The sequence below is a fragment of the Lepisosteus platostomus genome, chromosome 6 (genome assembly GCF_059453375.1).
Source record: "Lepisosteus platostomus isolate fLepPlt1 chromosome 6, fLepPlt1.hap1, whole genome shotgun sequence".
Classification (NCBI taxonomy): Eukaryota; Metazoa; Chordata; class Actinopteri; order Semionotiformes; family Lepisosteidae; genus Lepisosteus; species Lepisosteus platostomus.
The window spans coordinates 63,307,224-63,378,352 of NC_142616.1; the positions used below are offsets into that span (position 1 = coordinate 63,307,224).

The 71,129-nt window shown below is 34.9% G+C and overlaps 2 protein-coding genes across 2 annotated transcripts; both read left to right on the plus strand.

Moving 5' to 3' along the window:
• Positions 1 to 5,500: 5,500 nt before the first annotated feature.
• On the plus strand, positions 5,501 to 18,409 carry slc6a1b (solute carrier family 6 member 1b). The gene is made up of 15 exons (XM_088636830.1): positions 5,501 to 6,324; positions 7,685 to 8,080; positions 8,376 to 8,507; positions 8,905 to 9,005; positions 9,294 to 9,403; positions 9,563 to 9,695; positions 10,507 to 10,641; positions 10,731 to 10,834; positions 11,267 to 11,391; positions 11,649 to 11,761; positions 12,038 to 12,169; positions 14,419 to 14,521; positions 14,747 to 14,847; positions 15,311 to 15,478; positions 16,308 to 18,409. Exons 2-15 carry the CDS (start codon positions 7,843 to 7,845, stop codon positions 16,413 to 16,415), a joined length of 1,803 nt encoding a protein of 600 aa, XP_088492956.1. The 5' UTR covers positions 5,501 to 6,324; positions 7,685 to 7,842; the 3' UTR covers positions 16,416 to 18,409.
• A 1,006-nt stretch (positions 18,410 to 19,415) lies between these two features.
• LOC148662090 (uncharacterized) lies at positions 19,416 to 27,530 on the plus strand. Its single transcript, XM_088636831.1, has 5 exons — positions 19,416 to 19,527; positions 19,641 to 19,677; positions 20,751 to 20,911; positions 25,801 to 25,929; positions 26,591 to 27,530. The coding sequence occupies exons 3-5, from the start codon at positions 20,758 to 20,760 to the stop codon at positions 26,725 to 26,727; spliced, it is 420 nt and encodes a 139-aa protein (XP_088492957.1). The 5' UTR covers positions 19,416 to 19,527; positions 19,641 to 19,677; positions 20,751 to 20,757; the 3' UTR covers positions 26,728 to 27,530.
• The last annotated feature ends 43,599 nt before the right edge of the window (positions 27,531 to 71,129 follow it).

Here is a 71,129-nt window from a genome sequence, read left to right on the forward strand (position 1 = left end):
GTTTATTCATGAGCCAAAATAGCAGGATGTTTTTGCAAGAACTATGCAAAAGCCTGAACTCAGAACACTGAAAACAAATCATGTCTTTTCCATTTTTAATTAGTACTAATAGTTAAATGTTTAACCAAAAAGGGAATGGAATGCTCTTACAGTATATAGTCAAAGATGCCACATTCTGAAATATCTATACTGAATATTATTTATAGTAGGGGATGCAAATTGGTGTGACAGTATAAATGCATTCATGTTTATGTATTGTGAAGAGGAAAACAGGAATTCAAAATCCTTTCTCCACCTAGCACATTGAATTGCCATCAACATGCTCAGCATCACTAATTTCAGGTTAATGTCTTCTTTTAAAAAAAAATCCATGAATTGACTCAAGGCCCATTCAAGGTGAACTTAATTAGGAACTGAAATTGAGATTTACTTAAATACTTGTTCAAAAGAATGTTGGGGATGGGGCAGGGGATGATTTTGACTCATTTATTCTTTTTTCTTCCAGAATACCACGGAAAATTGTGTCTGCTTTGTTTTAGCGTTTAGTCTGTGGAGGGCTATGGTTATTACTTTGTGTGCAGCAGGTGTCTGCACTGCTGTCCATCGCTGTCATATAAGTTCAATTGTACCAATAAGTGAGCACCTGGTTGTAATCACCTAGAGCAGCTTTTAGAATCATTTCATGCCTGGCAGACTGTAAATAAATCCTCATAGGAAGGAGATCAATATTTCTATTTGATAATGCAGTGCTATTTTGATGATGAAAAAATAGAATCTGTTTAAAACATTTTAAATCACAAACTAATGCCACAGTAATAAAATCACACAACTTCTGTTTGAGGACAGCCTGCCAAAAGTTTGCAATGAGTACTATTTTGTATTTTTATATTACTAGGTTGTTTGTCTTAATAATGCAAAGTCATCTGAAAAACAAAATGATTATCAACCTATAACTTATCAGTCAATGAAGAATTGAAAAGGTGTCGATACAGTTAGTAAAGGCCAATTGGGCATTAGGCCAACCAGGTGGAGATTTTAATAATGCAAAGTGGAAAGTATTTTTGATTAACCAAATTAAATAAACATCTTGTTGAAGCTTTCACATATACCACTTCATTCACCATCATTCTACTCAATGTTGCAATCCCAATTAAACAATTAGCACCAAATCACGTATGTCTTACGTTGTATTATATTCTGAGATCTCTCTATTCATTTTTGTGCATACCTGAAATATAAAATTCATATTACTATTTGTAAAACAAATACAGTACACTACTAAAATAATTCTAATAGTTTTAAGTGTCTGAGGAGCTCTATATACTTATGCTTTTCATTTTTGTATAAATAAAATTATTTTTACACTTGGCAATTTAAGTTATACAACTAAAGTTATATATATCTAACAACAATACAGTAACAATATAAATTCAGAACATTATTACCTAATCTCTCTACAGCTTTTGTATATGTATATATCTTTGTGTAAAGTATTCCTATGTTTAAGTTACTGTATTTTGATTGATCTCCCCCCATTTTCTTACTAAAAGCCGTTAACCTATTGCAAAGGGCTTTAGGACCTTTGTCTATTAAGCACCAAAAGACATTTCAGTCTCATTCCAGCCTTGTATATAAAGCGGAAATAGAGTATTGATGCTCCATCTGGATGGCTGGCTGCTTGGTACCTGACCTTCCTACAAATGAAGAGCACACTCATTCTGCTCCTTCAAGCATCACATCTAAGTAGTTCTGACACCAGGACACTCTTTTCTGTAGCTAAGAATGAAGAAAGGCTTTGATTTTCTGACACTTGTGCTATGTTGTCGACTCTTTCCAATACAGATAAAGATGAAATCCAAAACCTAAGGCTGTTTCCAGTTCAAATACATGGGTCTTAAATAAATTCACGCCACCTGCCACACACGTTCATGGTGTCCTCCATTTCAGAGTACATTTCAAACTGTAAATGGGTAAGCAGAGAAGTTTAAATACATGGAAAATATCTGCATCTGGTCTGAAAATTAATATACAAATTATCCTAAAGAATATAACCTATGTGCATGTGTTTTGTCTACTTTAATTGCTAGTGTGGCTTCAGTGTTTTGTTTATTTCTACCTTCTATAATTAGCATTTTACCTCTAAATAAATCTAAATAAATTAAATAATTAACAGGCCAATATACTAACTAATATCTAATAACTAATATAGTAACTAATATCCCCCTTTTTATTGTCAGAATTGATAACACTGAAGTAACTGTAACTGCTATGAGACTAGAGTCCACTGTCCTTAGATGAACCCATTACTGTTATGAAAACCAATCCCTAGTTGTGTATAAAGCCATTGTCCAAGTATGGTTTTCTATCTTAATCAGCACTTCATGATATTGCATTTTGACATCTTGGTGAAATGCCATTTCTACACCATTCAGAAAAAAAAAATCACATTTGATAAATATAACTTGGCTGAAATGCCATTGAAAATGAACCAGAGTCAGAACTAATCTACTTATGGGTCAAGTTAGGTAATAAAGATGAATGTTTGAGTGTTATTGACCATGATACAACAGATCCAACCACAATAAAGAATTCATTCTGATTATATATTAAAGTTGTAAAATGTTTGAAATTTAGAATCCCCAATAAAGGTTTAATAAACTGCACACATGAAGGAAGTTAAAATGTGTAATTTAAATCTAAAGATACAGATGACTAATAAAAAAGAAGGGGCAGGTTTCTATGGTTAAAAGTTCAGTATAGACTTTTAGAGTACTGTGAGTTAAACAGTCCTCTTCAGAATTAGATGAATTAGACCCAATCAGGCATTCTTGTTACATTGTGGCTCTACTGTAACACAATTTTACATTGGTTTATTCTTCTTTCAGAAGTTAGACTCTATTCTTTGTTAATTATGAAAACAAGAATGGATGATATTTTCTATTAGAGCTGTCTTTTGTTCGCGTTTTCAGAAAGTGTATCTTTTCCATGTTGGCATGGATTTTGAACTCTCTTCTGGGTTAGAATGGGAAAAATTCTACTAAACGTATTGAAAACTATTACAAAGTACAGTATCTTGTCTTGAAAGTCAAGATACAGTTACAAGACATATTGTCAAATTCCATATCCAGTGATATTCTAATCCAGTTTTAACAGTTCAGAAGTATTAATGCTACCACTTGGATTTTGAGGTAAATGTGGAATCCTTACTCGTGACTATATTTTTTAATGCTAGCTGTAGTTACTTAAAGATTTTCAAAATGGATACTGCAGCAAAAATTAGAGCTTTTTTACAGTCTCAACTTCTAACAATGTAAAGAATTTAGCAAGATGTCTTGACTGTGGACACTATGAACAGCAAATGCAAACATTTCCAAATGCGAGACGTTGGAACCGAAACAGACATTCACTTCTTTTTTTAATAGTATAGATGCCTGGTACAACTTGTGTGAAATCATTTAGCACAAATCATGCATTAAATCCGAAAATTGAGCCCCAGTAAGAGTATGTAATTGCTACCTTATGCAGTCTCTGAGGTTCAGCGTTCAGTTGAGTGATCAAGTGTGCTGCAAGCGATTGCCAAGCTCTTGAAATTTCACTGCAGGTCCATAAATGTGTTGCATGTTTCATACTCTATCCCCAGAGGGAAAGCAAACCAGATGGGATTTTAAATGCTAAATTTCATGTTCTACCGTTTAGTAGGTTAGTTCACCCCTCATTTGCTTACCATCTGTCATTGTTTCTGTTTTATTATCTTGCATGCCTTTACAGAAATTTTGGATATCCATTTTTTGCAGGGTCATCATAAGATACTGTACTCTCTATATTACAGCTCAATACATCTCAATTTAAATAGTGCACATTACTATTAGTACTTTATAGAAAATACCACCTAAGAACCTCTCCTCATTGTTCTTCTGGAACTATAATTTTAGTCTTTGATCTAAAAAAAACTTATATGATCTTTCTTCTGCAAGAATGCCAATTTAATTGATAAACAGAATGTAATTGTAGGTATCGCTGCTGGGTGTCTAGAATTTGCAGTGGCAAAATACACATGGATGAGTACTTTAAGGGGATAATACTCTTGGAATGTGATTATTGTAAATTCTGTTTCTTCAGTAGTGCAGTGACCAGTATCATGTCCCAGTCTACTGGATGCCAGATCCTAGGGAATAGAAATGTAAATTAAATTTAAAATACAAAAACACAGCATTTTTCCAGTCACTCTTCTGGAAAGGGCATGATGCATATGATCTTGCCTGTCTTCATTTTCTTTTTGAGATGGATATGGATAGGTTACAGAATTGCTGTACAGTACTACTGTACCTCACTAAGCACAATATTGATTTTTTAAAATAATGTAGGTCAGTATTTAATTTCATAGTTCGCAGAATTGGCATTGTGGGTTATTGATGAAATAATAGATATTTGGGGAATTACAGTATATATGAAACTCATTGTGAAATATTAAATACAGCAGATACTGTACAGAAGATTTACGCTATTGAAGAAACTGTGGATTTGTTGGACCAGTGGTATGAAAATAAGGATTTAGGAGCTCTGTGTATGTGACATTTATCACAGCTCCCTTCAATGCTAACCAAAATTACATTCGTGTTTATAGCGTCCAGATTAAATAGGTTACATTTAAGCATTCGCATTGAACATAACGTCTCAAGAAAGCCTATTGTACGCCAGTTACTGAGGTAAAAAAAAATTGAAATAGTCTGCGTTCATTACTGAATGTGTTTGGGAAAGTCGTTTTTTACTACGGTTAATTGTGAGTACTAATTTGTGTTACTAACGTGGAATACTTCACATACCACGTGGCTAATGGTTACTGGTTTGATTACTTTTCCCAGTCACAGAAATTCCGGATACCAGTCAGATGAAAAATGAAATCGTTTTTTTTTTCAACCCAGCTTCAGTTGCGCAACTCCGTATGTTTTCACTCACATCAAACCATTCTTACTGTACAGAACCTTGCTGCCTAATCCTCTGGTGAGAAACTATTAATTTATCTCAATATAGAGTTAAATTCTGTATTAAGTGTGTGTTCGTTTAAGTTCTTTCACAAGGGCATTTTATTTCTGTTGACAGCAAGCTAAGAAGATTAGAAGCGCAGTTTTCAATTTATCTCACACCCCCAGACCCCAGTTATTGACGAATTTCCTTATCACATTTTGCCAGGAACCAGTCAACGATTGACATCATCTTCCGTATCTGCCAGTTTCAAATTTTTGATTGTTGCTGTAATAAATTAGTTTTCGGTTTTCTCCCCCAAAACCCATTTTCTGCACAGTTTGTTGTTTCCAAGTCCTTAGTTTTCGGGATCTGGCTGGTGGGGTTGAAGTGGGGGGTAACATAAAGTGAGTATAGGAGTTTGGGGGAGGAGTGTGTGTAAAGAGGGAAAGGGGGAGCAGAGAGAGGGGGTGATATGTGTTCTGGGAAAAGGTTGGAGATTTAGATAGCGCTGAAATTCAGTGACGCACTTCTGTATGAATTTGAGAAACATGAAAGAAGTATTTCATCCTGTTTTAAGGACACAACCGACTGGTGTGCGAGTCGTATTTTTTTAAAAACAAAATACAACGAAATGCCACATGAATTCAGTTGCTGAAAATGCTGGAATGGGAAATGAATGGTTTTAATAAACACTGCTTAGTTTCCCATGAGCTTGTACGTACGAAAGTTCGAAATAGTTTGGTCTCGATTAAAATAAACATATTAATACTTGCCCAGTTTTGGCGGGGGTGGGGGTGGATGGGTCAGAGATGAATAGGTTAACTTTATGATCTTTCAACCGATACCTTTACAAAAAAAAAACGTAAAGACGTTACATAAGGTAGTATCTGACTGTGACCACTATCAATTGTTGTAAAATATTGCAAATACGTGAAAAACCCAAATCATATAAAGCTCTGAGAGAAGAAGACGCTTCAGTCTAAAACCCGCTGCGATCTCAGTGGTGGATATGCTGTACACGGGGAGGGCTGACTTTCAGATGACATTGACGCTGTGTAGATGAGAGTGGGGATTTGTGCTTCATGTAACGTCTCTGGTTGTTGATGTTAGACGGCGGCACAAGGCGAAGCTGCTCCTACCTTGCTTTTTTTCCTTCCAGCACCACACGCGTCTGGACAGCACCACTCAAAAGGCACTTGGCTTCTTTTTTCCCCAAGGATAGCGTTTTCCGCTGTGTGCAAACATTTCATGGAAACAACTTTCTTTTGTTGGTCCCGACAAAATCACAAGTTTGGAACTTCAAGAGAAATCAACTGATGCTCCCACCGTCTCAATACTGACTGACTTCACAACATTATTGTGAGTAAGGCTGTTTGTTTTGAGCCGTTAAATTGTATAGTAGTAGTAATTATTATTATTAGTGGTAGGAGCATGGACATGTTATAGCATTTTTATCAAGATGATTGTTTGTGAAGATGATAGTGGTAAACAACAATAAACAGTCTCAGTAATATTGATTTTTAAATGTAGGAAGGTAAATGAAGAAACAAAGTGGAGGTAGACACGGGCACGCTGATAGCTAAAAAGGTGTTTAGTGTGTTACTTTCTGAAGATCTGTACATAAAATTGCAACGCTTAGTCTTCCTTTGGATGAACTTGGAAACATATATTTGTACACGAAAGAAGAGCGCAGGATCCCGGCGCGCAAAGCTTTACGCTTTAGGCATCCTTTTGTTTTCGAATCCGACTGTGTTTCAGTGCTCCAAGAGAATGCTGTCAGTTCCCGTATCCATCAAAGCTACTGAAAAGATAACCCTGTAAGATATGTATTTATCAGCAGCACCACATTTAGTTCCTAACTATACCCTTGATAGAATAACTGCGTTTGCCCAACTTTTAAAAGCTTGCAATGTGTGCCTTTTAGGAAGCAAAGCATAATAGATTCGCCAAAGTTTTCAGAAAATTATTTACTGTTTCAATACCAATTGTGATTCGTTGGTAATGTATAACCGGAAAGATACAGGAGGTACCTCATACGATTTTCGGTTTTGTTTACGCCGGCATACTGTTTTAAACTGTTTGGTCTATTTCGTTAAGGTGCACCAAAGATAAAGAAAAAAAACTGTATCTGTTTTTTTCTGCTTCCTATTAATTTCTTTATTTGGCAGTTTGGTTAAAGCCCCTTCAAACAATAAATGCATAGGAAGTATACGTGAACAGAACGTATTGCGGAACAGACAGATTCATTGCGAAAAATGGCACTTCGTATATTGGTGAAGTAATTGTCTCATGTGGAAGAATTAATAATGACATCTGTATCACTGCCATTAACTGCATTTTCGTTGTTTTTATAAACGTAAAAAAATGGAATTGGAATATTGCTGCTGCTCTTTCTCTATGCATGCGTTATTACGCATTCCAGACTTGTTTACTAAACTACATGTAAAACGGAATGGTTCTTAGTGGGCAGTAAAATCTGACGTTTTATTTTATGAAATTTCGTGGTAGCCAGTACTGATTGTTGATTCATGTAATATTTAGCTATTATTCCAGTCATGTAAAGCTGTTAGGTTGTTGGTTACAAAAAAAGTCTTATGAAGGTTTAGTTGTCATGAAATTTTCATATGATAAAGTGCGCATTTCGTAGTATTTCGACATATACTTGTATAGTATATTTCACCCATAGAATACTGACAGATCCTTTGTTTCATGTTCTCAGGTCAACGTCAATCCTGACCTGCAAGCTGTATCAGCATCTATTATTTTTTCCCCAATATTTGGTCCCAAAGTTGGGTAAAGACCGCGAAGCTGCTGTCTACGTGGACTGGTGCTGAAATCTCCCGTCCGTCTGCCAGGACCTCTGCTAAATCCAGAGACATGGCGACAAATGGTACTAAAAGCTCGGATGGACATATCTTAACTGAAGTTAACGAAGCGCCTACAACTAACGACAAACCCAAAACCTTGGTGGTGAAGGTCCAGAAGAAGAAAAAGGACATTCCAGACAGAGAAACATGGAGTGGGAAATTTGACTTCCTCCTTTCTTGCGTTGGTTATGCAATTGGACTGGGCAATGTTTGGAGATTTCCTTATCTCTGTGGAAAAAACGGTGGAGGTAAACATGCATTTCCTTGGCATCTTTTTTTAAAGGAGTTTCCAAACTACCATCAGCAAAATTGGACATGTCGAGCATGTACCTGTAAGAAAAAAAAAAGAAAAAAGAAAAGCTGATGAGTCAAAAGTCAATTGTGTTGAAAGGGTACTTGTTTTCTAAATGCACGCGCTCACAACGAAACCGCGAATTTAATGTGCGAATCCAGTTATTTTATCAGTGGATTTTGAACAGAGATTTTATAAATGTGTGAAAATATTTATTCTGTTTTTTTTTTCACCTCTTAATCCCTGTCCAGGAGCCTTCTTGATTCCCTATTTTTTGACCCTCATATTTGCTGGAGTTCCCTTGTTTCTGCTAGAATGTTCTCTCGGTCAATACACGTCTATCGGCGGGCTTGGAGTCTGGAAACTCGCTCCCATGTTCAAAGGTATTAACAGGAAAATATTTCAAGGGCGGTATTTTCGCCATCATCTGTTATGTGGATATACGATTGTATTCCTTAAGTGTTGGACCTTTTCATGTATAATCCCGTTCCGTTTGAAAAGTATTTAAAACGTTGTTGTTGTTGTTGTTGTTGTTGTTTTTAATATTACGCTTATAGTCGTTGATGTGTTGATCGGAAATAGTTTGGATTGGACGAGGATTTTGGTAATAAATGTGCTAGCCCAAAAGTATCCTCAACATTTATTTGGGGAAATGTTATTAAATGACACGCATATTGTATATTTCATCATCTTTCTATTACCTAGATTTTTTTTCTGAGCTCAATATTCCAGTTGCCTTGTCCATTACTGAATAGATTATGCATCATTTTCATACTTTAGGTGTGGGCCTAGCTGCTGCTGTGCTGTCGTTCTGGCTTAACATTTACTACATTGTCATTATTGCCTGGGCAATTTATTACCTGTATAACTCCTTTACCACAGTAAGTACAGAATTTCTTTTGAAAAAATATTAGCCAGACAACTGTGGCTATTTAAACATTTAAAAGTATGCTAATGTATGTAAAGAGAGAATATAAAGACACTAAAAATTAAAAAAGTGAAACATTAAATAATGTTTTTTTTTATATATAAACGTGAAATGACTACATGCTTTGATCAACTTTTTTTTCCACGTTGAATCAGCAGGTGATGTGCTAGTCAGGATCTGTTCAAAACAATGAGAGGGAAACGAAGAGTGTGGTCAAATGCATTATTCTTGTGTTTTACAGGACCTTCCATGGAAATCTTGTAACAACCCATGGAATACAGACAGATGTTATTCAAACTACAGCATTGTAAATACCACCAACCTGACCAGTGCAGTCATGGAGTTCTGGGAGTAAGACCACATCTTTGTGACGTCGAACACAACACAAAAGCAGTGAACACCTTTGTCTTATCACTAAGGCCCAGTACAAATTTAAAAAAGACACTTTGAAAGATCTGAACTTGTTTGTGTTAATAGAAATCTCACGCATGTCAATTCTGGTTTTTATAGACGCAACATGCATCAAATGACAGACGGATTGGAGAAGCCAGGCCAGATTAGGTGGCCACTAGCAATAACGCTTGCTATTGCTTGGGTTCTTGTTTACTTCTGTATCTGGAAAGGGGTGGGGTGGACTGGCAAGGTAAGAGTTTTGTGTGGTTCCCTGCTATATCACAGCCTTGCATAGTTGCCTAGTTCAGACGTAATTCTAAAAAATACAGGCTTGGCTATCTGATATGGAAGACTTACTGTACAGGGATATGTGATCAATGTATTTATTTTAAAATTTGTATTTTTTCATTGTTTTACACATTTTATTAATTATTATTATTATTATTTAATTAATTATTAAACAGAACTTGTTATTTTTCATTTCTGCTTCAGACATAGTATTGGATAGTTAATGACTCCCAAGTGTTCAGAGTGTTCAAAGGAAACTGTTTATTAGAAAACATCACAAAAGCTAACAAGGCTTCATGCATGTAGTGTGCTCTAAAACTTAAACGTTTTTAAAACCTTCTCATTGCGTAATGTATGTAATATATGTTATTAACTATAACAATTGACTGGGGCTTCATTTGTATTGATCTATACTTTGAATTGGTTTACCTTAACTAAATACACAGATCAGTGTTGTTAACAGACTCTGATTTTTGGAGGCCCACTGTTATTACTGTACCATTCATTTACCTGGCTGTTTTAGGTGCCTAATTGTGTTGTTCTTACTATAAAAGGTCTCTGAAGTCTATTCTGTTCCAAATCAAGATTAAGTACATTTTACGCTTAACCTTTGATATGTTTAACCATGGAAAGTTCTGTACAGATCTATTTTTTTGTACTGTAATGGGACTTTGACAGTGGCTCTGATTAACAGCACTGTAATGTACATATGCAGTGCTCTGATGCTCTCATACTCTAAACCAGAATTGACTGTGTTTCACTTTGTTTTCCAGGTGGTTTACTTCTCAGCTACATACCCTTATGTTATGCTTTTCATTTTATTTATCCGTGGAGTCACTCTTCCCGGAGCAAAGGAGGGAATCTTATTCTACATCACTCCCGAATTTAGCAAACTTAAAGAATCTGAGGTAGTATTTGAACCAGATGTATCAAATTTCAGACCATAACATTCTTGAATCAGAATTCTCATCAGGAACATATTCCTTTCTCTTTACAGGTGTGGTTGGATGCAGCAACTCAGATTTTCTTTTCGTATGGTTTGGGTCTTGGTTCTCTGATTGCACTGGGGAGTTACAATCCTTTCAATAACAATGTGTACAGGTAAGGGAGTGATTTCCACGTCAAGGAAATTAAACCCCTTTTCAGGAATCAAATACATTTTTATAATACTGTAGGTTCATGGAATGGTTCCCTTCTTATTTTTTGCCTGTATTCCTACTAAGAAAAAGAGAGAAAAAAACTCTGGCTGTCTGGTCATGTAGGTCCTGTCTGTAAGAAAGTCAGCTGCTGCAGTTCTTAGCCTAAGGGATTTTATAGGCTTCTGTTGGCATAGTAGTTGGATTTTCAGGCCTGTATAACAAATTAGCCAGGGAAACCCAAGACTATTTGTGAATATGTGATTTAAAGCTGCCATTAAATCAGTAGCAATTAAAGCAGTAAGGGTTAAAAAAGATAATTGTATATGATTTGTGGTGAAATGACCAAATATATCCAGTAATATCTATGTGTGTTTTGTTGTTTTGTGCCACTTAGGGACTCTATCATTGTGTGCTGTATCAATTCTTCTACCAGTATGTTTGCTGGCTTTGTCATCTTTTCTATTGTTGGCTTCATGGCACATGTTACAAAGAGACCAATAGCTGATGTGGCTGCATCAGGTAAGTTTAGTACTGTAAATGATCTTGCCATAGTCAGCATAAGGTTACCTTTAAATATCTAAATATAACATTTTGCATTTGCGAACTGGTGTTTCAAACAGAATGTTAGATAAATATCTAAAGTAAGCATGCAGGAACATCATCCTTTGCATTTTGTGAGCACAGATATAATTCATTATAAAGTAACTTGAAGAACATCAGTGTTAAATTACAAAGTTAAAAGTTACGTTAAAATATATTGTGTCTTTCTTTCTAAGGACCCGGATTGGCCTTCTTGGCTTACCCTGAAGCTGTGACACAGCTGCCGATATCTCCACTATGGGCTATTTTGTTCTTTTCCATGTTACTTATGCTTGGAATTGACAGCCAGGTAACATTCTGGAATTATTTCCCCCAAAAAAATTGTTTTAAGAAGTTTTGTAGTGCATCTCACTCTTTTTGTCTGTCTTTTTAAATAAAATATTCTAAGCATCATGGCATACGTTTTAGGTTAAGACAAACAGGTGCATTTACATTTCTTGGTAAATACTCACATAATCGATATTTTCCATTAATGGTCCTGATCATTTTAAGAGAAGCAAACAAATAAGGTTAATTAAGAAAAAATATTTCTCTCCCTGAACTTTTTCCAATTGTCGTTCTTCAGTTCTGTACAGTGGAAGGATTCATTACTGCTTTGGTAGATGAGTTTCCACGTCTCCTGCGTGCTCGAAGGGAAATCTTCATTGCTGTGGTTTGCCTTGTGTCATATCTGATTGGGTTATCAAACATCACTCAGGTAAGCATTTCACTCGTTTGTAGTGTTTTTCATGTAGTTGGTATCCGAATGTGATGTTTTTTTCTAAACCAGCCCTGTTACTGGCACAGCTAAAGAGCTAAAGTCAGACTTTTGTCTTTCATTTAGAGTCGGCAATATTTTCTTTGTATAGACAACAATTTCTAATCTTCAGCTCATACACTAAAATCTCTGGATCTGCGAGAGAGGAATACGGATGGAATAGACTTTACTGTGTACTGCTGTGTACCACCATTTTCATGTTTTGAATCCACTGATGCCTGCAGGTCAAGGATCATCAGACAGAGGAGTGATGCAGCTCTCGCTGACAGCAGTGCAATCTCATTGGTGTCTGACTAGTCATATTGGTTGCTGAGAGGCAGACCTAGGATACCCTTACTGAGAGAAGCTCTTCCAACCCACTCAACATTTCGCCTCTTTGATGTGCTCCTAGTCACAGTTAATAATATGAAAATATAATTTAATAATATTTAAGACATGTGGTAAAAAACATACATTAATCTATCCATTTTCTAACCACTGTATCCAATACAGGGTCATGGGGGAGCCAGAGATTATCCTGGCAAGCAATAGGTGCAGGACAGGGTAGACTTTGGATGAGATGCCTTTGCATCACAGGGCATATACAGTACACAGAAACACACACTTGCACCAGGGACAGTTTTGCCAGAATCCAATTAACCTACCAGTATGTCTTTACTGTGGGGAGGAAACTGGAGCAGCCAGAGGAAATTCACATGAACACAGAGAGAACATAAATAATCCACGCAGGTAGTGCCACGGGAATTGGACCCGTAGTCCCAGGCCTGTGAGTCAGCCAACACTGCCCTTTTCCACCTAATAAAAAATGGTATGACCCTAATAACCCAGATATGGTGAATTTAAGCCAGGGCAATGTCACTAGGTGACTATAACAGGATTTTTTGCTACTGGCAGCACACAAAAATAGGGTTGGGATGAGTAGGCCAAGGTTTGGTTTACTATCAAACAGAAACTCTTGAATTCTCAGGCCTCTGAGGTGTCAGTGAAGGACTTACAGCTCTTCCAGTCAGTTCCAGCTCTCCTGTCAGGCGTTATGGACCATGTTCCTGTCAGACAATGAATGGATTGATATCAAGGAGCACAGACGTCCTTCCTCATTCTCCCTGTTCTTTACAGGACTTGAACCTGACAGCTTAGATGTAAAGAAAAAATTAGCATTCTCAAATTTGATTGTTGTAAAAACAAAAAGACAAAAAACAAAATAATGTTAAAAGATAACTTCATATTAAAAAGATAAAGAAGACAGCAGATTTACCATTCTCTCAAGATAACTTAAAATCAGAATACAAGGTTTTACAGTTTTGATTTTGAAATCCAGTGCTTTGTTTAAAATAATCTAGGACTAATGGAGAAAGCACTTTATTTAGTTTAATTCCTGCCAGAAGACAAATGCTGAAAATGTGGGTCAATGTCACTGTCCTTATTTGGCTGATAAACATCTAAAATAATGAAATCATACTCCCTGTTACTTCTACTGGGCAGTAAGCATAATTTTTAAATGGTTTCTCTTTTGTAACCCATTTCTTGTCTCAGTAAATATTCTCGATGATTATTAAGCATCGACATCAAAGGCATCCACTTTCCTGTAGGAACGTGACATTGAGCTCTTTTGCTTAAACCTTTGTATTTTATATTTTTCTAGATTTAGCTGTGTTTCTAGCTATTTCTAGGCTTTTTATTGAGCTCAACAAAAAATAAAGGTCCCTATATGCTGTCAGTTTATTTTAGGATTATAGTGCATCTTTACTAATTTGTTTTTTTTTTTTTGTAAACAAATAGATGCATGCAATTTTTAAAGTAAATAGATGTATTTAAATGTTATTAGCCATGACTATAAAGTACATTTTTAGAATAAAATGAATAGAACCAATAATGTTAGAATAATTTCAATTGGAAGAGTGTATGTTGTCCATTCTTATTGTTTATCTGAAAATTATTATCTGAAAATTCTATTAAGATGTTTCTTCAAATTCCTCACAGATCTTCTTTAACAACAATTAAATACAGTAGGTAATTAGTTCGAGACTCACATAACACTCTGTTTTAAAACAATGTATCAATACTAACACCTTTACTATAGTATAGTACTTTGTGCTTAACCTTTATAATAATGGTCTCATGTGTAATATTTTAAATATTTTCCATAAAAGTCACAACCAGACTGACTATCAATGTGATTATGTCATCAGGGTGGGATCTACGTGTTTAAATTATTTGACTACTACTCAGCCAGTGGGATGTGTCTGCTGTTTCTGGTCTTCTTTGAGTGCATTTCCATATCCTGGTGCTATGGTATGTATTACAGTCATGATGTAAAACTCACCTTAAAATCCTTATGCATTTAGTTATTTTTTGTCCATTTATACGGGAAACTATAAAGTATGAGAGCATGTTTTTAAATCCCTTTTCTCAGTCAGGAGGCAATAAACTATCACTTCCTAATTTGATAAATTCCCGGATTCCTGAGGAGACACTAACAGAACACATTGCATGTCTGTGCATTTCTGTCTCTTGAAGGTGTGAACAGGTTTTATGACAACATTCAAGAGATGGTCGGATACAGGCCGTGTTTATGGTGGAAGCTGTGCTGGTCTGTCTTCACTCCTTTAATTGTGGCTGTAAGCATCCTTTTTGTTTCTTTAAATGATATTTTAACATCTGGTTTGAATAAAATATACAGTATACAAAATTTAATATACAGCATATACAAAAATATATACGTACAACTATACATTATATGCAAGATTTTATAGATTATATTTGACCAAATCATAAAAATGCAAAAAAAATGTCTGTCTTAATGATGGCTTGATGTCTTTTTATTCTCTCTAAACCTCTAGGTAGGTTGGATTATAGTGTACAAATAAATGACTGAAAAGTACAAGAATAGGAGGTTTCTATCTTGTAAAAAGGTTAAAAGATTAAGAAATCAGGGCATCAGAAAATCTCGAATCACAAATTCACTGCTCTATGGCTACACTTCTGCCTATGATGTTTTCATAACTGGTTGTCAGAAAACTGCATTGACTCAGTTCCTTTTCAAGGGTTCTGTAGGGTAACACAATTCTTGTGTTGCTTTAGGGTGTGTTCCTCTTCAGTGCGGTGCAAATGGTTCCACTCACCATGAACAACTATGTTTTCCCGTCATGGGGACAAGGAGTAGGATGGTGTATGGCTTTGTCTTCCATGGTGTTAATCCCTGGCTATATGGGTTACATGTTTCTCACACTAAAGGGCTCATTAAAACAGGTAATTTCTTTCACTTGTTTGGTTGCTTTTATATTGGATTTTTTATTTGCCATCTCCTTTTTTTGACAGTCTTAGGCATCAATTGGCCGCAGGACTTTTGGGAATATAAAATATGACATTTTGTTATATTACACAGATTATGAGTATTTCAGCTTTTCATGAAAGACATACTGCATTGAGGGTGTATATACTGCATCGTCCTTTATTACAGTATTCAGGATTTTGGGTATTTAGGATCACTTTAGATTTTCAAATAACCATACAACCCCATGGACCATTATTTAACCCACTCCAGGGTAAGAAAAAGTGCACAACAGTATTTATCGGTAGTCTTAATATAAATGGATAATATGGAAAGAAAATGAATACTGATATATACTGTTATATTCACAAAAAAAACTGTTGTGAAGAAATATTTTAAAACGCAATTAACTCAGGCCAATAAGAGCCATGGCACCTGTTTATCATTGTTCTATTGGACATATTCAAACAACTGAATAGAACTTCAACAGCAGGTCTAGTTACAGACCATTACTATACTGCTGTGACATAAGAAAAGCTATGCTGGTCATGCAGAACCACTGTGTCAGCTTCTGAGAGAGCTGTTGTTTTACAACAGGCTTCAGACCTGCCAAATAAAGAATGGAAAAGCTCGCCTACCGTATTTGTAACATCTGTGCATGAAAAGTCTATTCTCCATTGCTATGCCTTGGTAACAACCATTTTAACTTCCTAAATAAAATATACAACTTTATATACTGTAGCATCACCAACTACAGAATCATCTGGGGTATTTATTTAAAGTGAATTCTTTCTATGTGCCTTCCAGCGTCTTCGAATAATGACTCAGCCTTCGGCAGACATTAGGACTCAAGAGAATGGACCCGAACAACAGACAGAGAGTACCAATCCTACTAATGAGGAAGCTTATATTTAAATCCTGCTAAACAAATGCTCACTTAAATGCAGAAAAACGTAATCATGGTTGAACGTGACCAAGGACTTCCATGTCTGAAATATATTCACCTACCTCCAGGGGACAAAATGTGACCAACCTGATTACAAAAATTGTTCTTTTTTAATTTGTAAAAACTTACCCAGCAATGTCCTAGTGATAGTTTGTATTGCATATGCAAAATGTTAGACTGTTAGTGTTTCTAAAATGTTAAACTGTATCTACAGAATCACTACAATTTAAATTACACTTGAAAATTGAATTTTAATGTGTAATATATCAAACCAGAGAAAACCGCAAGGCCCAATGTGATTAAATACTATTGAGCTAACGTTTCAACTATTTTCATGTAATTATGCTATTAAGCAACATAATATTGTTGTGAAATTAATCATTAGAATAGATTTAATATGATTGTACAATAATTAAATATATAAAAAGAAGATTAATGTGTTTACGAGGCAGGTAAATGCAATATGAAAATTGTGTTCCGAATTTCAAGAATTAAAAGCAATGATTTTTATGGGAATGTGCATCAGGCAAGGACAAATTCTTGTGATAGATGTGTTACGTTTTGTAACCAACATTTTTTTTTTTACAAATTATTCCTTGTTTTTTTAAATAAACAAGCTGTTTTGTTCACCCACAATCCTGGGACAAATTATGCATAAGCACATGCCCACTTGGGATTCTAAATGGCAATTATCAGAGCCCTTAAGGTAATAACTCTTCTGTCACTAAACCAGATTAATGTTGCAACAGACTGTTACAATTTTATCTTAATTTTCTAAAAATCTTTGTATGAGATCGAACTCTTTTTTTTAAGATTGTTGAAGTTTTCTACTTATTCAATTAAGTGAGAAGGACCAAAATCATTAAACACGTAAAGGCATTTATTCATGTGTGACATCTAGATTTGATGAGACCAAAATGAACAAATCTCCATGTTTCTGCAACACACAGGGTAAAAAAACGTTGTTATCATTCCAGCGACATTTTATCAAGTGACAGTCCAGAATTCTAAAAAGTCAGACCTTCTTGTTTCATTAATATGCCACTCCTCAGGTACTCATGAAAAATAAATGGTGAAAGTGACCAAATTTCTCCTGAAACTTATTAATAAGTGCTGTGAAGGGCTTAAGCCTAAAGTCAATCATTTTATTTTAAGCCATAGTCTAATTATATGACTGTGCAGGTTTCCAGTACTAAACCTAACTAAATCTAGAAATCTTACCACCAAACTTTAATTGTCATCAGACAACAGGCCAATCGCAGTACAGGATATTTTAATTTTTATAGAAAGTATATAAATAATGGAGTACTTTGGCAATAAAAATATAGATATATATAGAGTCATATAAAAAGAGAAAGAGTTGACTGTTTTCTTTTTCCCTGTTTATTTAGTTTACCAGTTAAAAGCACAAAGCTTTAACTTGCAATTGCCATTGTATTTACATAGAGAAATCGTTAGTTTGCTTCAGTGGCAGCTACAAGCAACAGGGATCTGGTTAAATAAGTCATTTTTATTCTCTGCAAAGCTATATAATGAAAATGTGCAATGAATAACCAACTGTTCAGTGAATTTTGTATAAAGTTACTATACTGCAGTTTTATCTCTTAAATAATGTCGTAAAACTGTACTGTGTATAACATGTAACTGTGAATGTCTGTATGACCTTTGAAGTTTCCGTCTAAATGTTAAATAATATTATTTGCTGTTTTCTGCAATAATATGTTGATCTCAGAATCTTAAGCACATATCTTACTGAAATGTAAAAATAATAATAATAGGTACTATGTCTAGTAAAATAATGTTTTGTATATTTCTATGTTACATGGGCCTAATGTATAATAATAATATTCTATATAAAAATAACATACCATGTAAATGTCTTTAGATGGTGTTATATGAAAAAAGCATGACTGTCCTATATATGTTACTGAACTTTCAAAAACAAATAAAGAATTATAGATTATGTGATTTGCTGCTTCTTAAATATTTGCTGGGACAGCATGAAATTCCATTTTCTTCTCCAAGTTGCATGTCTGTGTAATCCACTGGAGTTTAATAAGCTTCCATGACTGCCTCAAGGTATCATCATCATTTATGACTCATGTAAAGTAGGCTGCAAAATGAGGTCATTTAACCAAAAGAAGTTTGTAAACGTTTTGCACCACATTTGAATTGCTGAATAAGTCTGTAACCTTACAGTGACATTTCTGCTTTGGATATACAGTATTTGCTGTGAGTTTTAAAATATTTATAGTTTTAACTAAGAGCTTATTGATGCCTTACATTACAAAATGTTATATCTTCAGAAGTACAATTAAGTATCCACTTACTGTAGTTAATGTAGGATTGATACTGTCTACTCTTGTTTCTTTTCTGGCTGTTTCATAAGGCAGTATGGACCTGCTAAGAAATGATTGGTAACTGCAACGCTGAAAAAGCTGCTTGAAAGTTATATTGGAAAACTGTGTTCTAGAAAGTAGCCAATAAACCACCCAGAGCATGTTGTGTTGGGAGATAATATGATTATTAAATTAATAAGAACCAGCATGATTTTCACTCATCTCTACACTCAGTAGACCCCCTGCACCACATTGAATTTAATCCAAGACCCGTCAGATAAAGTCTTAATTCCTGCAAGAAACCTAAACAGAACTCAATCGAAAAACAGAAAATTTCCAGAAAATATGTTGTAACCCAGTTAAATTCCCGTTTTTAGTTAACATCGAGGGAAAACGGATTCAATGGCTGAATGAATAACGAAACAGCACTTACTAATAGCACTCTATTTTGTCCCCATCAAATATTTAGATTCGGAGTGGATTATTTGAAATGCAGACAATAAACATTTCTTATGTCAAGTCCGAAAGCACAACAGTCATGACAGCGTCTTGTCTTCTCCTGCCTGTTGTTTGCGTGTGTTTAATGGAGACCTTTTTAAACTGTCAACGCAGATGTCCTGATGTATACTACAAAGAGGAGGTGCAGTTCCACCTCATACGTACTGTACACTACAGCCCTGCCCAAGACTGAAGCTCGGTAAAGCGTTGTACAAAACCCTGATATTTTATGTAGGTCAGTTGTGTCTCTGAGTAATGTGCAAAGTAGAAATTCTGTGATCTAATTCTAAAATAATCCCGTTTCCATAGAAGAGGCCTGCCAAACGAGTGGATAACTTTTTTTTTATTTTTAGATAGCACTTCGTTTTGAAGAAGAAGAAGAGGAAAGTCTAAAGTAAGTACTTCAAAGTTTACCGGCACGAAACATTGTGGTCTTTAAAGAGGTGAAGTGAAAAATAAATTCCGTTGTTTTTGAAAATGTGTCAGCTGTACATATTGGATAAAAACCGTGCTGTACCACTGTTAGTTTTTTGGAATGACCCCTTACAACATCTTCGAGGAAAGGATGACTACTGTAGATTAAACAAATATTTATATACGGGGGAAAAAACGTTTTTATGTGTAGCTACAAAACTGACGTGATTTCGTGTTTATCATTTTAAAACTTAGTTACTAAGTTTTTCGAACGATACACACGTAGCTCGATTAAAATGGCGAACCTTTGAATTTATAGATTCACAAAATCAGAATTACAATCAAGCCGCTGTAACGTCAATCCTGTATGTAGATTTTGGAATGGAAAACTCTTGTACCAACAGCATTTGCAAAACTTTCTGATGAAGAAAATTACATGTACTGTGAAATGAGCCGTGAAAAGGTACAATAGCATTGCTTTACGTTATTGTATTTAGGAAAACACAAACACAATGGACGTGCCACCAGCCTATCGCAGGACACATACAGTGCTACTGACTAGTAATGTCATTTACTAGTATGTCTTTGGACTATGGAGTAGAGCACCAGCACAAACCCATGTGAACACAGTGAGAAAATGCAAACTCCACAAAGATGATCTTATGTTAGTATAGAAGACCTGTTCACTCAGATGGAAAGGAAGTTCAGGCGTTTTGTAACATTACCTGGGTTTTCAGGTAATTAAGTAAGCGTAACACCATCTAGGGCAAATGTATAATACATCAGCTGCTTAAAAAGAAATTCACAGGCTGGGCCAACTTGTATGTGGTCCCAACAAAAAGTTAGCAAAATGGCTTTTGTTGTTTTTCTTCACAAATGTAAACACCTTATTATTCATCTCATCTTTTCCCGCAGTAAGTGCATGGTTTTGTTCTTATCTCTGTCCTTTAAGTTCCAAATAATTGATTTTCCATTTGTGTGAGTTCTGTCATTTGACAGAAAGGTAGGGAGGCCTTTGAACACTGAGAAGGACTTGTCTTTTGCTTTAAACAGATTAATAATGAAGACCCGTTTACTGCTGGCAGTTATGCTTTCTTTCTGCACCTGTGGCTTTTCAACTGTGCTTCATTCCACGAAAGGAACAGAACTGCATGAGGATGCAGAAGCCAAGACAGTTTTACCAACGGCAATGGAAGTGAGCTTTAGAATTGTTGGTAAGTTTTCAATCTGTCGCTGGTTTTATTCAGGAATAGGATTTGATCTAATCTACTCTGTGAAAAGGGGAGACAGACATCTGTTGTATGTGCTTCTTTGAACTGGAAGGCAGGGATAACCATTGTGAAACCTAGCAGTTGTTCCATGTGTGGAAATACATGCACAGTATTTGTATGGATTCCCTATACAAATTCCCTAGTGATCACTTCTAAAAGATACTCATTCATGGCAACACTAGAGAGAGACCAGGGCTGTACTCAGATCATAACCTCCCCCACCAAAATTCCTGAAGGCAGAGCATTACAGGAAGATGCAATTTGTGTGTTTTCTTGGGTATTCTCTGTAAAATGGCTTCTTTTGTAACGAATTAAAACTTATTTCAAGCCTTCACTGAGCTGTGCTGTGACTTTACTGTCAGCTGATTTTTGTTCCAACTGAGCTGGCTTTTTTAAGTGGAGCCCGAATAAAAGGAATAATTTTGCCAATTGACCTTTTTGAATTATATTTGGTGTTGGGATTTGAAAATGTAATCTTGTCAGGAGCAGAAAATGAAGAAAAGGGTCAATTAGTCAGATTATCGTTTCAAGTAAGGTTCAAATGTGAAACTGAAAATGTAGGTGAATTGAAAAACATCAGGCAGTGGAGTCACCAAGTCCAAGAGTAGGAAGCTCATCTTAGAGATTCATCAAATGTTGTTACATTTTGTGTTAACCAGCTGATTGTCAACTAACTTCTTCTTTAAATATTACATGCTATACATACTGTTTGATCAGGTCATGAATAGAACAGGTGAAACTAAGCACACAATCTCTAGCCACGACTGGTATCCACCCATTTACACCAGAAGACCCATGACACCTGAAGAAGGCTCCACGGCCGAAACGTTGTGTTTTTTCTCTCTTCTTTTTTTCAGCATGGAATAAACCTATTGCTTGTTCCTCTGCAGCCTACGCATGCTGACGCAGCTCCCCACCTGAACTAATACACCCATTTAGTCAAGTGACAATGTTAGCAGCTGTCTGCCACACTAGCCCCAGGGCAAGGAATAATTAACCAAATAGATGCTGTAGGCTCATTCTGTACAATGTACAGACTTCAAAATGTAAATATAGACCTGCCATTTCCAACTGATTGCTTTGATGTACTGGCACCTGAAACACTGTAAAACGAATGATACCATTCACCTGGCACTGTACATATACTGTATGTGCTTGCCTTAGAAGACTGTATTGCAATATTCTAGGCTAAGTATCCGGGTCATTTAAATCAGGAATTCCTTTACTGCATGTTAGTAAGCACGCTGTCAGACATATTCTCCTTCAGCCTATTGAATCCTCAAAAAATAATGTAGTATTGGATGTATGTCCTCTACAGCAAAATATATGCTTTGTTATTCCAAACTAAAGTTGACATTTTCTTTTTCTTTTTTTTAATTTTAACATTTGTTTCTTAAGTACTGTGGAAAAAAAACTCGCAGAATGTCTGCTGTTCTAAAGCTGACTTTTCTGAATACAAGACGTTTTTTTCAGGCTTAATCTGTTTGGAACAGTAGTCTTGCAGAATTCTGTAAGGTGTGATTTCACAATATGGAACTGTGTTACAAATACTAGTATGGCCAATAGCCCATGTGCTTTAAATAGTGCCGTTACACAGTAGATAACTCTAATATGCCCCTTGAATAAAACAATAATATGAGACTTTTCTAACATAAAAACATATTTTAAAAAGTATTTCTTTAGTCCTGTTAATGCACTATATTTATTTTCTCTGAAAGTAGTATTATTCTTCTTAACTAAGTGGTTGAAGATAAAAGGGCAAATTATTGTTTACTTTCCACAATCTGAAGCACAAATAATTTTTTACAATACCGTCAGAAACAGTTAGCTTTCCAGCGCTTATGACAGTTGAGAAGCTACAGTATATACTGTACAGTCGATGACATTATCTTTGTTTAATGCTTAAGATTTTTTGTCAACTCAGAAATAGAAATCTTTTTAATTATTGACTCCTGGTTAAAAAATGAGCCACATTTACAGTATATTTTCTTTATGCTTGAACTTTTTTGGTTATACGAGACATTTGTGGCAGACAAACACAAGAAATCTTTGGAATCCATCAGAGTTGTCATTTACTGCTGTTTGTTAAACAATAACAGTTCAGTCATATTCAGTGATTTTTGGTCAGCTGTTTTTTTTACATCACAATGCTGCTTTTGGTTCATGCTGTAAAGCACATCTGAAGACTGTTGTTATTTTGTTGACAGTAGTTTCTTCCCTCATGGAAAACAGCTCCCTTACTTTGACATTCTGCTGTCTCAAGGGACAAATATTTTAGGAATTTAGTTCACATTTTTACACCTTTAGAATAATCTTAAGAAAGTGTGAAAATAGGCCCAAGTCATCCATTGATTTATATTGGACTGTCCTTTTCCACCCTTATAATGTATTATGCAAAGATTATTTTGATTCAGTCACTATCCGCACAATACCCAGTAAATTTAATTGGGTATTTTTTATTGGCTGTAGGAGATGCATATTCAAAGCCCATTCAGATGTACGGCTGCTGTGATTGGCTAGTATCACAGAGTTGCCTTGGAAACCTTAGAATTGAACCATGAAATGCTGAGCATTGCTTGGATTAGCAATAATATGAATCCATACATGGAGAGGCATGCAATGTGGTTTTAATTATAAAGGGCATTTTAGTACAACTTGATGTCCTGTATCCTAATTTTATAGTAGGTTACAAAACTGATTTATTGTCGTGCTGGTAAATTGGAGAGAAATTGCAGTGCCACAGATTTATGGCAAATAAGGTAATCTGCCATTTGAATGTATACATCTGAAGCCTGAAACCATTTTTTAAATAAGTATTGTGTTTCTGTAGAGATACTAAATGTTCATTACAGTGGAGGTTAATCTATTAAATGTTTATTTGGTGTGGTTTCCAGTAAACGTAAGAATATTTTTCACTGGCATATCCTTGGAAATAAAATGCTAATTTGAAATTTTATATTTAACCCTCATGAAAGGCTTCAGCCTGTTCAGAATCCTGCTGCCAGGTTACTAACCCACAGTACCTTGATTTGATCACTTACTGTCATGCTGGAGGACTTCACACTGGGTGCCAGTGAGTTCCTGAATTAAGGTTAAATTAGCTACAGTAAGATATAAAGTCTTTCATGGGTCAGTGCTTTTCTACCTTCAGAAAATTCTCAGCACAGAGGTGCCCTATCCCTCACTTCTGAAAAGGCTATGTTTCTGCTTGTGCCAGAATACCACCTTCAGCTGGCTGGTCTTCGAACCTTCAGCTGTTATTGCCCGCGTACTGAAACTCCCTCCTGATCAACATCAGAAGTTCTATAACTATATTTTAAAACTATATTGAAACTATAAACTGCATTGAAAGCATTTCTTTTTCAGTGAACGTAAGTAATGGCTTTTAACTGGAATTTTTCTTGCTCTGCTTTTGCAAAGGTATCATCTTGGATACCTTAGCATGAAAGGTGCCATTTATCAAAAAGAAACAAACACAGTAGTGCTACTGGCTACCCAAGTTAATGCATTGCAGTCCAGTGAATGCATGAGTAATTTAAACATATGTATTAAATAGATCTCGGCTTGGGCAAATTTAATATTCTTGAAAACATTCATGCTTTTGGAAGAAGTTGGTTAGTGCTTCACATGTTGTTTCCACTGTATTAGATAATTACTTTTCTTCCTTATAATGCTTTGTAGTGGCCAGTTTCTTCATCTGATACTGGTTTGATGTAGAGTCAAAACTCATTATGTGCAGATATGAAAAAGATATTATACATTTTAATTCTGTAACTACTTAAAAGTTCAGCTTCACCTAAAATTCAAGGTAGTGTAATGGCGTTCCATTGTCTTTTGCAATGAAATGATGCCAGTCACTGAAGCAAATTGTTTGTTCCAAGGTTTTTAATATGGAAGTGAATCAAATTCAAGTTGGCACAAAGGTTTGGTGGTTAACTTAGCACTGCTTGGGTTCCAGGTTTGATTTCTGATCTAAGCCTCCATTTGTGTGTAGTCTTCAAGTAGGATTTTATTCTGGATGTCTTGGTTGCCTCCCAAATCCCAGAGGAACACTGGCTGGATTACATGGTATCTCTACGTTGCCCATGTATACATACTGTATGTGTGTACCCCTGTGATGGACTGGTGTACTGTCCACAGTGTACTGTAGTCCTGCCTTGCACTCTGAGCATCCAGGATCGAGTCCATATCATTGTGACTGTTTGCAGAAATAAGCAGCTTCCTAATAATGGATGTTACTGTATGTTTACTACTTCTCTGGTAGACAAGCATTCTCCATTCTGCAAAAGTTGAATTTTTGAAGTTTTGTCAATCCTATACAACTTGTATATACTGTACATATGTGCATGTGACATACTGTATATATAATCAATAGTTTTCCTGTACCAAATTACAGTGTTCTTTTCTTCTTTACAATTAACAGCGGGCCTTTGGGTACTTACTGTAAATGGCAGTAGTGTGATTCTAGTTGTTTCTATCAAATATATTCACACCTCTCACTAGCCTACAGAAATGGCACAAACAGGGCAGCTATTAAAGTCTAATCTGGGCCATAGGAAAACACTGGACAAAATTACCTGACATTATGTATGCCTTTAGCATTCAGCATACTTACAGTACGCATTTTATGTTTCAAAAGTTCAATGCGCTCCTAAAGCTAACACAAAACAACTATTATACACATTTGGAATTAATTTGCATAACCCCCCAAAAAATTAGGACATAATTTAAGTGCAGCTGTTCCATGAAATTTACATTCAGAATAATTTTGGAGGCATTCAGATGTGGAGTGCTTCCCTTTTTTACATCACAGTTTTTGTTTCCCATAACAGAGCTTCCAGCTGAATTCAGTTCATATGATATAAATAAAGATGGAGCCATTAGTTTAACTGAGCTGTCAGAAATCACTGAAACTGAAGAAGAGGATGCCAGCCAGCCATTTCACACAGCTGATGCTGATGGTAAGTGTGGTATTTATGAATAATGATGATAATGAGACATAATCATACTTATCTATTTCATTATCTATCTGTCCTTTTTCCCAGTTACAAGTGGGGTGTTAAAGTGTTAACTGCTGTCTGCTGTTGGGTTTAAGATGTTTTTAGCTTAGGGCAAAATACTTGATTTCATAAAGAAACATCAGTGAATACTGTGAATCAGTTTTGTGTGAGAATGTCTAAAATTAATTTTAACATACTGTACCAAGGCAAGCTGTTTAGTTGAAGATAAATATATTTTTCATAAAATATATATTTTCAGTTTCATTAGTATTGGCTATAATCTACGGGTAATTTAATTAGAGAATACATGGCACACAAAGGGCTTAGGGTATTATATGAAAACATATTCATATCCTTTGTGTTCATTTTAAACTGTTTATCCAAAGGGTCAGGGTATCAGAGTAAATTTACCAAAATCAAATTTTATGACTGACATAAGGAAAGACACACTAGTGAATGCTTGGTGCAGTGTTATACAATATAGTGCTCTGGGCTTTCTTCAAGAATTAGTGAGCTGTCTTGTTGTATTGCTTTGTGTATGGAACCTACATGAGCTCTGATGGACTGTTCATAGTCTTATTAAGTTTATGTGCAAATGACCCTTAATGTAATTTCTTTACAGGTAATAATATCCTGACACAAAATGAGTTTAAGCAGGCTCCCTGGGTTTTTGGTGTTCCAGATGATGTTATTAATCCAGTAAAGGAGGACAAGGAAGGCCATCTGATCACTGAAAAGTTGCATAATGAAAAAGATTGATAAAAGACTCTGTGTCAGTGTGAGGTGCTACTGTAAGCTTCTTCAGAACTATCTCGTGCTTCTGACATTTAAACAATCGTTACAGACTTTCTAATGATTTGCTATAGTTCACTCTAAAAGCGGTGAACTCATCATACTTTACAAATGTCATCACTATCTCCATCTCTGAATGGAACTGCCATGTTAATAAATATCATGTCCTTATGATCATATCACGTCAATTATACATGCAATTATACTAGCATTTCTATATTCTAAATATTATTCTTTGTATATTTATTTCTGTTTTAATTTAAAAAAACTAAATGGGGAAATACTTAAAATAGCCATGTAGTTTTATATCTCATTTTATAAATGTGCTTTTTCATCGTCATATGTGCAGTGTATTTTCAATTGCCACAATCATATTTAGTTAATTCTTCACATCCAGTCTAAAATGCTTCTTTCTTTGCAGTAAAATCTGTTACCTGTTGAAAATAAATGCTCCTTGTGCAATTCTGTAACAAAAGGGGGTTCTATTTTCCTTAGCATGCTTTTCATCCCCTGTAGATTGTACAACACAGCTAAATGACAAATGTATGGCATTGCTTCTAAAATATGCAATGCTAGTTTTGTTGTACTAATCATTAAGAACATAGGAAACACTCAGTAAATAGCTTTTTCTAAATTGTAATTGCCTTCATTTACATCTTTCTGTTCTAACAGCAGTATTTATATGAATGTGGTGTTTATTTATATTTTAGTTTTTCAAATTTGTCCTTTTCAGTCAGTCTGAAATAAATAGAATACTGGCATTTTTTCAAGCCATGTGCAACATATGCTTTGACTATAACAAAGAAGCCTTGCTGAATGTGACTCAGAAGCTCAGAAGCCATTGGTTACAGCAGCTACTGAAAAGATAGCTCCACTCGTTTTGCGGAGGCGAATATGTTCAAATATTGTAAAACTGAGAGAGAGATGTGAAATGTGAATGCTTTGGAAATAAGTTGCTTTTTTCTGCATTCATCATCCACTGCATGCATGGTGCACATTGCAGGCATGGGTTCAGATACCATTTTTTCTTGTAACGTATTTTCCTTTGATAAATTAAGACAGGGAGGCTTTCTGTGTCAGCCAACAACTATTTCTTCCAGCTGGAAATGCGTTTCATTTATCTCACGGTAGAGGAAATAAGGGAGTTCAAGCAGAGCAGACTTCTGGGCTCTCTCTTCATAAACTACAGCAACTGATCCTCATGCCAAGACTAGGACTGTTCAGTTGCTTTCAAAATTCTCTAGGCTTTTGCGATGGTACATTTATCATAAATCATGTGCAGTAAGTATAACAAAATTGCGTCTGAGCTAGCTACAGTATAACATCTGAAAGGATGGCTCCCCACACCAGCAAAGAGTCTAAGAGTTTACAGTCTGCCTTTTTTTTCCACTTATACACAACACATTTTAGGAAAAGCAAAGGCTGTTTCTCAGACCAAGAGTTATCCTAACACTTCAGTACAGAACAGAAACAGCCTTTAATGCCAGTGGCTGGCCTAATGTATTGCAAGTCAAGACTCTTGCAGAAAACTTCTCCATATCCAGCCTAGTAACCCAGATAGTGGTCTAACCTGGCCATAGTGATGAGGTGATCTAACCATTTAGAATTGCCCTTTACGTGTTTACAAAACATTTAGACCAATGTTAAACTATTTCTTGTATTTTTAGTTACACAATGGAAAGTCACCATCATGTTGTCGACAACCATTTGAACATTTTTTGTACCAAACAGAGGGGAAGAAAGAAATTTCCAACAGACAAATGCCGGGAGTTTAGAAAACATTTTCTTCTATACACTGTAATGCAATGTACTGTATGTGGTGTGCTTTCATTAATTCATTTTATTTTTACTGTAATTTTAATCGGATTCTGTGATATCGATCAATGTATTTTTACCATACTGAAGCTGTGTTGAAAACATTGAAATTAAACATGTCCTTAATTTATAGAACCCTTATTCTGTAGATTACACACTTCTGTCCAGACCATCACAGTCAATTGGTCTGTTGCACACAACAATTAGTGTATCATAATTCTTGTCGGCACCAAGCTGCTGACATCGATCAAGGTGGTTAGCAGAAAACCTTAATTCAGTGCAAAGAGGATTTGACTTCTCAGCTGGCATGAAGGTGTGGATCTCTTCATACGTTTTGCAATTTGTTTCATTTGTTTCACGTTTTTTTTCTTTCTCCAGTCACCAGGTTAAATCACCTCATATCTCTTCATTCATTGGATTCTGACACTAATTAGGCAAGTGTACATTGATTCATTTCTTTTAATATTTAGTAATTGGCTTTGTAAACAGGAAAGAGACTGGACTTTTGGTGTATAGCAGAATCCCAAGTGTTATGTGTTTTTAAAACAAAACAATTCAGTAGTGTTGTTTTTTGTCTTTAATTCCAATAGTGCTGGCCTTTTCCAACAAATTAAATTTCCTGCTATAGCTTGATTACAAGAGCTACTCTAGTGTAGGTGTTCTGCCTCTGAATGCATTGAATGCATACTGTAGGTGGATGTTTCACTAGATCTTTATGAGCTTAGTTTGGACAGCTGAAAGATCTCTGTACAGACCATTTGTATGGCTGTCAGGGTCATTGTGGGATTGTAAGATATTCTAATTCATGAATGTACTGTTGCCTGAAGGTTAGTATACTGTATATCCCCAGGCAACTGAAAGCTCCACAGATGCACTTTGTTATGACCACAATAAACAAGCTATTTTGAAGCATGCAACCTTATCAAATGTGAAGATTAGCTTTCTCTATTCTGAGGCTTCTCTTTCCTTCCCCACAGCCGAGGAATCCAAAACTGAAATCATTTATCCAGAAACACCTGTCAGTGGTCATCTTGTATTGTTCTGCATCCATAAGCTGTAATGTAGAGATGGTGCAGTCTAATTGCCAGTTTTTATAAACAAAAAAATGTTTATGCCTGTGGCGTATAAAATCTCAGAGATGTCTTTGTTCTTTGCGTACCTTAAATGTTTGTAAAAAGCACAAAAAAGGTAAAAGCTTAAGGCAATGTTATGTCCTTATGTTGACATCCAGATGATTTCTAGTGTTTTAATTATAAAATGTTATTTGAATTGCAAAACAAATAAGGAGAATATAGAATTACTGTATGTACCATTTATTTCCAGCACAGTTTAGCTTAAGAAAAAAATGTCACCCAAGGTATTGTGGTACACTCTAATTTACGTTTGACTGACATTTCAGAAGCCTTTAAAATTATCATCTGACATGGATTACTGTATTAAATGTATGCCACATTCCTGTGCAAGTACAAAGGACACGAAGGAGTACAACCACTGCACAGTACTATTTTTTCACATTCGTGTTGAGAAGATTGGACTGGCTCTCAAAAACCTTTGCTGTTTGAAGTTTTCCACATTTTCTATTGTTAGGGATGTTTGACATACCATACAGCATTTTCTTAAACAATTAATTTTTATAAGGAGGAATCATTGCTTTAAAACACAAAATGGAGTGTAATTGAAGCTTGATTTTTGCTTTTTGTTATTGGTTCCGGTTCTGTCATAATTTGACACTATTAGACTATTTCAACTGTTAGAAATGAAGTTCAGTCGAAACATTAACTTTCAGTTTCTTTAGTAAGCTGCAACTAAATTTCACATTCAAAGTCATAACAAGTTTAGGCCCCAGACACTCCTCTGTTACAAATTAAGAACTGTTTCTAATTGAAATAATATTTAATGATATTGGGTTTTAATACATGCTGTGTTCTATTTAATAAACCAATTTTTTCCACAAACTGCATAAATTATGAATATTTACACATAAGTTCAAGTATTCTTTCATCTCCTTAGCAAAGTCTACGGTTTGTTAAATTTTTTTGGCTATTTAAATTAGGAATGAAGAATGCTAATACATCTCCTAAAATACTGTATACATTTTATATTTATCTCCTGTAAAAGGCATCTTACAATTGCAGTTCAGGATCCCTAAGCAAGGAACAAGCAACCAGCCATGTTATTGAAGCTGGTATCCTGGTATCCCTCAAGAAACAGCTGGATGAGATTATAGGGTCGATTGAACACTAACTACAAAATAAGATAGATGGACTAAATGGCCTCCTGTTGTTTTGTAACTTTTCTTATGTGTGGTTTATTTTAAAATATTTAGTTTTATCTTTTGATCTAGATTTTGTTAGCAGGTCCTCTCAAAGTGTTTTTCAATGCATTTTATTTATCTTTTTTTGTAATACTCATCTAGAGGTATTCTGTGCAAATTGAAGAAAAAAAATGTTTTGTTAAATGAGCCTTTGGCCTTTAATATGGTGGTCTGAGAAATATTTGCTAAAGCTTAGATAGCACTGCACAATTTCAGGCGGTAGCTTTTTACAGTTGACTTTAGGGGCAGTACTGGTAGCAAGAAGTATCAGTTTTAGGTCTTTTAGCCATGAATGGTAAGGATTCTTTTCCATGCTCATCAACTCACAGCTGTCAGGGGCTGTCTTTTTACTAGCAAGGGATAAGTCAGAGATTTATTCTAATTATCATGCTGACAGGAGAGAACAGCTACAACTTTCCAAGCCATCAGTAAGGTATGCAGCGAGCAGAAAAGGTCCAAAGAGAAAAAAAAGGTTCAGCTCAAATAAATATACAGGTTTGAGAATGTTTTAATTACTAACAAGGTCAAGTTCTTTGTCTTTACGTCCATGTGCTATATACTGTACAGTATGTGCATTTACTATGGGGTTCTGTGCTGTAATTTGTTGCATTTGAGATGAGGCATGAAATTGTGCACATCAACTCATCTCTTAGTTTCGTAATAACTTACTTCCCTTTGAATTTTTTTTAGATTGGCCCAAAATAATCTCAAGCATTCTATCTGCTTTTTTTTTTATAATTTCCACTTGTTCATCCATGTATTTTGGGCATTGCGATATATACATGTTCTAGCCAAAAAGTTCAGTTCTGCAAACTACTGTATGAATGCGGTATTGAATTTATAAATGCATGTATTCTTCTTTTTAATTTTCAGGGAACACTACATAGTGATGGAATAAAAAGAATAGAACCAAAATCCAAAATGCTCTTGTACTGCGCAAAATTTGTGTTAAATGTCATGCTAAATCTAGATTTCATGAGCCTGGGATATTTGATTAAAGTTTATCCAAGTGATTTTAAGTGGCCCTAAGTATGGAGATTGATTACTCTGAAGTTAACTCAGATTGTACAAGACAATATTTACTGTATGTGGTGTGACGTACGTGAGTCCCGGAGCTCACCAATCACTAAACACTTTGTGAAATAATCTGAGAAGCTGCTTTCCTCTCATAACTTTTCCTGGTTTGTTCTGTAAAATGCATGCAAAAACAAAACTATGAAAACGTTTTTTTACCTTTATGTTTTACCTAATAAGGATGGAACCATTTCTTTCGTTATCAGACAGAATTTCAGTATTCATTCTGCTGCTGCAATCATTAGTAACATCATCAATAAAAACAAATTATCTACTGTAGTTCCAGAGGTGGCGATGCGTGACAAGGCCATGATATTACCTTCACTATCTTAGACTCACCAAGCCAATCTCCAGAATAAATTTAAATCTCTTTAATTCCTAGGAGTTATTTAGGCATGTAGCTACATCCTGAAACAAAGTCTACAAAACCTTCATAATATTTGATAAACCAGTGACCTTTAGTGTCATCATGCGCAATTCACCACTTACCTTGCTTGGTACAAAAAGGTGGGGAGAAAAGCTTATTGTCATTAAACACAACAGCGCTAAGCAAACAACCTAACTTAACCTCTAATGTTTGAAGAATGTTTATTGTTCTGTTTTAAAGGGATACACTCTGATCTATGTTACATTTTCACAACGCAAGAAATCTTGCCTTTTGTCTTGTGTAAAACCAAACCACCAGAGTAGAACATGCAATTTTCTTTCATGTTCTCACGTAAACTTGGCTTGTTGTTTCCTGCCCAAAGACATGTTGAAATCAATCGGGTTTAATTAGAGACTTGGCATTAAAGCTCTTTCTTGTCGTAACAGTTTTACATACAGAGATAGCAAACAAGTACATCTTTCAACAGTTACAGCTTCAAAATGGAAGAGTTAAACAGATATCAGCAGTATATGTATTGTAAATATGCATATATGGAAAACTAGGTACTGCACATTAGGTATGTATGTGGAAAATCACTTAACCACATTAAATGCTGTGCAGTTTTTTTTTTAGTTCTCCTCTTTTCTACCTTTCTTGCTCAAGCTACCTTTTTTGCTTCAGGACAGATTGGTCAAGATAGATATGGTTATTTTTGCTTCGGGTACACAGTAAGACATACTGTGTATCTTTCATGATATAGTGTGTAGATAAAGGGATGGCATGATTCTGCCTTTAAGCCATAAACTGATGAATTTTCTGTTTAAAATAGTTTATGTTTTGTAAAAGCATTTACCTTCAAAAATGAGTGATAATTAGGATATTCAGATCAAAATGTATTTTTTTTTCAAATAGGAAATATTGTTCATAAAAACCTGGATAAAGATAAAATGCCAGGAATGTTTTTCAGGGAGCTCAGGTATTGTTCCACTATATTTGATAAAGCTACTGAAATTATCAAAAGGACTGTTTTAAAACAAATCAACATCTATGAGGTGGTGGTGGTCTCTGGGGCATACAGTATGCAGTGCCTTTCTTTCTCCAGGCCTTTGTAATGGATCACCTTGGTGTCATCATGAAGTCTGTTATTGCCTAGTAAGATTCTATGACAGTTCAGTTCATTGGTTTTACTGCTTCTGTAACAAACTGCATCACAAGTTGTTTTATTTGCAAAGGTTCCTTGGTTTTCTCTATTTTGCTCTTAGCTTATCCGGGAATTTTTTATTTAACTACCTGTTCAAATGTATTTTGAACATCTGCAACTATCTCTATGATGATCCTTTAAATTTTTACATGATGTCTCATTGTATTATTTTAACTGTAAGTCAAATATTACTGCATACACTGTATCTAGAATTAAATGTCATAAGATGGCATTTATAAAATGCATATGAAACTGTACAAGCTTATTTTAAATTCAATATTAATGATTTGCTTAAATTAGTATCTGTGTGGTACAGTATATGTACAGCAACACGTAAAGCTTTGTGACCAGCTTTGTGACAGACAATATTTGTACACACAAGAACAGGGGAAAGAATTTACTATACAGTATATTATATACAGTACACTATAATGTACATTGAAATTGAAATTAATATTAAGGTAGATTAAACACTCTGTACATTTCGTAAAACTTAAAGGGAGCTGGAATCACAACATTCTGGAAGCATTTATCAGATGACACATTAGAGAAGATAAAGATTTAATATTTGGCACAAAGTAAACGGGAGGCTAGAGCTACCTCATACTCAAATCCCCTTCACAGTCTGAGATCTTTGATACTGGAAGCATGTCTCTTTCCTGGGCCACATATTTGGAAAGGTTCTAGACCAACAAAATGTAGTCAGGAAGGTGTATTACAGAATGATTAATAATTCATTAACACAATAGGTGACCGGCTCCATTCAGATAGTGACAAATAGATGGGAGCCCTTGTAGGCCGTCTTTCTTGTAGAAAGGCAATGGAAGGCAGCCAAGACTAGCTGTGAAAGGAGCCAAATATTAGAAGGCTGTTTCCCTCCTATGCTAATGTGTGGGAAATGGTCAAATGAGGTGTTAAGATGAATGATCCTGGCAGATGAAAAATAAAAATACGCTGTTTCTCTAAAAAAAAACTGTTTTGAATAAAATTCCAAAGAAAAAATATAAAATCCAGATTTTAAGTTTCTAATTGAGGAGTATTAAAGACAGCCTTGTTCTTGCTCAGATCTTTGATGATCTTGTATTTTCGTGTTGTTTATCTGTTAAGGTTGTGTGAAATGGTGGCTAGAAGAACACAGCTATAACTCAAAGAAACACCGGCTGTAAGGGTAAGGGGTCCAGTTGCCTGGGACAGATGCCGACAAATTAAGGAGTTTATTTTTGACGGTGGTGCGTGTTTTCTGAATTTGCAGTTAAAGCTGAAGAGAAATGACTGTCCGCTAATTCAGTTGAAAAGGTTTGGTAAAATTATTTTTTTAATTGAATTATGGTAAAACTCATTAAAAAAACTGTAAATGTTTTCCTAATCCATGGATTCCTTATCCATCCAATTTGTTTCAACGTAACTAATGCACCTTGTGACATGAAGAGAGATCCATTCTGAATGTTGGCACATTTCTAGCGATCGCCGATTTCCCCACAACGTTCAACATAAGCAATATGCTCCAGTGCTGAAAGAAAACATCCATGCCGAGCACAAAACAGTTTGCTCCGTGGCTTTGCTACAGTCTGCGCCAACAGTTTTGCCTTGGATAGACTTGCCTGCTGCAGGGGAGAGGGAGATGTAAAGCCTTCAAATGAAATTCTTCTCTATAAGTGCTTCTCTGTGTGAGTGGGTGTGTAATCTCTTGAACCTAGGTAATAGGAACATTACAGTGGAGATAACGTTGCGTGCGGACTGGACACTTGACATCTGCAAATGCCAGTCAATATGCACAGGAAAGATGGACCTTTTATCCTAGTAATATTTTTGTTTTAATCTAACTGCATTTGACTAGTGGGAACATACTAACAATAAAACACAAAGCATGCCTTTTTGGAATTTAAATCAGTAGGCTTTTGCTAAAAACTGTTTTAAGGCATGCTTATTTCTGTTTTATAAATAAAATCAACTCTCTTATACAAATGACGGCATTGTAAACACTAGGAAGAATGTTTTTTAAATGAAATACTTGAAATTGGCAACACATATTCTCTCCTTATTTGTTAATACAGTAGTGTTATGAATGCAAAGGTGCAGATGTTTTTGTTTTGTGAAAAATACCCAGATATAAGATACAATCTTATAAATGCTATGTTAGAAAATATACTGTACAATTGCTTGGTATTTGGATTCTAAAGGATGGCTAGTTGACACAAATTAAGGAGTATTTATACTGTAGGTGGAATTATATTTGGCATAAGTCTATGCGAGACTTTTAAATACCTCAAAACTTGTAAATACCTCAGGCAAGTTTTGAAAATACTGTTTTCTTATCCCTTTATTCATGGAAAAATTTTCATCTCAGTGCGTAGCCTTTTGAAAACACATACTGCAACAGATTCTGTTTTTCAGTTTTTAGCTATGAGAGACAGACTTTGAGGTTATTATGGTTAAGTAGCTGGTTCTGCATTGGACCAAAGGAAAGATATAATTTACTAAAATGTCAAAGAAGAAACAGGTGTGGAATGAGACATGAAAAGGTTTAACAGCTGTATGACAGATTAGAGAGTAAGAAACTTACAGCACAGGACCAGAAAAGTGTCACATCTTAATAAGAGTACCACATTGAATTTGTTAATTTTGCCTCGCCTTTCTCTTCTAATGTTAAATTGGAGTTGTTTTGTGAAAACAGAAACAGTGACTCATGGTTCAGTGTTTGGGACAGCTGCTTTGACTGTTAATTAAAGTGAATGAATTAAACAACCCTGGCCAATTTTATTTTCCCTTTGAATAACTTCGAAGCTTTGAAGGCATTTTAAAAGGACCAAGGAAAAAAAGAACTGTGTTTCTGTTGGCTTTTAGTCCTTTTTGAAATTTTAAACCTATTCAGTTATTTTGAGCCCTGAAATTGTGGGCTGGTGTCTAAACCAGGAAGTCGGATGATGTGATTCCATTTATTAATATGTTTCAGTTTCTGATGGATAGGCTAAATTGATGAGTCATAGGCTTTGATTTGGCATACATAAAGATTGAAACATTACACTTCCTATTACTTTACATTTTAAGCATTCTTATTTCTCGTACCAATTAAACAGTCTTGTTGTGGAGACATAGGCCTCATTTGTAATCACAGTCAGGAGCAGAGAATGTTTTCTGCAAGGCATTACACATTATTGAAGAACAGTTTAACAGATTTGGATTTCACAAATACACCCAATTATTCCTGAAGTTCCTATACCTTTATTTAATCAAAACTGAATGACTGCTTCTTACATTTGTTTATGAGAACAAAGGACTAAATAAATGAAAAATTGTTTCAAAATGACTGCAGATTCCATTAATATTAATATTATTTATATTTACAGCTGAATTATGACATACAGTATAGGTTAATATAGAAAGGACACAGTTTACGATGTATTTTTACTAAACTTAAGTTAAATGCCTCGTTTTACTATTGACTGACAGATCTAAAATACCATCTTAAAAGAAATCAAGTAAAAACAAACTCATTCTGTTAAATATGGAGCAAGAAACCTGTGTAATGCAGGTTACCCACAGTATATGGTTCTATCTAGACAGAGGACAATACTTGAGAAAAAAAGCAATTATTCAGATTTATTTTCAGAACAATGAAAATTACTTTGAAATTGATGCCAGGTGCCTATAAGGTTTTTCTCATTTGTAATGTGCTATAGTACATCATGCTTAATTTTCATGTTGCACTGATTTTAATTAAAGTAAATGGTTTTAGAAACTGTCCAAGCCACTGTAACAGAACAAATACAAGAAGTGAATTGGGAAATCTCTAGAGCAAACACCAGCTTCCAACTGTGTTTAAACAGTACAGAAATACCACATGAAAACCATATCGGTTTAAACAGAACTCATCTGGCAAATTATGTACTTTAAAACTTACTGTGTCATTGCTGGAACAGGTTTCATTATGTCTCTGAGTGAGTCTTGGCATTCACTCTATCAAAACACTTGACAAAAATTCTGCAGGTTGGATTAATACAAAATATTGTTGCAAAAAGGGGGTGGGATGTTAATAGTAACAATAGAACAGTAATAATGAGAGTCGGTCAAGTCTTGTTTAAGTGCAAGCAAATTCTGAAAGATATATAGTATAATAATAGATCCTTAGAAGGGAATAATGAGTAGGGTTATGTAGCTTCCTTAATTTTTCCTGAAGAATTTGGGGGTGGTGGGGGAATTAACAGGCAATATCTTAAAAAACAACAATTTATTAAGCCACACAGGACACAATCTATAGCACAGTTTAAGGTACAATAGTTTCAGAACCCAAACACTGTGTCCAGTGTTTCCCACTCACTCAGATTTACCAAATTTAATAAGTCAGATGTAGACAGATCTTTAGCTGGGAACATGCTGTAAATCTGTTTCCATCGAATGAAAAAAAGAATCTTCCAGTGGTATGTTCACATTATAAATGGATGCTAGGAGGAGATGGACAAAACTTTGCTTGGTGGATTTTAAAAGGGAAATCAAATCTTTCCACAAATATTAAAGAATGCAATTCTTCTTCTAAATTTAAGCTGTGACTCTTCAGTGCCTAGTACCTGATCGGTTTTGGTCTGTGAACCAGGAATCCAAATGTTGAATGCTATGTGCAGTGACAGACGTTGGTACACTTAGTTTTATCATCTTTGCTTCTCGCCTGACTTTGTGCTGTAGCTCTTTTTCTGTCTGTCTTTTTTAAACTGAACTTGGCTGCTGGGAAACTCCAGTTTCATAAGCTGTCAAACATCTGGTGTCTCCACTCAATTGGGGATGCATATCTGATCAGATTATCCCACTGTATAGCTCTCTCATAGATTTTATCCCCTTCTATATTGTAATTTTGATATCGTCAGTGCCATAGACTAACCAAGACAAATGGACCTAACAAAATGACAAACAAAAAACATTTGAGAAATGGCATAGCCTGAATATCCATACTATACCAAGACATACATGTAAGATATACTTTTCAAGGAAATGAAAAAAAGCTAACCAAATAACTAAGCACATAGAATTAACTATGTTCATGTACTATTGAGTGCCATCAATATACTAGTTATTCATTTATTGCTTAAATACATTTCACTTAATAATACTGTATATCAGGTAGTGCTTCAGATAAATCTAAGCTTTATGTGAATTGTTCAAAGAATAAGGTGTCATAAATATTGCTAGAACGGCTCTTACTATTATGTATTCAGTTCCTGTGATAGAAGCTGAAAAGAAATTGTGCTTCCTGCATAGGTATGCAACAATCCAAATAAGCATTCAATGCATGCAGACTTCATTCATACCCCAGTTACACCTGTCTCCCTGTCTCCAGGGCTCTTTGTAAGACCCAGTATTTATTATGAAATGCACCAACTGCATCACAGGCAATAAATAGTGACAGTAAAATAATCTGGTTTTGCACAGCAGACAATCATTCTCCTTGGCCAGAATTGAACAGATTTACAATATTTGCATGTTTGCTGAGGATTTGCTGAGACATTTCAAATACGATTTCAAATAAGGACAGTGTGGCTGAATCTTCAAAAATCTGTGTTCTGCTGTGGCTAGTCTTTTAGACATGCCTTTTAAATATTTTTCTGAAGGAAACGCAATGGAAATATTTCACTTTGTAACCAAAAAATTATTGTGAAATATACTGTCAACAGACAGACCAAGAGCAGGGCAAAAGCAGTGTTTCTGCAGGCTTTCAATAGAATTTCATTTCTTTGTCATTTGTAGTGTTTGGTGGATAACTAATAATCATGACACAATTCAAAATATTTATGAAGAATTCAGTACTCAGTATTCAGTACAGTGCTCTGGGGAAAGCTAATTGAACTAGAAAATTACTACCTTTCATTTTGTTATGCTGCACTTTAACCTTACAGACAAGTCCTGAATTGCTTTTGTATTACATAAAGAATGAGCACCGGTCTTTCAATCCAAATCATTATTCTTTTTGTGAATCCTAGGTCAAAATTCCAAAACTAAGATGTTACATTTTACATGCAATATCAACTCCTCTCATTTTGTGTATTGTTGGACAAGATGAATGATGCTTTTATTAGGTTTACATCCTTGAAATCTCAGTTCACAGTTTAACCCCATTTAAAAGAAATCTATAGATATCCCCAACTAAACAACTGGACTTAATTATCTAGAGAACAAAGTACAATGGCATTGATAAATGTTGCTATTAAAGCGCAGGCGACATTATGTTCGTACATCAGGAGCTAAATGCCTTGTGTTTGTCTGAGTCAGGAAAAAATATTGGTCTCCAGGGAACAGAGCACTTGTTAGACGTTTCAAGGAATCTAGGTTGTGATGAGACCTGAACTTGTTGCAATTACACTCCGTGATTCTCAGCAGTGGTAAGATCACTGCAATCCAACAGAAAGTTAATCTATAGGCTCTTTGCTCCTGCAGGAGGCCTCTTTAAGGTTCTTTTGTACAGTATGTTACATAAAACACCATAGTAAAGCCATATACACTATTGTCAGCAAATTCCAGATATGTTGGATACAACAGACAAAAGAGCAAACGAGGGACATTTTTTACGATTTTAGGTTACAGCCTTTAATATAATATTATTATATTACATAGCTTTCTAACCCTTCAGTATGGTTATAATGTGATGCTGAATATTTCTGTAATACACTGACTTTTATTTCTTATAGCACCTGCATTTAATGAGATAAATCTCCACTTTCAAGTGCCTAATCCTCAGAACTATTAAACATATTTCTATTTTCAATTGGAATTCATTATCATTAAATTTAAAAATCAGAACATAAATCATGTCTTTTTTTTTCCTTTTCTGTGACTTATGGTGATTTAATTTTACAGTAAGTATAATTCATTGAGGTATTTGTTAATTTTTAATTAGCTCTTTCCTTGGCAAAACCTTGGATGAAGGTATCTGCCAAAGTAAAAAAGAACAAGTACAAGTGTTATTTATGATCCACAAACGATAGGTTGCACAGTTGTCTATAAATCATTTTACTGTATTGGAAGGAAAGAATATGCTGTGTTATACAAGAGATTCATACTGTGAGGGGACAGTGGTTTCTGAAGTAAAGTAATATGTCTTAGGAAATAATAAGATAAGGTCAGGGACAAGTTTTCTCTTGTGAACATCTGTCATGCTTTAGCCTGGTCTGCTGATTTATGAATAACCAGGACTGTCTTCTGGCTGGCTCACAAAAGTGATGCATCTTTAGGGCTATAAAGGAATCATCAAATAGTGAAAAACATTCTGACCATCAATTCTCAAGTGAGCTGTAAGTATTGGAGGAATTAAGTCATCACAGTAGATGTCGGTCTATGAACACAAAACACGGACTGACCAGATCTCAATCACAGAAAGCAATGGAATCACAGACATAGTGAGTTAGTGACATCAATACTAATACTTTTAGTTATAATACTTGTTTAAAGTTCTTGGCTCATTTTCATAATTAAAGTATTTCAAAATATTTACAGCATAATGAAGAGAAAATACTGTTGGTTTTAAAATCTGAAGACTAGTTAGGAATGAGAACTACTGACAGTTGTTGTTTCACAGACATACACAAACTGGATCAACAAGAGACAGAGGGAATTCACCAGTGAAATGTGGCTTATGTGAGCGGATGGTTTTTGTTTTGGGCTAGTATGAAGACCAGAAAATCACATCAGCAGATGAATTGTAGTAAGCAGTAGAATGCCAAAGATGCCACCTACTGTACCTGGTACATTAATCTTGTTATATAAAGAATCTTGAGATTTCCTGGTTCATACTGTACCTAGAGCTGTCATTAATTAACAGAAAAACAGAATAGAGGCTTATAAATCTTAATACATGATTGGAAAAACTGATGCTGGATAGAGGGTTACCTAGTTTGCTTTGTAAGAGTTTAAATCATGAAAAGCTATTAATACTGTAAATGTTGTCAATGACAACATACATGTAGCACAATTTATTCAAATGAATTAATAAGATTAAGTGTTTACTACGAGGTTTGTACTGTAGTATGTGTGGCTATATACAGTAGATGTAGATGTACAGTATAATTGCCAGAAAGAAGTACTTTCTCACTTCAACTGCCTCCATGGTTCAGTGCACAGCATGTAATAGAAAACACACCTCTGTCTATATTGAAACTTTGTCAGTTGTTGATTCATCAGTCAGTGTGGTGTGCGTTTGTTTCTGCGCCATATTTCTTTGGGACTAAATATAACATTATTTCTAATTACTTGGGCTGTCTACCTAAGATGACAAATAGCTCTTGACACAGACATTGCATCTTCTTGCTAACTATGAATTTCTTTGAGACTGACAGAAGCTGGTGTTTCTTGACTGCATCATTCCTCTTCTTAATTATTGCCTGCACTGCTTCCACCAGTAAGCTGCTAGTTATAAATAAACCAATTACTGACTTTCAGCCTGTCATCAAATTTCAGATCAGGTCATTAAAAAACTATTGACTCTTCTGTGAGATTATTGCTGTAAATTATGATGAAATAAGGTAACTTAGCTAAGGTTCTTTGAAGTATCCTGTTTGATGTACCTAGGGTTTTCAGCTTTAATGGTATTTAGAAGTGATATTACTTTTCCATATTATAATAATAATAATAAACTTTATTTTATATAGCGCCTTTAAAAGCGCTTTCAAAGTGCTTTACAGAATGAGAACAACAATAAATACAATAAAAAATACACAAGATAAAACACAATTACAATATACAGAGGAGACCATGGATGGTGGTACAAGGAAAAGCAGAGGGGTGAAGAATGGAACCAATTCAGTAAAGGCTCTTCTAAAGAAGAAGGTTTTGAGTCTGGATTTGAAGTAGTTTAGAGAAGGTGACTCTCTTATAACCTTGGGGAGAGAGTTCCAGAGCTTGGGGGCATAGCAGGAGAAGGCCCTGTCACCCATTAAATGTAGACAGGCTTGGGGACAGTAAGGAGAGCAGAATTAGAAGAACGAAGGTTGCGAGGAGCAAAGACTTAGGAAACCTTGCATACAGTATATGGGGAATGGGTTATGAACTTCACTGTGTATTTAATCATGAACGAAAAGAGACAGTAAATAAATAGCAAGGCTAGTTTATGCTAAATGTGGTGAGTGCGAAATTGTGGGACCTGTACCTGTACTTAGAAAACTTCCCTTGGGTCCAAGTCTGAGAACATAAAATACAGTATGTTAATGATAAGAGCTCAGATTCTTGCGAAAATTTAGTGAGTAAGCCATCTATTATGTGTCAGAAACACAAAGTTTTGCACAATTTGTAATATTAGGAAATACCATACTATCCTGTGAAATCACTAATATTTACAAAAAAACAGTGATTTGATCCAGACTTTTCATCAATGGATAATTGATTATAACGACAAAGGTTAGCACAGGTGAAATGGCAGAGTTAATTTCTTGTGGGTTCTTACATTGTTCCTGTTTTACAGCTGAGTGATTGAAGTCTCAGGGATTAAATATGAGCTCAGGGTCTCAAATACAGTTGGACACAGCTAGTTCTTCATATCCATATTCAGGAAGAATGAGCCATGTAAATTGGGCAAGTTTAGATTTAAGTGGAACCATAACCAAGCATTGCTGCTTAAGAAACAAACTTTATTGCTATTTTCATTCAATAGCTATGAAGGTTACTTGTCATATTATAGGGACAGATTATATAAAATCAGTTTTTTCTTTGTGTACAGTACATTATGTAAGAAATATTGTCTTTGGCTATGTCTGCAGTCTTTTTATGATGCAGATGACAGAGGAAATTCTAGGACAAGAAACAACTTGTACATACTTGAAACATTTCAATTTTATGGGAATCATTTAGTTTACATGTATTAGTTTGTTTTAATTATTAGTTTTAAGGTATCAGAATACAACAATATTGTAATAATCCAGCAACATCTTTAGTTTAATGAGAAATATTACTATTACTATTATTATATCTTATATTTGTGAAAAAGATCATTACACCTGTAAAATACTGTAAAGCAGGTTAGTCTTTAAGCAGAATTACACAGACAAGATCATTTAACAACCTGATATTGTGTTGTATTGTATCACCACTGGAAATGACATTAGTCATTTTTACTTAATGAGTATGGCAGTTCTGAAAAATTGGCTTGTTTTCATCACTCTGCAGAAATCAATGCAGTTATTTTCCAAAATGGCTGTTATGAAGAATGGAGGTGAAGGGTAGAACATTGAGTTTTGGGGTCAGTGAATGAAACAGAATAGAAAAGACATCTCCTCAGCTGGAGTTGTGTTTAAGGGTTTATAGATTTTGTAGGTGGTCCTGATTGAAGATAATTACCTCTGTGAGCTGAAAAGGAGCAGCAGTTACTGCCTGAAGAGTCATTGTATTCCTTTCGGATAAGTACAAAGGGCCTACACTCTGCTCAATAGATTCTCTCCACTATGAGGAAAACAAAGAATGTTTTCACCTCACCTAAGCAAACAATCATGTAAACTGTTCACAAAGATCCTATATGACACAAGAAGGCCTTTAAACTTGAAGTGAGGAATTTGAGAATAATTATCTTGGCCTTCTCTGTTACATAATGGCCTAGACAAACAGTAACAATTAACTACATAAATTTAATGTTTTATACAGTATATTGTATAATTAGTCATTGTTCTGATTGCTGATTAGGTATGGTGGAATGTCCTTACAATTGAATGTGCATTACATTTTTTAAACCTAATAATTCTCAAGAAGAATGTTTATTAATTGAACATAAAATGACATTAAAAGTGATCAAATTTAAAATTATAAGAGATGTTTTAGGAATATATAATAATAACAAAATTATACTCACCTACATGAAGAGCCATCAATGGCGTTACCTTGTTTTTCTTTATTACTGTTTACTTAAAGTCCATTTACTGATTCTATGTTAATTATAATAGGATTTCCTTTACTTTCGGGCTTGACACCTCAATCAGCATTTAATGGCAAATTCAGAGTTCATAGAAAGGCCATTATGCTGTATGCAGCTTATCTAAGAATCAGATGTGATTACCCGGAGAACACAGCACTGACAAAAAATAACAAAATAGAATAGTAATAACAAAATAGAACAGGTTTTCATGTTATCTGAGGTCAAGGTAGTAACACATCTAAAGAAAAACATCTGGGCAAACATTGCTATGATGACCCAATATGCACTACTAAAATTCTGATCAAATTTCAGCATTTTGTTCATCTGACTTATTTGTCAACTAATTATGGGTATTAATAACGTGCACACTTCCCAGCTCAAAGTCATTAAAAGTTAGCTTGAATCGTGTTTTTCAACAGACCATGCAGTAATCTCAGACAGAAGTAATAAAATGATTACAAAGATAAAATGTTGTATTGCATTCCATGTTTGTTGTTAAAAGATGAAAATTATTTTTTCTGCTTTACAATAAAAGCAAAACACTAAACTAAAAAAAGAACACTCATTACCTATAATTTCATTCAAATAATTTGATTGTCTAACAAAAGTATTTTGGGAACCCTCACTTTAATATTTTCTATGCTTACCTTTTGCTGCTTTACAGCCAACATCCTCTTTTACGGTATTTTGAAGTCAGTTCCTGACTTTTTTTTTTCATGGATATTGTGCCTGTTGTTCAAGATGTGCTGCATTGAGATGAAAAGATCAATAGAAATTGGTTTCTTCTTTGCAACAGTAGCCTTCAATTCAGTCCACTATAACTCAATGGGATTCAAGACTGGTGACTGAGATAACCAATCCATAGCTGTAATCTCCCTTTTTTGCAGGAAATCCCTAGTAGTCCTTTGCAGGATGTATAGGGTCATTAACTTGCCGCAATACAAAATTCCATCTAATAAGCCTTCAAGCGCTGGGTAACATATGAAATTTTCTGCTGCTTTCATTGATCCTTCTACAATATAAAGGTCATCAGTGCCTGAGGACCACAATCATGCCAACACCATCAAACAGCCTCTACTCTATTAAAAACTGGGCAGTGGACACTCTCATTTTCATAATTTTCTTCTCTTCCCCCAAACAAGCTTTCTTGATTGAAAAGTCATGTTTACGGAATTTGTTTACTAAAAAAATAATTGAAGACATCGTGTAGCTTCATTATCTATTAAACAGAGAAATGTAGTTGGGTTTTTCTTACCCAGTTTTCAAATTGTATTTAGGCTTTAAAGGGGAGTCCCCATTTCTCAGACCAGTTATTAAATCTCAGTAGCAAAATTAATTTGCGGTATCCGAAAATCTTACTAGTTCGGAATGAAGCACAAAATCGTGAACTTTAACAAAGTACTGTAGGGTTGCCATTTTTGTTTGCAAACAGCTGGTCTCACCACAGGCTACAGCGAGTGTTTGTGAGAATTGTGGTGTGATGCAGCCCTTCCTGCTCACTATTAACTGTAATGACTAATGTAATGTGATGTACTGTACGAGCGAATAATTACAGGTTGTGAAGCATTGGAGAAATGTTCCAACATGATCAGCATACAGAGTAAGCAGTATTTATTGAATTTCCTTCCAAAGTCAAAGAGCAATATTTCAATTGAAAGAGATGTACTGTATCACAAGCCTGTTGTTTACAATGTCATAAGGCCGCTTCAAGTCACTGGAAATGTTGTTGTCTCGTTCTGAATCGCAGACAATGATGGCAATCTGGCTCTGTGCATACCTGGAAATTTCTTCTGTTTTGTGATATAAATTGAAGGTTTTACACACTACATTTTGCTTTCATTGTGCTTTGAAATGCGCTCATCAATGCCGTTTCCTTCCTACCCAAAAACATAAAAATAGTGTTGCAGTTCCCCTTTTAGGATGTTAGGAAGTTTACAAACAAGAGGGCATTAGGCCCGTAGGAATTAGACCATTTGGCTGATTTGGTAGTTACTGTAATCCATCTGAAGAGTACTGTACGTGAGCCCATGTCTTCAAAGATGTGATTCACTTGTTGGTGCCTGCTTCACAACTGCCACAGCTGTCAGTGTAAAAATGTACCTCTTTTTAGTTTTCATTTATACCGTGGTATAATGGTCCACTCTTTATTCTGAAGAAGTTCATAGAGTTTATTTTGTCACTGCTTGTAAGGATTTTGAAAGAAATTGTTTTCGTCAGAGAGCACATTGTTTCCAGAGCACCAATGAGTCTCAATGAGGTCTTGTTAGTACAGTAACCTGGTAATATGCCTTGATATAAATTCTGGAATTTTAACAACATTTTTCTTAACAGTGTATACCAAAACATCTTCTGTGTACAAAAATAGTTAAGATAAAAAGAATGACCACCAAAATCCAGAATCGATATCAGTCCAAAGGGTTCGTTTGGCAAAAGACAATGTTTCTATAAATGCTTATTGAAAAGAAGCTCACTTAGTCATCTCTCCACAGATCAATTCCTGGTTATCTCAAAGTCATTATGGGAAATAACTTATCCTGAGCCTTTTTATTTACTTGTCTCATCTTATATCTCATTGCAATATGATCCTATGAATTTATGTTTTTGTTTGTTTTATTATTTTTATTTATTTTAAAAGGTTTTGAAATTGACTGCTTCAAATCTGATTACATAGTGGCAAATACAACACAGAAATGAAAAATATCTTCCTTTGAGGTTGAAAATTTTCCCTGACTTTCCCAAAGACAGTCTTAGGCAACCATTTTTTTCTTTCTATAATTTATAACTTAATTTTACAGGCCACGAGCCTGGAGTCTTTTCTTTGGCCAAATAATACAAGACACGCTTGAGGCAAAGATATTTTGAAAGGAATAGAGAAGAAACAGATAGCATTCACTATTTAGCATTTACTGCATTTCATAGTACACTGAATACAGATCCCAGAGAATTAGACACAGTCTTTTTAAAGCTAAAGAATGCTTCTAGGAAAGCTGCAAGAAAGGGCATTAAAAAGAGAAAAAGCTGGTGATCCATGATGCCTTTACACAGAATAGGCTAGATTTTATTAAAGACAGGTTAATGTTACGAATACTGTAGATCGTACTTTTAAATAGACACAAGAGATAATGTGGAAACACTTGGGAACAGAGCCCTGTTGTTTGTTGGTGTTTTATTGAGTAACATTTTGAGGTAACTTCTTTTCTTTTTGTTTTTGTACTCTTCAAGGGTCTCACATCCTCTTCCAAAGATAATAGAGCAAAATATCGTAAAAAAATAAAAGTAAGACTTTGAGACTCATGCCCTTGTTCCCTCAAAAAAATGGCAGGTTAAGATTCTCAGATTATTTAGCTACTGGCAACCAAACAAGCTACAGTAGATGATTAGAACGACCTCCCCTTAATGTAACTTTCCATGTTTATTCATTTCTTTCTGTAGCCCGTCCCATATTTCACTAAGTTACAATTCGAAGTAGCAACCAGTTTTGCTGTCTCGTTTGTTCATTTTTTGTCATGGCATGTAAGGTCATTAGGTATTTCACTTACCTAAAATACATGTAACGTTTTTTAAAGAATGAAAAATATTCCCAGCACTCCTGCCTCAATTCTGGGCTGCGACATGTTCTGAGTGGAGTGACCATGCTCTCTAAATTGATGCCTATGTGCTCAGGCGTAGTTCCATTTAACACTTAACAATTTAGCCCTAACCAGAAATGTGCAGTTTTCCTATAATACTTGGCTAGATGAGTGAGCTAGTTTATAATATAAAAATATTCTTGTTCACATACTGTATAGTCATTATGTGTTTTTGTATAAGACACTTGTCACATTGCACAAAACAGCATTGCTAATATAAAGAGTCCTTTAATTCACATGAGAAATGCCTTTTTTGTTTAAACAAAAACGCATCGCTGTAGAAAATTATTAAGTTCAATACATTAATATATTCTGCACATAGGGAGAGCTCTAACATTTTAAATAACGTTTTGAAGGACTAAGATGTCCATTTTCATGTGGTTCTCTTTCACATCCTATTTGTTTCCAGTACCAAAGCGCTCTTGCCTCTAGGCTAAGCATGTCTGGTAGACCTTTTCATGTACTAAACCAAGAGCTCTAACTGAGCCTGTTTTTATAAGATTGAACAGTCATGTAATATGAATTTCACTGATGATATTGTGTGTTCAGCATATACCAATAATCCTAGTAATCTGACCATTTAAGTCTTATTGTTGGTGAATACAAAAGATGAACTCTTTCAGTTGTTTTTCAGCTTCAGAGGTTTGATTTTCTAAATATGCACCACTGCGATATTGCTACACATAACTGTAAGAATAATGCATTTACATCTCTCCATCCGAAAATATTTGTAATCAGCTAGGTTGTTAGCAGCATTGCAAAGAGCACAGTATGTGAAAAAATAATACTAATAAGCAAAATGATTTTGCTTTCAATAATGTGATGTTTTTGTATTATGTTGTGCAATGTTAAGACAATAGTCCTGAAATGAAGAATAATTTTGTATTGCAATTTACAAGGTCATTACCAAATTTAAAAAAACTAATTTTACCAGAACACAATGCAAAGGCAGAAAATAATTTCTGATAAAGCTGCTGAAACCCCCTCATTCCCCAGAAACACCTGGACATTTTCTTCTGAGAGTATTCTATTATAGTTGCATGTCCGAAGAAATGTAACATCAAACACTCATTACCATGAAAACTGGTAGTTACCATTTGTACATGCTTCGCTGACTGCATGCAAGATAATGGCTCTACAAAAGTGACATTGTCACAGGCTGAAACTTTTTTTCCTCTTGTTGTGAAAGAGAAGATAATTTGCTCAATCAATATAATTATCTGAAACAAATATAGCACAGTCAACAATCACTTTAAAAGACAAAAGTGAGGAAACAGTGCTCTGGATTTGGAATCTGAAAAGCCAAAAAAGCTATTAATGTATATTGTACATGATTTTTAACAGAATTTATGTTTCCCCTACTTTTATTGAACAAAAGAAATAGCAATAAAAAGGCCAAAAGAATGAAAACATTGGAGTCTTAATAAGTGACAATGCAAATAAAATGCAAGAAACAACTTTAAAACTGATAAACCTGGTGTACTGTGATAGAATTCAAATAAGCTGAAAATATATATGACTGGAAGTCTGGTAGGAAAAAAATACTTAAAGTGTTCAAATGAATAACTGTCGAGAAATACAGACTATATAATTAGCCTTCATTTGAGACATACTGTACTCTATACAGCATTAATACATGGGCAATGTTGAGTGTGCTCTTTTGATAATGAGGACATACTGTACCACACAAACTGACTGTTCTGTTTGCTTCATTCTCCATGTGCATCTACAAGATTGTACAGTGTCTCTTTAAAAATACATTTGATGCCTGAGGCTTGTGAGTCTGCAAGACACTTCCAGGTTTTTATGTCAGATTTACACATGATCATTAATAGTGGGCAATCTCCACAATTTTTCATCCTTTTACGTATTGGAAAATTAATGCTTTAAATTCCACACAGTAAAAAAAAACGTTTGGAAATATAATAAAATATGTTTTTGTTAATGAAAGATTATGCAGATTTTGTTCTCATGTTTTTCGATAAAAAGACATTTTTATTGTTTTAATAGCATCGTACTTTTCTGCAGACAAAATTTGGACAGTATTCATTCCCTGGTTAGGTTGTCTGCTGTGTTTCTTTTTTACAAGATACATTCTATCCAGCACAAAATGGTTCCTATGTACAGCCATATTCATATTTGTAAGCAGAAAGTAGAAATATTTTTCTCTATGTTTTTCTTTTCTTCATATACTGCATGTAATCTAGCTGAAAGGCTTAAATGTTTTTTAGTTAATTGGTCAAAATATTTTGCCTTAGATCTTACTGTTTGAGACATGTTCATTTTAAGTTCCAGTCTACAGTATATTAGGATTGTTGGTTGCAGAAGTAATGGTGAGTGGAAAGCTAACATTGAAATATCAGTGAAGGTCTCAATGCAAAGTGTATCTACTGAATTTCTACAAGACCACATAAAAAGTCGGATTTATTGGCAGCATTTGGAAATATATAAACAATTACAGAATCAGTAATTAATCAGTATAAGAGTTTTAATAAGAACTTAATTGAAAATGGTGAAATATTCTAACAGTTCAACATTTGTAACAGTGATACGTTAGATTCAATTTCAGTAACCTGTTAAGTGTGGTATTTTACAAGACAATTGTTTTTTTCAGAAGAGAATATTTTATCAACTAAAAAAAAATGAATTGTTGTGCTCATTGCCTGTGGTCTGATTTTGACATGTAGGGTAAGACAATGCATGAAAAAAAAATATTTCTCTTACACTTTGGAAATACAAAGATCGTTTTCAAAATTTGAGAAATGCTTTTATTAGCACACTTAATCTGCTTTATTACATGGTGCCATGGGTCACAATTTACTAGATAATTAATTTTACTTTTCCATCATAATAATTCCTGATAATTAAATCAAGTGATTAATTAGCTCAGGAAATCAATTTGCAGATCTTTAGAATTTCCAATTGAATATTATAATAATTTCTTGGGGAGCCTGGGGCTGAAAAGGTGAAACTTTAGAAGTTTGATGTTTACTAATGATCTCGTTAATGTTTGTTTAGTAAAAACTTATTATGTTGGTTTCTGATAAATCTATTATTAGATTCTGAGGAGTCATTACTTACATGAATATAAAAGGTGCAGACTATTTCCTAATATGTGCTTTCATTTGGAAAACAATTTGCAAATCCATTAACAAAATTAAATTACCAGTTTCTAAAGTAAATAAATTCAAACCAAGTGTTCATATAATCTAGGTGCAACATCTCCTCCTTTGTATCTGATGTCACAATGTACTGGCTGTATCTGCATGATTTAGGCAGACTGTTTTTTTAAAACTAATTTTAATTTATTGCAGGAACACAATTTATCTGTTATTAGTCTTCAGGCTTTGATTATAAGCACATCATTTTCTGAATAAAGATCAGTTAGTAACGATTTTCCTGAATATTGTCATACAAGAAGATGATGATGTCTAAAATATTCTTAAGTGTTTTACAATTATATAACCCATGAGATGTGTAAGAAAACTTTATACGATAGAACATTACTGTCATCTTTCAGATTATCACTTATTTGGTCTTCTTCAGGTATTAAAATTGAGAGATACAAACGAATACCCATGCCCAACTCTAGCCTCAATAAGCAACACCTACACTGTTTCAATTTATATGGAATTGATCTCTCTCACCTATTATTCTGGATCAGCACTCTCGTTTACTACTTAATATTTTAATAGCATTGTAATATTATATTGTAACCCAAGATATTTCAAAATGTTATCACACCTATAATCCTGCATTTTAATTGCTAAATTGATCATCACCCCTTTTCTAACTAACGCCCTGTTTTAAACAAATTTTCATATTTGTACTGTGGTACTAGAACTTTATATTTTTGTCAATGGAATGCTGAGTGGATACCTAAAGTACTGAATCTAGGATTCTTCGCTATCTAAATGTGACAAAGGGATGTTTGTCTTCCACTGAAGAGTTAATAGGTCTGTAGTCTGTCAGTTGCTCTCAGTTCCCTATAACTTCTAACCTTTTCCCTCATATCTTTGAAAATGAGACTTTTGTCTGAAGTGGTACTATGCTGGATTTAACTTGTGAAATAATCCAGAAATGAATAAATCAACTTTGCTGTCATCTACATACAAATGTAATCAGTGGAAACTGCACGTTGCTATTTTAAGTGAAGTAGCAGAGAGGATTTATGCCTGCAGAGCTTTTTGGAAAAATTCTTGTGTTAATGGTAGTTAATTTTAAATTTAAATATGAGCTTTGGTGATGTGGCATTTCAGGAGCTATAAGTGGTTGTCCAAAAAGGATTCTCATTATGCAAGTTCTGTATATAGTTTGCTGCATATTCACATTAATTTGAATTTGTCGAGCGCTATCTGTTGTAGCATCTACGTCTCAAAGTTGCGATAACTGGCTGTGTCCAGGGGCGATTGGAATCTGTGCACAGTGACTTTTTCTGACGAAATCAGCTTTCTGCAATTGCTCTGTTTGATCCAATCTAATCACACTGTTCTAGCTGTGGCTAAGTGCCCAATTCAAGCCTCAGCATGCAAAATGTATGTTCAGTCAGGTCTTGTTTTTTAGGCTACATGGGGAAGAATTCCTCAAATGTGACGAAAAAGATTTCTACAGATTTCCATTCATCACCATGTCCTAAGTGACCTTCTATAGAGCACTCCTCCCCATTATGTTCCTGTCTTGTCCATTGTCAGAGCTGATAACATCAGATTGTTGTGCTGAAGGCCTATTGCTAAGTCACTGCTGATTAAGGCCCTAACCAAGAAGAACACTGAATCATTTTAAAAGGCTTTATTAGAAGATGCCTAAAAAATATTTTTTTCTGAGTCATTGTGCTATTGTGTGGGATGAAAGCAAAAAATATATTTCCTTTGCAAACAGAAAGGGTCGAGCGAGAAATAATAGAATCTTAATTAACAGTTTCAATATCAGTTCAATTTTCTGGTGTGTTTTCAGCAGTTCTACAAAAAAAGTCCATCTCATTGATTTATTTGGTTTTGCATTTGCTTGTATTATGAATAGAATTGTGTTTTGTTTTTTGTTATATTGACCAGATTTCATTGAGGAATTACCACATTAGAAACCAGATCAAATTTCAGCACAGGTTTGCTTTTCATTTTAGACTCTATTCTTCTAATAGTATTGCAGATATTAAGGTTTTTACTTGGGGTGTTCTACTTTTTTGCAAAATATTTATTTATTTTTAAACTGTATTACAGGAAAAGTTAATCAACTATGAAGTAACTGTAGCAACCTGATATCAATAACTAGATTATTTAATGTGCTTAGAATACATTTAATTGCTGTACTTTTTCGTTTTGTGATTGCTCAGATGTTTGTGCAATTACTTATTAAAAATATGTACATATACCTTAAATGTATTTTTTGTGCAATCTCACATACAAATACATATATTGACACATAAGAACCCTAGTACAGAAATGCCCCTTAACTTTATTTTTTAGACTGGATAATAGAGCATTTGCTTTGGTGCTCGGCTACATCCGTCTCTGTAATTTCATTACAGGGAGGGAGGTGTTGCTGCAGAAGCCCAGGGGTTATTGTTAGTCTTGTATGCATATGAAAAGGGGATGTCTATCTCCAAATGCAGTTGTACCTCTGCTGTGGAACACTTTATTATAGCTGTTGCTGGTGAAAGGAATGTAATGCAAATTAAAATCTTCCTCACACACACCTCCAGCCCAAAAAACAGGTGATGCAGTTTTGTAGATACACCGATAACATCATGTAAACAGAAGAAGAAAAAGCTGCCTGGAGGAACACGGAGACAGTGACAGAAACTATACAGCGTGTCTCTGAAGGGTGAAACCACAGCCAACAAATATCCTGTCCCTAAAGGCTTTGCCCATTTCTGACTCTGTCGTCTGCAGATAAAAGATGTGAGTCTGCTAATAGCCAGCCTCTTTTCTCTGCTTCTGAATAGAATGTGACATGAAATTTTCAACAGCCAAAATTAAGACACATTAGCATTTCTCTCACGTTTTTTTTTCAATCATGTTCAGGGATTCTTAGTTTTTTCTTAGTGGTCAGAAATATGATTAATCGGGTAAGAGGGTAAAAATAAGCCAACAAATTGGGATTGATTAAATTATAAACCCAAAACAAAGTATAGGTTTGTGTAAAATGTAAAGATGTACTGGACCTTTATTTAAGAAGACAAAAGTACATTGTCCATACCATAGGTACTGTATATCAATGTGATACATTTGACTTTGCTTTCATTTTTAGAGCAGTCTGGTTCATAGATAATGGATCCTATGTCATTACAGTCTAAATCTGTCTTTCAAAATAACCCAAATAAGTGCTTTAAAAATAGCACTCAGATTTTTTTTTTAAGGAACAGCGTTTCACACTAAACATGCATTTACTTTCTCTTTAATTGAGAAGGACTGTTTTGTCTGTTTCTAAATAACTGACTTTGGTACAGTTGAGATTGCTGGTCTGTAATCAAGGTCTCTGTCAGTAGTCCCAAAGTGCACATCTTAAGTCCTTTAAGAATAGATTGCTGATTACTTAATGTGTAAGGGCAGTACCTGGATAGAGATTCTCAAATTGGCATTGGTGAAGTTTTATCTGGAGTAGATGTCTGCTGTATACCATGTGGGAAGCAACTATTAACTTTTTCAGATGGAACTCAGTCTGCTTGCAAGCTTCTATAGTTGTGAATCATTCCATTACTGGATACACTTTAAATACAGGTGTATTAATTACAGTGTATTTGCACTTTACCTTGTAATTGTATTATATTTATACTTTGAAATACATGTGTTTACATAATCATGTCTAAATATGTAAATGCATTATGTAATTGTTACAAATAGGGGGTTACGAACAGGGACGTGCAGAGTGGGTGGCTACAGGGGCTCAAGCCCCTGCCCCTTTGCCCTCATTGGCCCAAGTGCCCTTTATTGCTTATATTTGTACAAAAAAAGTCTAACCAATTTCATTTTTTTTCTTGCCACTTGGCAATTCTGCTTCTGTATTAAGTACGGATCTCCCGTTAGGAGAAAAAAATGTTGGGCCTAATTGATCATCCGAGCACAAGTGCCTACGTACGCCTCAATAACAGAAGAGTCTTGCCTCACAAGAATGATAACATCGGTAAATCGGTACGACGATGAATATACAGGCTATATGAGTAGTAATTCCATCATCATTTTTGGATATCTCTGCCAAGTTATTTTTAGGATACAACCAATAAATAATTCCTAGATTAATTCATTGTACCTAGATTCGTAAAGGCACTTAGTAGCATAGTTATTACTTAAGATACATGAGGTCCAAATACAGAATGCATTATGTCACCTAGTCTTCCTAAACATGTAGAGTGCAGGGAAGGTGTGCTCAATGTGGCTAACAATAGGCCCCAATAATAATGAGAAAAAAAAACAGTGCTTGTCGTAGATCAGCTGGAGATCCACAGCTGATATTAATTAAGATGTGACCTCCAGCAAATATCTAACAGATAAAAAGGCAGGCTATAATCCCAGCAGAGAGGGGGTTAATGATGACCTACAAGTAACAAATGGCATGCTGTGAAAACATACATTTATAGTGTAATTACTGGTTCAGTCATTCTGTCACAGACTTACTACATACATTAACATGTATTGAAAAGTGTAACTAAACTACAACATTATTAATATTTCAAAATGTACAGTATGTACACATCATAACTTGAGGTATTAAGGTTTGCTTAAATAAGAATTACATAATACAATTAGATTATCAGCCATATGATTTTTAGCTATGTGGGGTTTGCATATGCAATTCCTCAATGTCTTATTTATTATGTAATATTAATTATATTAATAAACAATAGAGTATAAAGGTGAAATAACCAACCTATTTTGTAGATTAATTGCATGTAGCAAGACCCTTATCCTAATAGCTTGTACTCTACCCTTAATTATAACTCTGGGTTTCTTTGCAGAACATAACTTCTTATGAAAATATTTATAATGTTTTATAAATGTGTTAACAGCTGGCTTATTATCCATTTAGTATAGTGCAAGTGTAATTTTGTAGTCCTAAAATAAAGTTTGTCAATTTCTTTATACAGTACTGTATGTATCATAATATTATGATATATTGCTATAAATCTTGCATAGCATTAAAAATAATAGTATTTTATTTTTGTGTCCTACTGTATATCAAAATAATGCAGGTTTATTTTAATACTTCAGATAGTTTTTAGGGGCTCAGATGGCATTATATTTAAGGTCACCACCTTTCCCTGCAGTAACCTTTGCGTTTCCCTAAGACTACAGGCAAAGAAAGGTATCTGCTTGTGGCGCTAATCAGGATTTTTACCCTCAATGATTTTTGTCAGTTTTTGCCTCAGTACGTGTGCTGTTCATTCTTTAAATGCTAGCAGCACTCGTCTTTATGCACTTCATTAATGTGTCAGGTGAAGAACATAGCAATGCCAACACAAAAAAGTTTAAAAATTGCTTAAAGTCAGTTGTTCTCAAACAATAGTATATAGATTCTACTGTATACTATTCATAATCATAATTCCTCTAACTATGCATGCAGGTAAACCAATCACTAGTACATCTGTCCCTTCAATCATTTTAGATAAAATCCTAATGTTTTTAGGAAGATATATTGAACTACATCAATGGAATTTCAGAGAAATGCACTGTGAGTTAGAAAAAATTAGTACTCATGAAAGGACAACTTAAATAAATAGAGAGTCAAGTGAATTATATGGTTCATATTAAAACGATTTATTTTCTCCTGATTTGCTGTTGCAATTTAATGATGTCACCAGTGTGTGCCTGAAGGACCTCATTTCCGCTGTACATGGTTTGCGTGACTTTGCTAATAAATCATTATGCTAATATTTAATGCCACACTACTAAAGCTTAGTTGTGCACAATTTCACGTCTGCAAATGCTACACAGTAACCACATTGGCATTAGGACAAACTTCTGCTGCAAGGCAATGGTGAATCAGAGGACTGATGAGCCTGAGATACTTTTCCATTCTCATCTGTCAGAAAAACTCAAGGAATTTCAAAGTGATGGGCAAACCTAGCAGTAGAAGTCAGATTTCCAGGCACTCCTAAAGCAAATAGGGGGCTGTGTCAGCTGTTGCTAAATTAGGACCCAGCCTTTCAGTGTCTCTGAATTAGCTTGACTTAAATGATTTTGCTGCCAAGAACATGGGCAGCTTAAGCATTGTTCTTCAGTTCTATGCAACTGCAGGAGGCAATTGGCTGCCCAAAAATGTGATGCAGTCTTGGATCTTAGATATGTGAATGTAAAGAGTTTACAGCTCTATACATGCTTTGTAGGATAAATTGTATGGTTCACCTGTTTCAGGCCATTTTATTGCAATTTAATTCGTTATTCTTCAACATTTTACAGTACTGTGTAATTGTCACTGCTAGAGGAAATGTGTGCAAATGAGTACACATTAACCCCTCCAGGGCAATTCAGAACTGCTCTTACAAAGGATGGTGTGTTAAAACCACAGGAGAACACAGCAAAAAAAGAGGAAACTCCCCAGTCATATTCTCCATGGTAAACTTTAGTAAGAGTTTTTCTTGACCAAAGGAATCAACTAGCTGAACCAATGGAGACACTACAGTAGCTTCACATGCAGGTAGAGCACTGTGATTTGAGATCTCTAGTTAGCTGTGAATGAGGCTTCTCAGGTGGCACTCCTGGCGGCAGGAAAGGGTTGGGACGAATTGGCCAGGGTTCTCTTCACTCTCATTGAAACCGTAACTCCTGCAACTTCCCACCTTCCAATAGGAGCCGGAGGATCAGTGATGGACATGCCATTCCTCCAATCAGCACTATCTCCCCTGTCAGGCGCCATGGAGTTTGCAGCATATGGAAAGGTGAAGGGGCACAAGAGGTAGACAGATCAGAGGAGGTCATCTGACTTTCCTCGTTCTCTCAGTGCGGCCCAGGAGTCGTCACTGGGAGCCAGGATATAAAAGAAACAACTGATGATTCCAATTTGGTGGGAGGAAAATTAAATATACAGTATAAGAAATAGTCAAAAAAGGACAAAAATGGCAAGCAGTACATGATAAAAACAGTTTTGTCATTATTTGAAGACATACACCTCTATCACAACCTCCTGAGTTTTGGTCCCTATGTTATTTGGTACTGTATTTTGCCAGTTGTGTACAAGTAGCTGCACATGTTTTCAACATTTATGGACAAAAGCCTGCTGGCCAGAAATGTGTTGTTAATACTATAATAAAAGCCAGCACTATACTGTGAATTGAATCCTACAAAAACCAACAAGTCAATGAATTAATATGGGAGGGTGCATCTGTTCCTGAGATATTTGATTATTATCCACACTAAACCTTAAATTATCATACTGTATGAGTAGCAAATTATATTTAATTGTGACCTACATTTCTTATCCTCATTATATTCTTCCAAGAAAAGTCTTTACAAGAAAAAATGAAAAATACAATGTTTTCTCAACAAAGGTGACAGATGAAAAAAATGAAATTTTACAATTTGTCCATGAACTAGTGCTTTTCTCTAAGCAGTACAGTGAAATGTAAGTAAATAAAATACTCCAACAAAAAAACGTCTTTATTGCAAAAATGAGACAATGCCACCTTTATATAGTTCATTTGGAAATCAAATCTTCTTTGGGTTTGTTGTGTTCTGTGAATTGCATTTAATGCCTAATTGAAAGGTACAAGGGATTAACACAAGTCTCAGAGAACACAACGCTAATCATAGTCACAAATCACAAAAATGGAAAATCCAGCCAAGTTCATTTTGGGTGCTTTTCACATCTCACATACTGTACATGATGGGCATCTGAATTATAAAGTACAATGAATCAGTGATTTCCCTTAAATCCATGCATTGATCAAGCATCTGTCACCTTTATTTCATTGAAGAAAGAGAATAATAGAATTAACATTTGCCATGTTGGTGTTAGAGGCAGTTTTCTATTTTAAAATCTAAAAGAGAAAATAATAAAGGTATTATTTATTATTTCTTTAGAAGAAAAAAAGCACATCATTTTGTAGTCTCGGATTTAAAACCCCTACACTCCTCTTTGCATCTTACAGCAGCAGAATTTCATTTAATAGATTAAACTCCCCACAAAATAAATATAAAAGAATGTCATCACCTATCTTCATAATGAGTTGACTCAACATACATTTTTGTAAGTTATATTTTACTGTAGATCTCTAAAGCCTATAATGTCATGTATTGATTGATAATAATCAAGGGAAAAGGTTGAAAATTCACTTCATGTTGTTTTTATATTCACAAATGGTAATGTAGACCTTTTCTAAGGCATTTTTCAGAATGAGTAAGAACAAATCAAATATTATTGTGTTGTTTGCTATTAACAGGATCACAGCTACAGTTTTATTGTTAGGCTTTTTTATGTGCACGGACCTTTTTTAGGACCAGTTCCCAGGGTAACATGAAGATGACAGGTTAGCTTGGTACACATGGGCACTCTTCCTGATCATAAATAACCCTGTGGGGAAATGGAGACATACATTTCCTTTACTGGGTAGAATCACTGAACCTCCAGGGAACTCGCACACAATTGGCAACAAAAGCCGACTCATGCTTCCTGATTTGATTTTTTAATTTTACATCTTTTTTATTCACCTGTCAGTCACACCAAATGTAGTTAAAGAGGCTACAATATTGTTGGTTCCTTATTCACTGAAATAAATCATCGCAGGGAAAAAAGGCTGCCACTTGTATTCACAACAGGAATCTTTAATTTAAGATGCCTGAGCCATCCCTGCAGATCCATCATTGCGGCTGGGTTATCAACAATAAGTGAACTCTCTTAGCTCTTTGTTGTTTTATAATTTCATTTGAATAAAATGATGGCAGTTATGCATTTCCACTTCAGTGCTTAGTGCAGCACAGAGACCCCAACCCAGACCTTTGTAACCTGCCTCAGGACATGGAAAGATGATTGATCGCTGTAATGAAAATTAGACTTACCAAATTGAAATGACTTCAATTAACATTACATTTAGGACCATTAAAGCACAGTATGTTAAGAGGATATATTCTGTCCTCTGTCCTTATAAGTGTTTATTTGCTGTACAGAAATAGTCATCCAGAATCTTGTCAATCCTTTGCACCAATGTGATGGGATTATACACTGGCCTGGCTGCCCTGTCAGTTTCACTCTGCTTCACTTTTCTGTCCTATGTCAGGAGCTGCACAAAATAACATAATAAAGAATGCAGAGTGTAAACTAAGAAGAAGGTACAACCGCAGCTCATCTGCTTCGGGGTTTTAGTCTCTTCGGCAAAAGAAAAAAGAGACTTCTTCTGTGCCTTGGTGCTGTGTCACGCAATTTCCTTTCATTGTATGTGTTTCAATGGCCTCGTATATAGTGGAAATGTATTGTTGGCCAATACTGCACAGTTTTATTATTGTTGTTGTTGTTGTTGTTATTTTCTCTATTAGACAACTTCATGTGCATAATGTATAATTACAATGGTTTTCTCTCTTACTGGGGCATATAGTTTGTGATAGCATATTTACCTAACCTGAGGGCCAAAAAGAAATTCTGGCTGACAATCAGCTCATTAATTCACAATGAAAAGCTGCAGGAAAGCAGTTATTGTAATATGGTTTCCTGCTGTTGGGTTGTTCTGCTTGGGAAACACAATGATATCTATTCTGTGTGTGTTTAATTTGCCTTAGCAGAGAAACTATAATGCCCAAATTAATGGCTCACATTTGAAAGGGTGCTTAATGAACTCCGAGTTCACGGCTAGTCTCAGGGCACTTAAGCTGTACAAACTAGGTTTGCATACTTTACAATATTTCTCTGTGACAGAATGTGGAGCTCTGGTGAAAGTAGAAGCATTACAGTGACTTTTAAACCTCCAGTTTGAACCATATACTGTACAAGCATGAGGTCTGGGCAATATCCACAACCTGGATGAGATACTCTGCTTCTTCATCTTCTCACCTATTTATTATCCTCTTTTAATGGAACAGATATTGCAAATACAAATTACAGATGAAATATCTGGCATAGCTGAGGAAAACCACATGACAGTATTACAAAATAAATGCTTTACTTAAAGATACAGTAACAACAAAATGAATAAAATCCCCTACAGCATGTTTACTGCTATGTTCATTGATGCCAGTTTGTATTTCACTAAGTGTTACTGTAGCTGTTTTGGAATCTCAAATGGCTCTGAGCTAAGTGGGTGACAGCAGGTAACCTGATAGCCCAGCTGCTGCAACACCTGTTCTCTTTCCCAGGTCACATCTTTGACCTCCCATTAGCCGAGACATATTTTTCTCATGTGGTGTAGTTTCTTGAGCCATCTAAAGGCTACCAAAGTTTCCGAAAAATATTTTTGAATGTTTCCGTCAGCCTTTTTCGAAGTGGAACCTACTCATGTCGCTCCATCGGAATGAATTTCACTTAGATCTGTTCTCTTGTTCAGAAGTTTGATGGAACAACCATCTTCAGCCCGTGTGAAACATGTAGCATGACAATATTGTAAGAAACCATTAGTATCACAAAACTGTGAAATAAAGAAGGCGTCCCAGACCAAACTTTCCCATTATGTCACAGTATATTGTCAGTTGGTTCCATTATTCTGTTTCACAACTTGCTGCATGTGTCGAAATTTCAGAATTTTGCATCAGTGTTGACTTGCACCTTAAGGAAGGACAGTTCCCGATGTAGCAGCCAATACATGCTGATAAATCAGGCTTATGATAGACTCTGTGAGTCTTTTTTTTTTTTGCTGGATTTACTTTTTTTTCCCCCAAGTTGAAATTTCACTAGATGAACTACTGAAACTTTGTAGTTGTTTGGTTTTTTTTTGCAGTGGGATGTTAATCCATAGAACCCCTAACCTACCATAATTATCATCAGTGAGAAAAGGAGGATAACATTTTAACTGTGTACTCTGATAGTCTGAAGTCCTAGAGTTTTGTAAAGTTCCTTATTAATCTATTTTTGTAAATGGTTACATATAGCGTGTGCTTGCAAATACATATTCATTATTTGTCCCTGTTTTAGTTTTTGCTGGCAAAACACTCCCCTCCTGCCTTTCACGCTCCATCCAGGTTGTATCCTGCCCTGCTGGCAACCTAAGGCTTCCATAGTCAGATGTTTCCCAGCCCTGGACAGTGACCTCCCTGGGCTCATAGACTCTCGTACTGTAATGGAGTCCTCCATATGTACTGTATAGTGTCAAAATAGAAAAAGATCCACTTGAAACAAGGTAAGGGAATAAAGAGGTTGCCCGTGCTGAGTAACCATCGCTTCACCAGTGCTTATGTCAATGCTAGATCAACCTTTGCTACAGTTCATTGACAAATCTAACAATATGTTGTCATTCAACAAAAGAAACACTGGTGAACAGGGAATCTCTTTCCCAAAAATTGTAGATTGAGTTGAGAAGGCCAATATTATCCAGTTGGCATTTGGTGATTTAGATTACATGCCAAAATTTAAATGTCTTGACAAGGAACATTTTGCTTAGCTAGGTTGACATCTAAAGGCATTAAAATGTAATGAAGATATAATGAAGATGGATCACCTATGAGCAAAACCATTGTGAGCTATGGTTCTGATGTGTCATTCTAAAGACACAGAGACTAGGATGGGCTGATCCCTATTGTTGCTCCTGCAAAGGCTTGATGGCTCTCCTGCAAAGGGCTGCTATCAGATATCTGTGTTTTATCTTTATTAAGTTCAATAGTGAAATACATTTCAATAGATTAATTCTTCAGTTTCTCTTCTGTACAATGGCTCTCTAGTTTAATTACAGTAACCTGGCTACTTTTGAGTTTCTTTTACAACAAAGTGCTGACCATTGTGAAAATCAAAATAGATAACAGATGCCGCAGTTTCTCTGGTTTGCGTTACCTTCCAATGTGACGTATTTGCTTTTTTCCTTCCTTTGTTGTTCTCCGTTTCAATTCAAATTGTGCTCAATGAAAAACACAGAAATAAATGACCATTGGCCATGCATGGGCAATGTGAAGACAAGGTTTTACTGTTCAATGTGTGATCCTGTCTGGCGGAACCATACAGTAACGTACAGTAAAATCACTGAATATTCCTTCTCGGCTGTTCCTCCAGCTGTTATTAACATCACCCCCCCAGGCACTGACACAGTGATTGATGGCACACTTACACGACCATAACTTTCCCATGTCAAGCCTATTATCGTACATACTACAAATCACGGTGGGGAATTTATGGAAATGAGTTCTCTAAAGAGGTAGCATGGAACTGATTCATTTCCCCATTGTATCATACAAGAACATGTAGGAACCCCGAGGAACTGAAGACTGGTTCAAATTACAGATGCACATTTTTTTTGTTTCAAAATAATTTATAATGAGTTATACTGTATATATAAACAGTCATTTACATTAAAAAACAATTCACCAAAGAAACATAACTTCCCAATGAAACTAATGGAAGACCCATATTATACATCATATTTCCTTGTGCATTGCTATTGAAGTTTTATCTTCACATACTTCTCAATTCTGTTGGCTATTCTGTTTTTTTTTTCTTGGTTTTCTAATTAGTTATTTCTCTTCTGCTGTCTTTATAAATAAATTAGATTGAAACGTGAGTACAAACTATACTGTATATACACACCTACTGTATGCTCTGAATGTGTGAGTTTTTGTTTGGGCTCATAGCCCCAGGTCATAAATAATTCTTTTTATCTTATGAGTTTTTTTATCGATTGATTGAGTTTATTCCCTAGAAATTCTGTACTTTGGTATAAAACAGTCAACAATTAAGTTCAATGGTTAATATTATTCCTTTGACCTTTTCAAATTTCTCATCATTTCTTCAGATGAAATGCCAGAGTGAAAATGGATAATGGATTAAATCTGATGGAAATGTCTTGTCAAGCTCTCAGGGTGAACTGTGTATCCCTTGAGCCATTTTAATATCTACTGTTTAGCTTGGTAAACTCAACATACATTAAAACACTGTTTTAGCCATTTGAAACAAAAATCTCTTTCCACACATGTTCCACTATAGGTTGGCAAAAAGCATAATTTAAAGGTTTAAAACTTTAAATATCCAATTCCTGGTCTCTAAAAAGGAAAAGAGGAAACAGACAACAAAAGTAGAAACTTAATAGAAATCAAAATGGTCTTAGATTTATATCACACATAAAATATGGATCTGTATGTGAAATATGGACCTGGAAACAAACATAAAAAGCACAGACCATAAGCTTTTATGGCTTGGGAACAATATAAAGGTGTATAAGACTGATCCAAAGTAAAGTACTCCTGACAGGGCCGAAACAAGCCCACCTGTCAGAGAGATGGATTATTCACATTACCCTCCTATGCAATTTGGTAGAGGGTTTTTTCTACACTAGAGAATGTTCAAAGAAACTGGTATAGTTATGTTCCTCCTTTATAGACAGGACCATGAACAAACTGAATAGCCCATATCCATAAATGCCAACCTGTTTATAAGTTTGGATGTACAGGTCAGGCTTTGCATTAACCTGGCTAGAATCTGACAGTTTATACCCCACTGCACAAAATATTAGCATCATAACAGAAATTAAGAAAAAGTATGTACATTTAATTTATTTGAGAAAATTTACTATAAGAAATCAAAAGCAATATACTGTATGCAAAATTATCTTTGATAAATCATTTAAAGATTGCACCATTCTAAAAGGGCTTTAGAAATGTAAAAATACATGCTACAATTCAGATCAAAGCCTAGCGGCTATGGTTTAATATTTCTTAATTGCTAGCATACATATTTATCATTTGTCCTCTCATTTTCTAACCAAAACATAATTTTATCATTTTATTTTTAATAATAAACTGCTTGGCTGAGGGCTAATCTCCCGGACAAAGGATGAGGGGGCTGAGACCCCCATAAGGAGTGAGGAGTCACCAAGGGGCAGCTGCAAGGCTGCATTGGTGGGTAAGATGTACAGTATGGATGAAATGTATGAGAGGGAGAAATGAGGATTGCATATAGTATTTATTACTGTATGTTGAAGGAGAGGAAATAACATCAGGTTGATTCCGAATTACTGAGGATGATTGAAGTAGGCTGTTGTAATTCCTCCCAAATGTTTGTTATAAACTCCATTTTCTGAAGGATGTAGCATTGGTGTAGTGACCGACACCCAAGTGTCTTTTTTAAAGCTAAACAGGATATGTTTGACACTAACTGCAGAGATTTAGCAGTTATTGCCAATTTTAATATCCATTATTACATGTTCACATTTGAAGAGTAGTTGTTTTGTAGTAAAGACCAGTTTTCATTCATTGTAACTTTTTTATGTACTGTATTTACTGTACCATAATTAAACTGCAAGACACAGATCTGTATGTTCTTCACCATGAATTCATAAAACATTGTTCCTTTTGATTTCTTTTAGTGTCATAATATGCTTCTCGATCAACAATGACCTTTGATTCACCAAATTGAAAAATGATAATCATTTTACAGTTAACAAGCATAGCACTTGATCAGTTCATTTTCCCTTTATGTGTCTAACAATTAATCTAAAAATCCTTTTTAATAAAGGATTTTTATAAAGTGTGTATATGACAATATAGCAGGTCTGTTTAATTAATTCTTTAAATGGCAGATTTGATTGAATGGTATTTTTATATTTAAAGATAAGGGCAAGGGAATGATGCAAATCTACAAATTGAGTTCCAGTAATCCAGGCTGAAATGTCAAACTTTTGCTCACTGCATTCACTTTAATTAAGGATAAAATGCACTTTGGATATAGTTGCCACAAACATTCAAATGCATGTTTAAGGACATTTTCATTCTTTAAATCACTCATCTTAAACCCGCACCCTGTACGTACATTGGCATATAAAATGATTAACGGATATAAAATATGACTTTTAGCACTTTCATGCTCACATAGCTGTACAAGTTTTCAGGAGGAACACAGTTGAGGAAAAGTGAAGGATTTTAGATTAGAGATAAGATGAAAAATGTCATCAAATACAAATTAACATACAGTGGTCCTCTCACCCTAGCACCTTAGTCCTGTCAGTGCTGAGAAAAGTGCAGATACTATATACCAAAGGTCTTGACACAACCTTACAAAGACAGACATGTGATTGAAAACTTTGAATTTACTTGTGCTTCTACTTCTATGTCTTTGATTTCAACCCTCATAATCTTAACATAGTGTGACATTGATTGCTATAAGCACAAAAATTTCCATGAGTCTTTACTGCCCTCAGGTGGCTATTAAACTCAAAGCAGTCTTTCAAAAACTAAAAGACATTTTGTCCCTGGCTAACACTTCTTAAATGTGTAATTGTCTATTATGCACTGGTGCAATACTACAGTTTGTTTTTCAAGGACTCAGTTAGTGTACTTAGCATAATGCAGACAAGTCTATTTGCTGCCAACATCCACTCGTTAAATCTTACTGCCAAATTGTTTGCTATCGTATTTCATGACAATAGAATTTTCTTGGAAGCTGTCAAAACTGGTTGGTGTTACATAGTCCAGTGTTTCAGCCCTCAAAGCCAAGAAATGTTATCTTCACATGCCTGAAAGACCAAGGGTGTCTTAATGCTCTCAGTCATGTTAGAACATCCTGTTTTAAGCCCAGCCTTGACATTATGGACAGCTCTTCCTTCTGCCATTGTTACTTTAATCAGTCTTAAAGTGATTCTGAGCAGAAATTTTAAAATACACACTACATTAGAGATCAAAGCCTAGGGGCTATGGTTTAATATTTCTAAATTGCTAGCGTACAAACAGTATGTTTCATTCCTCCTCTCCAATGGCATTTTAATCATTTTATTTTTTTAATTTATCACCATTTTTTGTTTGGTGATATATCCGCCAGGAATTATAGAATGTGGTTGTAGGAATTTATAATCAGGCACAATAATAAAACCATAATTTATCCTGTATTAATCTTGAATGAATAATGAATGCATAGAAGGATTTTAAATCTGAATAGACAAGTTATGCTGTAATTACAGTTATCCATGTAGCCTCTGTATAAGGCATGGGATATGCTCTGAGGAAGATGAGACTGAGCCTCAAAAACTAGCAGCTTGATGACTTTAACATTTTGTGTTTGATAGTAATGGAGTAAAATTAGATTGCCTTTTGCACACACATACAGTACATGTATTTGCTGGTAACACTGACATATATATTTCAAACTAGCTTGGTAACAGTTAATACACCATGTATTTGATGTTGAGAGGAGATTCATGAAGGGGTTATTATTGAATGTAATCAGTCTTTGTCTGTATGGGTGAGAATGAAGAAGTACAGAGACCTCTAACTCATCCATCCATTAAGCCTTTTAAAAGGAGCGGCATACAAGGAGGTATAGTGCTGATGGGAGAGTTGGTGTGTAATGCAGATGCCTAGTGTGCTGTTTCACTGGAACCTGGAGAAACCCTGACTGCCCAACCTCTGCCAGTTCTAAAGCAATTGTGTGCTGCCATCAGGGGCATCCTAGCCACAGTCATCTGGTGACATGACCCAGCGTCTGACTTGAGATGTCTGGATTACTTATACTCAAAAGCAAGCTTCTTTACCAACTGTTAACTGGGTACAGTTATCCTTCCGTGACTTTCAGTTTTAAATGGTTTACTTTCTGCATTTCAGTTTCCTTGGTTGGATTTCATTTTAAACCAATGTTTTCTCATATTTTACAGTGTTGCATTAACAGTAAAGAATAAGACATACAATAACAGTGGCATGCATTTCTTTGACAGGTGTTGGGAACGGTATTTCTGTCCTTTATTCTCTGCATTAGGAAAGCCAAAGGTCCCTTTAATTAAAAAATGTGGTACAACATGGCTACTTAATATTCCTACTGCAATGTACAGTACAGATTGAAAAACTGTTTCCCCCCATTCCTAGCGTTCAAATGGCAAACATTAGTGTTACATTAAATAAATCCTGTGAGTCTTACAGATTGGACAGTTTCCTATTTATCCACAAATACCGCATACCGTAATGTTGATTAGTAATCTTGACAGACCAAATTAATCTTGCTGAAGCCAGTTTCATAAGCTACAGTAAGATTAACACTGGCTGTCTGTGATTACTACAGAAAAGGGTTGTTAACTCAGCGGATAGAGTTTTTGGCAGCTCTGTCTCATCAGTACACGTGAGACAATAGAATCCTTAAGAGGTTATATAGTATACTGTATTCTGTTGGAGACCTTTGAGTCAATGTATATGGCTTATATTTCCATAATACTTTATCAATAAATACATTAAAAAGAGGTGTTTTATTGTGAGTTCATTAGAAATCTGGCTATGACACAAAGAAAAGTAGAAAATATTATTTTTTAATATTCTGTTGTTTTTCCACTATTTACATTTCTAATACACAATCCTAATTCTTTTTAACATTCTAATATCTCTTTCTGTTTTGAATAAAACACCAGGGCACGTGATAGAATTATTTTTGGTGTTATCATTTGGTCATGCTTAAAATTAAATCTAACAGAAAGAAAATATACATGTATAATGAGAATAACAGCAACAAGCTTCATTTTAGAAGGTGCAAGAAGCAAATAGCCTTTCTTGGAGTCACATTTGATGTGTGTGGATTTCCGCGCTTGCACAAAGAATAAATTATAATGTTGTAAAGCAGACTTATAGTGCCACATGATGGTCAGTACTTTGAATTGCACAGATAACAGCTTCTATTCAAGAATGGCAAAAAGGAAATTCCAGAAAGACACAAATAATATACAATTTATGTCTTAAAAGCAATGAATGTTTACTACATGAACTTTTACATATAGACAATATAGGCTTACTGCCAGAGTCACATTACATCATATAGTAAGAAATTATGTTTCATGGTGGTATGACAACATATTTTCAATTGGTCCATTAATAATACTTCTGTGCTATTTTATTTTTTTAAAATATTAGGTATTTATGGAACAACATCCTAATTTCATGTAGCTTGCAATACTAGTGTACCAGATACCTCAAACATGTGTCATAGCTACAGATTAATCTTCAAAAATCTCTTTTAATGTTAAAGCTATTGTTATTGTTATGAAACCAGACTCTTCCCATTGCTTTCTCTTGTGTTCATATTAAATATATACTGTATATATATATGTTTTCTATGATTTCCAGTTGACACTCAGCAGGCGGGTTTAAAAATCGTGGTAGGAAAATGTCCATTTTTCTTCATCAGGAAGTCTAGATTGTCCCCATTTCTCTTCACTGTAATTCCCTTGCTGTTTTCATTTTGTATCTTTCATCCACTGCATCTGCCCCTATCTGAGCAATTACACTGTGAAATTTCAAACACTATTTATGCTCAGATTAATGTCATTTCAGTAAAAGGATGCAATATGAGCCAAAAATACAAGTATTATGTTCTCTGTTTATACGTTGCTGAAGAAAAAAGCCTGTATTACATTGTGATGATGCAATTAACTGTCCGTGCTCCCAGTTGATGCTTTCAAGTGATTATCTTCAATTTTAGAGAGCTGTTTATATTTGCCTTTTTTAACAATGTCAAAACATATAGACTAAATGCCTGTAATGTCATTGAGTGGCCAAATGGTGCAACTCTTGCTGGTTTCCAAATAAAGATACCATGTAGGAGGTTTAATCTTCCAGTGTCTGACACTGTGGTACAAGTTAAGTAAGCCTTTGATGTACAGTTGCAGTTTTATCATAAGCTAGTTATTCAACAGGTGGCCAAAATAATGAAATATTGTTTTCGAATCAGTATCTATTAGTATCATCAGTTTAATGCAAAAACAAATAAATATTAAATACATATTTTAACTGTAATTATCTTAGTTATGTTATTATTGTGTGTTTTTGCCTACCCCAGGAGTAACATTTGTCTAAAACCCCTCAGTCTGTTTGTCCTGAAAGCTTTACTCTTGACCTTATGCAACGACCTTTCTGTCAGTGCAGCTGGATGTGTTGTTCATCATTTCAAATGGATCACTGCCTTTCCTGCTTTCAGTAAGGCCTTCACAACAAGTCAAATGTGGAGCACAGCAAACAATGTTAAATTGTTTCTCCTTGATGAAATATAACTTTCCTTCTAAAAACGAAAATGATTTTCCAAAATGAGTTGTTTTTTTTCCCTTGTCATTTTAATGGTTTTCTGTTTGACTCCTCTTTTTAAATGGTTTTCATTTTTTATTAATTTCCACATTTATTTATATTTTCATATTTTCCCATGCCTGATATGACAAAATCTTATGGTCCTTGAGTTCAAAGGAGCGTGAAATTAACATTTGTTATTGTTTTTGCTCTGGAGGAGGGAAGGTAGTTATGAGCCTTAATGAACCATTTATGTTGTGTTTTCCAAATGTGTGCATGGTTAATTTTGATTACTATTACTTTTTACAGTGTAGCTATTTATGCTGCCATTGAATTTAAAAGGCTTTTATTTGTAAAGCAGAACAGCTTTAAAGAGTCCAAAAAGTTTCGTCTATGATTTTGTTACTTAATCAAATTGTATCATAGCTGTTTTGAATCCTATACAGTATATAAGATATTATGTACTCTAAATGACTATTTTCTTAATGAATGTTCATGTATTTAGTCATACCTACAGGAGATGTCTGTCATTCATTATGCTTCATTCATAACACTGTAATAGATCCCTACAATCAACTTAAACATAACTTTGCTTCATCCACTGTCCTTCAGTGTAGTTTCTGTGACTAAATATTAAGTGTTGTAGTTTTGGGGGACTTTCTTGCCTTAAGATCTGTGATGTGTTCAGAAAAAAATTAAGAATATGAAAGGATTTCATGCTACGCTTAAATGGGATTATTCTCCCACTGGAACAACGTAAAACGTCTTCTAAACTCAATGCTTCACAATATGAGTATCACATTATTCTAGCAAAGCTAATTTTGCAATCTTCCTAATTTATCAAGTGTTTACTGGCACAGTGTTGCACTGCGCTGTCATGATCTATAACATCATGCATCTCTTTGCTGAGGGGTTAGAATAGTAAGAAAAGGAGGAATAACAATTTAAAACTTTTGCTTTTTAAGAAAAAAATGTTTTTGTTTTTTTTCCGTATGGAATGCTCTCAGCACA

Excerpts from the sequence above, each read along its gene's own strand:
- slc6a1b (XM_088636830.1), top strand. The coding sequence starts at position 7,843 with ATGGCGACAAATGGTACTAAAAGCTCGGATGGACATATCTTAACTGAA. Across the intron at positions 8,081-8,375 it reads CTGTGGAAAAAACGGTGGAG|GAGCCTTCTTGATTCCCTAT; the intron begins GTAAACATGCAT and ends ATCCCTGTCCAG. Across the intron at positions 8,508-8,904 it reads ACTCGCTCCCATGTTCAAAG|GTGTGGGCCTAGCTGCTGCT; the intron begins GTATTAACAGGA and ends TTCATACTTTAG.
- LOC148662090 (XM_088636831.1), top strand. The coding sequence starts at position 20,758 with ATGAAGACCCGTTTACTGCTGGCAGTTATGCTTTCTTTCTGCACCTGT. Across the intron at positions 20,912-25,800 it reads AGTGAGCTTTAGAATTGTTG|AGCTTCCAGCTGAATTCAGT; the intron begins GTAAGTTTTCAA and ends TTCCCATAACAG. Across the intron at positions 25,930-26,590 it reads TCACACAGCTGATGCTGATG|GTAATAATATCCTGACACAA; the intron begins GTAAGTGTGGTA and ends ATTTCTTTACAG.